Genomic DNA, 72,089 nt, shown 5'->3' with positions numbered 1-72,089 from the left:
CTCTGAGTCATTCAGATGTTCATTGACAGACTTCAGACGGGCCTGTATATGTATTCTTGAGCAGGGAGACCTTGCGGGCGCTGCAGGATTTCAGTCCTTCACGGCGTAGTGTGTTACCAACTGTTTTCTTGGTGACTATGGTCCCAGCTGCCTTGAGATCATTGACAAGATCCTCCCGTGTAGTTCCGGGCTGATTCCTCACCGTTCTCATGATCATTGCAACTCCACGAGGTGAGATCTTGCATGGAGCCCCACGCCGAGGGATATTGACAGTTCTTTTGTGTTTCTTCCATTTGCGAATAATCGCACCAAATGTTGTCACCTTCTCACCAAGCTGCTTGGTGATGGTCTTGTAGTCCATTCCAGCCTTGTGTAGGTCTACAATCTTGTCCCTGACATCCTTGGAGAGCTCTTTGGTCTTGGCCATGGTGGAGAGTTTGGAATCTGATTGATTGCTTCTGTGGACAGGTGTCTTTTTTACAGGTAACAAGCTGCGGTTAGGAGCACTCCCTTTAAGAGTGCGCTCCTAATCTCAGCTCGTTACCTGTATAAAAGACACCTGGGATCCAGAAATCTTTCTGATTGAGAGGGGGTCAAATACTTATTTCACTTATTAAAATGCAAATCAATTTATAACATTTCTGACATGCGTTTTTCTGGATATTTTTGATGTTATTCTGTCTCTCACTGTTCAAATAAACCTACCATTAAAATTATAGACTGATCCTTTCTTTGTCAGTGGGCAAACGTACAAAATCAGCAGGGGATCAAATACTTTTTCCCCCACTGTATGTCCGTCCTAGCTCACTCATTAACGTCTTAATCGAAGTTACGGATTGCCTCTTATCCGCTTGTCGTCCCCTTATGCCATAGTTTGTGCATCTCAATTGTCAGTAGAAACCACATTTGTTAAAGCAAGTCAGCCATATCAGCTATGTTTTTTTTTAAAGGCAGTAAATGACGCTGAATTAACTGTTTCGCTGCCAGACAAGGTTCCGCTGATAGCCAGGTGTAGCAGTGGTAAGGATTCCCTCCATGGTACTGAAAAGAAAGCTCTGCTGTTGGGACAGCTTTATGTAGGCCCTAACAGTTTGTGGGCACCATTTGTCACTGTTATATTGCAATTCATGTATTGTTTAGTGTGTTTGTTGTGTAGTGGCTTTGCTGGCATGCATCCAAACTTTTTTGTTGATGTTTGCCCCACCAAGATTTACATTCAATAATCGCCACTGAACATGAGTAAGGTCTTTAATCAGGTCAACACTAGCAAGGCCGCGGGGCTGGACGGTATTCCAGAATACGTTCTCAGAGCATGCGCAGACTAGCTGGCAGGCATCTTGACGGTCATTTTAAACCTCTGCTTGTCCCAGTCTGCAATCCCCACATGTCTTAAGCTGACCACCATCATTCCTGTTCCCAAGAACTCTATGGCTTCTTGCCATAATGACTACCGCCCTGTAGCACTCACATCTGTAATCATGAAGTGCTTTGAAAGGCTGGTTATGGTACACATAAACCCCATCAACCCACACACCCGAGACCCACTCCAATTTGCTTACCGCCCCCTCCACGTTGATGGGGCTCCAGTTCCTTGCTGTCCAAATCACTAAGGACTTAAAATGGTCCACACACGCGCACAGTCCTCAGGAGGTTGAAAAGGTTTGGCATGGGCCCTCAGATCCTAAAAAGGTTATACAGCTGCACCATTGAGAGCATCTTGACTGGCTGCACCACTGCTTGGTATGGCAACAGCAATGCCCTCGATTGCATGGCTCTACAGGGGGTGGTGTGGACAGCCCAGTACATAACTGGGGCCGAGCTCCCTGCCATCCTAACTAACTCTCAGAGTCTCACGTTAGAAATAGAAGTTCATCTCAAACGTCAAATTTCAAAGTGTTTCAGGTTAAGTTCATTCCGAATGTTTAAGGTTAGGGTTAAGTGTAGGCATTAACTTTGAAATCTTAAGGTTAGGCATTAACTCCAAATGGTTAAGGTAAGGGTTAACGCCTCGATCACATTGACCAACTGGAATGTGTCTTCACTGATATTTTCAACCTCTCCCTGTCTGAGTCTGTAATACCAACATGTTTTAAGCAGACCACCATAGTCTCTGTGCCCAAGAACACTATGGTAACATGCCTAAATGACGACCAACCCGTAGCACTCACGTCTGTAGCCATGAAGTGCTTTGAAAGGCTGGTCATGGCTCACATCAACACCATTATCCCAGAAACCCTAGACCCACTCCAATTTGCATACTGCCCTAACAGATCCACAGATGATGCAATCTCTATTGCACACCACACTGCCCTTTCTCACCTGGACAAAATAAACACCTATGTGAGAATGCTATTCATTGACTCCAGCTCAGCGTTCAACACCATAGTGTCCTCAAAGCTCATCAATAAGCTAAGGACCCTGGGATTAAACATCGCCCTCTGCAACTGGATCCTGAACTTCCTGACGGGCCGCACCCAGGTGGTAAGGGTAGGTAATATCACATCCGCCACGCTGATCCTCAACACAGGGGCCCCTCCTGTACTCCCTGTTCACTCATGACTGCATGGCCAGGCACGACTCCAACACCATCATTAAGTTTGCCGATGACACAAGTGGTAGGCCTGATCACCGACAACGACGAGACAGCCTATAGGGAGGAGGTCAGAGACATGGCCGTGTGGGGCTAGGACAACAACCTCAACAAAGGAGATGATTGTGGACTACAGGAAAAAGAGGACCGAGCACGCCCCCATTCTCCTCAGCAGGGCTGTAGTGGAGCAGGTTGAGAGCTTCAAGTTCTTTGGTGTCCACATCACTAACAAACTAACATGGTCCAAGCACACCAAGACAGTCGTGAAGAGGGCACAACAAAACCTATTCCCCCTCAGGAGACTGAAAAGATTTGGCTTGGGTCCTCAGATCCTCAAAAGGTTCTACAGATGCACCATTGAGAGCATCCTGACTGGTTGCATCACTGCCTGGTATGGCAACTGCTCGGCCTCCGACCGCAAGGCACTCTGCCCGTTACGGCCCAGTACATCACTGGGGCCAAGCTGCCTGCCATTCAGGACCTCTATACCAGGCGGTGTCAGAGGAAGGCCCTATAAATTGTCAAAGACTCTAGCCACCCTAGTCACAGACTGTTCTCTTTGCTGCCGCATGGCAAGCAGTACCAGAGCGCCAAGTCTAGGTCCAAGAGGCTTCAAAACAGCATCTACCCTCAAGCCATAAGACTCCTGAACATCTAATCAAATGGCTACCCAGACTATTTGCATTGCCCCCCCCCCCTCTTTTACACGCCGCTGCTACTCTCTGTTGTTATCATCTATGCAGTCACTTTATTAACTCTACCTACATGTACATGTTACCTCAACTAAATGGTGCCCCTGCACATTGACTCTGTACCGGTACTCCGCTGTGTATAGTCTCGCTATTGTTATTTTACTGCTGCTCTTTAATTACATGTTACTTTTATTTCTTATTCTTACTCATATTTTTTTAAACTGCATTGTTGTTTAGGGGCTCGTAAGTAAGCATTTCACTGTGAGGTCTACACCTGTTGTATTCGGAGCATGTGACTAATACAATTTGATTTGATTTGATCTTGCATTTTGGTACACCAGAAGTACATTAATTTCCAATGAAATGCGTTGTTTGCCTTGCAGCATTGCAGAGGCAGTTGCAGTGCGTTCTGTGTGGTGCATACGTTGGATTTATCGAATGTATTCATCACATTGTATACATAAACGACTTGATAGAAATGATAGCAGAAGGTGAATGTTGAACTTTTGTTGCACACATATCCAGATATTGCTGCGTTACATTTTGTGCAATGACGCTGTAGGTGTGATTAAGGCATAAGGTTTTGGATAGGCTTAAAACTAAAATCTAAAAAACAACTTTCTATCGTTGGATTTGAACTTGCAACCTTTGGAAGTTTAGGCATTAACTCCTAAATATTAAGATTAGGCGTTAACTCCAAATGGTTAAGGTTTGGGATCGTCTTAAAGCAGAAATAAAAAAACTATATATCGCTGGATTTGAACTTGCAACCTTTGGAATCAGAGGCAAATGCTTATCACAAGTGACCTGGTTGGCCATCCAGGATCTCTATATCAGGCGATGTGAAATTAAGGCCACAAACATCGTTAAAGACTACATCCACCGAAGCCATAGACTGTTCTCTCTGCTTCCACACGGCAAGCGGTATCAGTGCATCAAGTCTGACACCAACAGGCTCCTGAACAGCATCTATCCCCAAGCCATAAGACAGCTAAATGGCTACATGGACTAGCTGAGTTGACCCTTGTATTATTTATATTTATTTTTGCACTGTCTCTATGCACACTCACAGGGCTCTACACACTCACGCACACTGACACTTCAACACACACACAAGTACACTTCACTTGCTCCCACACACATAACATGCACAAAGATTTATACTGACTCGACAATGACATTTTTCGTTGAACCAAGACTCTTGAAATTGTAGTAACAGCCTGACGCATTCTGAAATTGTCGCCATAGCTTTAAATCTCAGCAATGTTTTTTGTTGTTGTTGCTTGACTGCACTGAGCCACCGGAGGTCCAGGCAAGAAGCAACTCCCCAGGGAATTACACCAAAGTTATCCAACCCACTTCTTAAATGACTCGATTTTGTCCTAAATTTGCTGACAACCATCACACAATAACCTCATAAAATATACCAGACATAGCCTATTACTGTACTCTTATTACGTTTATTTCAGTGTGGGTAAATGTCAAGGGCTGTCTTTGACAGAAGTTTTAGTTGGGCACTTAGAATTTGTCTTTGCTGCTGATTGGGCTGTTTCATAGAATTGATGCTACTGCCCCCATGTGTTTTATGTCCATATTATATTTAACTTGGCTTCTATTGTCGTTTTGGCAATAAATAAATAACGGCAATGGAGGACACAGTGGCGATTTTAGCATATAAATCTTGGTGGGGCAAACTCCCCAATTTGTTTTTTAGACGCATGCTAGCAAAGCCACTACACAACACAACACTAAATAATACATTAATTTCACTCTAACAGTGACAAATATGCCCACAAACTGTTAGGGCCTACATAAAGCTGTCCCAACAGCAGAGCTTTCTTTTCAGCAAAATGGAGTGAATCCTTACCACTGCTACACCTGGCTATCAGCGGATCCTTGTCTGGAAGCGAAACAGTTCATTCAGCCTCATTTACTGCCTTCAAAAAGCATAGCTGATATGGCTGACTTGCTTAAACAAATGTGGTTTCTACTGACAATTGAGATATACAAACTATGGCATGAGGGGACGACGAGTGGATAAGAGTGAATCCGTCATTTCGATTAAGACATTAACGAGCGAGCTAGGATGGACGTAGTCAATATAACTATTTGTTCAGCACTTTTGTAGTGTATAGCGCCAGAATTCAGAACATGTGCCGTTCTTACAGTATTCTCCCTGTGCACCAAGTCAGAACCGTAGGATAAATAAAGGGGGCATATACGCAGACAATGAAAGCTCTTACAATTCGATGATGATGTTTATCTAAAACAGGCTATAGGCTACATACATTTACATTTACATTTACGTCATTTAGCAGACGCTCTTATCCAGAGCGACTTACAAATTGGTGCAAGGTTTACTATTGTCATTGTGCTGTTAAACTATGTCGATGTATACTGAACAAAAATATAAATGCAACATGCAACAATTTCAAAGATTTTACTGAGTAACAGTTCATATAAGGAAATCGAAATAAATAAATTAGACCCTAATCTATGGATTTCACATGACTGGGTAGGGGTGCAGCCATGGGTGGGCCTTGGAGGGCATAGGCCCACCTACCCACCTACTTGGCAGCCAGGACCACAGACTGGGGAACAAGGCCCAGGCAATCAGAACTAGTTATTCTCCACAAAAGGGCTTTACTACAGACAGAAATAATCCTCAGCACTCCCCAAACCTCCCCCTCTTGAGACAATCCCGCAGGTGAAGAAGCCAGATGTGGAGGTCCTGGGCTGGCGTGGTTACGCGTGGTCTGCGGTTGTGAGGCCGGTTGGACGTACTGCCAAATTCTCTAAAACTATGTTGGAGGTGGCTTATGGTAGAGAAAATAACATTAAATTCTCTGGCAATAGCTCTGGTGGACATTCCTGCAGTCAGCATGTCAATTACACACTCCCGCATCTGTGGGATTGTGTTGTGGGACAAAACTACACATCAAAAGTGGCCTTTTATTGTCCCCAGCACAAGATGCACATGTGTAATGATAATGTTGTTTAATCAGCTTCTTGATATGCCACACCTGTCAGGTGAATGGAGGATCTTGGCAAAGGAGAAATGCTCACTAACAGGGATGTAATCAAATTTGTGCACAACATTTTAAAGAAATAAGAGTTTTGTTCATATGGAAAATGTCTGGGATTTTTTATTTCAACTCATGAAACATGGGAACACTTTACATGTTGCATTTATATTTTTGTTCAGTTTAGTATATTTGAGTTAGTTAGGCCAACAACCTTATATTGACATTGTACCTGATAATGATGCTGTCAAATTTTACTTTTCGGCTTCTGCCGTGTTTTCAAAGCCTTAGCAACAAAAAGATTGTGAGGGCTAGGTAGTTAATCTCCTTAAGAAGCAACCTGACAGCTTGTTGTCTACAGGAAATGGTGAGCAGTAGTGTCAAGTTTAAGATATTCTGAAAAGCACGATATTGAAATTAAAACACATGATAAAATGAAGCTAGTACATGTGCACCACCAACAGCTAACAGCTTAGTACACAACATACACTTAGTATTACTTTGTTAGATACATTATACATATCTCACTGGCATATTACATAATTTATGCAGCAGCATACAATACATTTTTGGACTCACCTTGTTGTGCTCACTTGAACAGGAAGCTGGTGCAGTGGTCCTTCATGAGCAAATTTTGTCATCAAACTTTGTCATCAAAGTCTGGCATTCTCTGGATTCTTGGTGCTTTCAAAACAACTGGGAACTCTGAAAAAACAAGGTTGAATCATAACGTCAGTGATCTTCAGGTCGGAGCTCTAGAAAGAGGCCAGAGTACCCGACTTGGAATTCCGAGTGCAAATCAGGCAATAATTTATTTGATTTTATTATTATTATTATTATTTTAGCTGAACAGGTGGGGCTCTGCCACCTGAATGACGTGTCGCCACCGGGAGGACATAAAAAAACTTTAGCGATAGCCTAATAATTGATATCCCGTTAGAGCAGCAGATTTAGTTACCTCAAAACAGTTGTTTGTTGATTGATGGCAGATGTTGCTCACTGGAAAATATCAAGCTCCCTTCTGACCCGTAGATTCTGATAATCATACTAGATCACGTGCATTCGACTGACTGGCCATATATAGTGAACAAAAATATAAATGCAACATGCAACAATTTCAAGGATTTTACTGAGGTACAGGTCATATAAAGAAATTAGTCAATTCAAATAAATGGATTAGGCCCTAATCTATGGTTTTCACATGACTGGGCAGGGGTGCAGCTATGTTGGGCTGGGAGGGCATAGGCCCACCCACTTGGCAGCCAGGACCATCCACTGGGGAGCCAGGCCCAACCAATCAGAATGAGTTTTTCCTCAAAACTTGAGACATCTGTAGAATTGTGTTGTGTGACAAAACTGCACATTTTAAAATGGCCTTTTATTGTCCACACCACAAGTGCACCCGTGTAATGATCATGCTGTTTAATAAGATTCTTGATTTGCCACACCTGTCAGGTGGATGGATTATCTTGGCAAAGGAGAAATGCTCACTAACAGGGATGTAAACACATTTGTGCACAAAATTTAAGATAAATAATTTCAGGGATTTTTTTTATCAGCTCATGAAACATAGAACCCACATTTTACATTTTGTGTTCATATTTTAGTTTAGTGTAGCTTCCAGTGTTGAACACCTAGTTCCTCTTATTTATCACAGATTGTGGCAGGTGCTTGAGTCCCATATGAGTTTTTTCCCCCTTTGAAATGTAGAATTACATTTATTGTGTTAGTGTGTTGAGAAGTGAAGTGCAGCCAAACGCTTGAAAATGAAGATTTAGAATGAATTTAATACGGAACTACGTCTTTCTTGAGCCTTTCGGCCAAATACATTGCTGTGGCCTAGTAGTCATCACCTAAATGTAGGCCTCCAACGTCATCTACTTTGTCACATATGCATTATTTGACTTGAGAGTTCTTTCCTCAAATAAAAACCTTGCCCCGAGGGGGCTTCTGACTAACTGTCGTCTCTGGGCCGTGTCTGGGCTTTACCGCCTTAGTGAATCACGCCACCAATTAGTGATTGCAGTAAGGGGTAAATTACAGCTATTTGACATGACCACGAGTGTCTTTAACTTATAAACGTACATGTGTAATCCTCCTGCATTTGTATTGCTGTGAAAGCTTATCAATGTGTGTGAAACTGACAGGCAAAAGCTTATATGCGAAAACTTGCCTTTTTAATTTTGTCTGTAACGTAGCCTAATCAAGGATGCATCATACAATAGCCTATTGGGACACTACATTTTACAGACCTAGTGGAACAAAAGTAAACCTTGAATTTGGAGGTTTTAAATATTTCTCTGGTGGCCAAGATGACCTAAGAAATGCCACAGGTTGGTGGATATAAAGTCTAAGATCTTTGATAGGCTGATGCAGAATTTGTTGCAAGAAATAATCACTGTCAGCTGGTGAGGTTAGCATAGGGCTAACATGTGCCAGGTTACTGACAGGACCAGCTAAAATGTAGCGTTCTATTATGTGCAACTATGTCGACGATTGTAATTGGCTGATGCACATTTTGAGACTGAGGTCCAGGTTAAACTTCAGCTTTTTCTAATGTTGGCATGTATTGCCCCACCAGGTTTAGTTGTATCAATATAAACACATTTTTGATCAACTTCCACGTTGCGGTTGCTGTTTCACTTGAGGAATCTTACCTCAGTATTGAGCCACACGCAGCCACAACCCCTAATGCAATCAATCAAATTCAATCAAATTTATTTATAAAGCCCTTTTTACATCAGCCGATGTCACAAAATGCTGAACAGAAACCCAGCCTAAAACCCCAAACAGCAAGCAATGCAGATGTAGAAGCACAGTCACTAGGAAAAATTCCCAAGAAAGGCAGGAACCTAGGCAGGAACCTAGGAAGAAACCTAGAGAGGAACCAGGCTCATGTAGTAATGTATCTACGAAAATAATGCCTTTATCCTGCAGAAAATAGTCTTTAAAATAGAGTCAGGGCATCATTGCCAGGTGATGGCTGACCATCAGAGCAAAGTGGATAATAATTGGAAATACCCAGCCACAGCTGAACCAATAGATGTCCCAGTCAGAGATTTCTTTATTTTCTAAAGCACCCGGCTCCCCAACTACAGGGAACATTTTACACTGAGACTTTTGAAGAAAAATTAATTTCATTTACCTTCCTGAAACGTCAAGCAATCACCCTCAAGAATCCAGTTTTTAAGAGCCCTGTCTTGTCTCAAATGGCAATGGGCAGGCTGAATTCTGAATCTATCCATCATCAATCATACATAACACCGATCTTTTCATCATGTCAGGGCTTCATATGAGGCGATGGTTCACTAATGAGGCATGATTAAGGCAGCTGGACTGCTTTTTGCCTAACAAAAACCCTCAGAAGTTTTGGGTTAATAGACTTATGATGGATTGTGAATCATAAAGATATGTAGTGGTGTTGCTAGTAGTTTCTGGTGCTGGTTGTTATTGTTGTCGAAGGAATATTAGACAGCATTGAAAGTAGTAGTGAAAGCCAGGTTGAGCTACACAGTCTATACATATTACATTATCTGGAAAATATCCCACTTATTTGACCTTTTATTTCTTCAACAGAGAGATACACTGCTTTTCTGTGGCAAGGATGGAGGCCTGTGGCAAAGAGGAGTATGGTGGGGATTCAGACATCTAATGGAACATTCACCTATACCTGGGAGGACTAGGAGGCCATGCCATCAGGTGATGAGTTCCACAGGAGTCCTATGGATAGAGGTAGGCCTGTGTGACTGTAAATGCTTAATGTGTAAGGGACCCACCAATTGGAAGTAGCCTACGGATTGTGAGAGAGATACATACAGTGCCTTGCAAAGTATTCATCCCCCTTGGCATTTTGTTGCATTACAACCTGTAATTTAAATAGGTTTTTATTTGGATTTCATGTAATGGACATACACAAAATGGTCCAAATTGGTGAAGTGAAATGAAAAAAATTACTTGTGTGAAAAAATTCTTCAAAATAAAAAATGGAAAAGTGGTGCGTGCTTATGTATTCACCACCTTTGCTATGAAGCCCCTAAATAAGATCTGGTACAAACAATTACATTCAGAAGTCACATAATTAGTTAAATAAAGTCCACCTGTGTGCAATCTAACATGATCTTAGTATATAGACACCTGTTCTGAAAGGCCCCAGAGTCTGCAACACCACTAAGCAAGGGGCACCACCAAACAAGCAGCACCATGAAGACCAAGGAGTTCTTCAAACAGATCAGGGACAAAGTTCTGGAGAAGAACAGATCAGGGTTGGGTTATAAAAAAATATCTGAAATTCTGAACATCCCACAAGGCACCATTAAATCCATCATTAAAAAATTGAAAGAATATGGCACCACAACAAACCTGCCAAGAAAGGGCCGCCCACCCAAACTCACTTTATGGAAGAGTGGCCAGAAAAAAAGCCATTGCTTAAAGAAAAAATAAGCAAAAATGTTTGGTGTTCGCCAAAAGGCATGTGGGAGACTCCCCAAACATATGGAAGAAGGTACTCTGGTCAGATGAGACTAAAATCAGATGAGACTAAATTTTGGCCATTAAGGAAAACGCTATGTCTGGCACAAACCCAACACCTCTTATCACCCTGAGAATACCATCCCCACAATGAAGCATGGTGGTGGCAGCATCCAGCTGTTGGGATGTTTTTCATCAACAGGGACTGTGAAACTGGTCAGAATTGAAGGAATGATGGATGGCGCTAAATACAGGGAAATTGAGGGAAACCTGTTTCAGTCTTCCAGAGATTTTAGACTGGGACAGAGGTTTACCTTCCAGCAGGACAACGACCCTAAGCATACTGCTAAAGCAACATTCAAGTGGTTTAAGGGTAAACATTTAAATGCCTTGGAATGGTCTAGTCAAAGCCCAGATCTCAATCCAATTGAGAATCTGTGGTATTACTTAAAGATTGCTGTACACCAGCGGAACCCATCCAACTTGAAGGAGCTAGAGCAGTTTTGCCTTGAAGAACGGGCAAAAATCCCAGTGGCTAGATGTGCCAAGCTTATAGAGACATACCCCAAGAGACTTGCAGCTGTAATTTCTGAAAAAGGTGGCTCTACAAAGTATTGACTTTGGGGGGGTAAATAGCTGTGCACACTCAAGTTTTCAGTTTTTTGTGTAATTTCTTGTTTGTTTCGCAATTTAAAAAAAATTGCATCATCAAAGTGGTCGACATGTTTTGTAAGTTAAATTGATTTTTATATTTAACCTTTATTTATCTAGGCCTGTCAGTTAAGAACAAATTCGTTTTTACAATGATGGCCTGGGAACAGTGCCTTGTTCAGGGGCAGAACGACAGATTTTTACCTTGTCAGCTTAAGGATTCGATCTAGCAACCGTTCGGTTACTGGCCCAATGCTCTAACCACTAGACTACCTGCTGCCCCAAAATGATACAAACCCCCCAAAAATATATTTTTATTCCAGGATGAAAGGCAAGAAAATAGGAAAAATGCCAAGACGGTGAATACTTTTGCAAGCCACTGTTCGCCCTGTCTTTGAGTGCAAACAAATCAATCAACCACCAGCTCTCTCAAGTCAGTCGGAAGAAAAACTTCTCTAAACATTTTATAGCTGCAGAAGTGGGTTGCCTTTTTGGACCATCCAGATTATTAATAATTTAACATAACCTGCAGTGCAATGATGATCTATACAATAGGGATAAGATCTCTATAATGTTAAGGGGCAGTTTTGTCAATGCATTTACAAATAGAAAAAAGTTTTCTGCATTAACGTTTCTGAAATGTTAGTATTTTCTGAATGTTATACTCTCACACAATGAATCATGCACATCTGCTGATGCTGTTAGCGGAAAGTAGGATGTTTAGATTTGAAAAATGACTGCAGATGATGAAAGAGCACTTTTACCATTCTTATTTTTTCTTGTGGTTCAATGGGCATTTTTCATGATGATGTTGATGATAATCTAAACTCAGATTAGATTGATAGGACTGTGGGTTTTTTAATAAGTAACTGCCATTAGCTGCATAACTTTGTGTGGTTACACATACTGTACTTTGAAAATTATTTATTTCATTTTCTTCCTTTCACAATGAATAGACCCCCAGCCAGAGTCGACATAGACCCCATATACAGTATATTATGAAATTATGAACCAACCTCTGGTTGTTTTGGTTCAAATTCAATTCGGATCCACTACGGCTAAGCAGAATAATCCAATACCATTTACCTTCATGATATAGTAGATACATTTCCATTCAACTGCAGATTCAACCTGTTTTGTATGAACCACAATTTGAGAATCTTGGAGGTCAGTTGTTGCTGCTGGCTGGCCAGTCATATAGAAAAGCTGTAAGCCTGGTAATGAATGAGGCAGAGGGAAAGCTCAAGACTGAGTCTTGTCTATATGTTCAGGTATGTATCATGCCCATGAAATAGGAAAGGATCACTAGCACCTACCAGTGTCTAGACGTTGTATTGAAGCTGAACCATTTCACATTCCAGACATCAGAGGTATATATTTGATGGTTGTATAGCTGCAGATTACTTTAACTACTACTCTGGGTAATTAAATACCAATATTCCCAATATGATTACATCCTCTCAAATTTCAATTCTGCGCAAACTTATGGAGAAAACGCAAATTGGAACTTCCTCAACTCCTGTGGCTGGATGCCGCTCGTGCCTGATGGATGTTTCCTCATCTTGTCATCTGTCCCCATCCGAATGGCCTGTGCTACCTGGAACTTGCCTGCCAAGGAAGTCGTCTCCATCTGCTTCTCCTCCTCTGTCTTGTAGTGGAGTAGACGGAGAACAGCAAGAGGATTGTTACATTCAGTGCTGGTCCCATGTCACAATTTGTGGAAACCGAAGGCAGAGGCATGATGCTAAGAATGACATAAGGAATAGCTGCACTGGTGCCTGTTCTACCTGCGCCTTCATCGCTGGAATTGGTTGTGTCTGCAACGGCTGTGCTGACTCCAGCAGCGGCTTTGTCATCGAGTTAGGCTCCTTTCCCTCTCTCTGGATCTGACGGGGGATCTCCTGCTGTGAGAGGTCTGAACCTATTGTTGGAAGCAGTGGGCGTATGCTATCCTGCTTCTCGTGGGCCCGTGAAAGTTTCATTGAATTGTGTGAGGGGTAGGAATGGGCAGATTTCTCCATCCCCTTCTCCGGCCGTTGTATTGGGCAGTTCAACAGTAAGAAACGTCTCAGTCCCTGTAGCAAAAATGTTGCGCTATCCAGGAGCACGAGCACAGGACATCAATAAGCTGCTCCCAAACATTTTAAACCTGCATCATGAAATGTAGTCTATCATGGTTCATGTGAGATTCAATGACATTATGAAGGGCCGCTCAGAACAGCTGAAGATTTCAAAGAACTGATAGGGTCTCTGCTTGACACCAACAAATTCCCCATAATATCTGGCCCTGTGACCTCCCTAAATTGTGGGAATGAACATTTCAGCAGACTTTTAGCCCTCCTTAACTGGCTATGAGTCTATTACCGCTCTTTGGGTGTATCATTAATTGACCTTTTTGATACCTTCTGGAAACAAAGCTTGTTTTATAAGGAGGATTGGATACACCCAATCATTTGGGTTCCTGGATCTTTTCACAGCGTTATAAGGGTGCTTTGAGACAATTACTTATCAATGACCCAAGCCCAATTCAGTTAATCCCTACTATTGTGTCGCTGTCACAGGTGTCGGTGAAGGGGGACCAAAACGCAGCGGGTAAAGTGCTCATCTTCTTTTATTATTTAAATAAAGTGAACACTTAAACAAAAAATAACAAACCGACAATAAACAGTTCCATAAGGCACACAGGCTATACAGAAAATAACCACCCACAAAGACACAGGAAAAACAGGCTGCCTAAGTATGGCTTCCAATCAGAGACAATGAAAGACACCTGCCTCTGATTGGAAGCCATACCTGGCCACACATAGAAAAAGAAACATAGAAATAGAAAACTAGAACCAAAATCCCCTAGAACCAAAAAACCCCAAAACACACAAAACAAACACCCCCTACCACGCCCTGACCATACTACAATACAAATGACCCCTTTACTGGTCAGGACGTGACAGTACCCCCCCCCCCCCCAAAAGGTGCAGACCCCGACTGCACCTCCAAAACACAAAAAAACACAAAACCAACCCCAAACCTAAAGGGAGGGAAGGGAGGGTGGCCACCATCAACGACGGTTCTTGTGCTACACCCCCCCTTCACCAATCTTCCCACTACGGAGGTGGCTCTGGCTCTGGGCGTAGCTCCTGTTCCGAAGACTCTGGGCTGAGAGGCGTCGCTGGAGGCCCCGGGCTGAGAGGGCGTCGCTGGAGGCCCCGGGCTGAGAGGCGTCGCTGGAGGCCCCGGGCTGAGAGGCGTCGCTGGAGGCTCCGGGCTGAGGAGCGTTGCTGGAGGCTCCGGGTTGAGGAGCGTCGCTGGAGGCTCCGGGCTGAGGAGCATTGCTGGAGGCTCCAGGATGAGGAGCGTCGCTGGAGGCTCCGGGCTGAGGAGCGTCGCTGGAGGCTCCGGGCTGGGGAGCGTCGCTGGAGGCTCCGGGCTGGGGAGCGTCGCTGGAGGCTCCGGGCTGGGGAGCGTCGCTGGAGGCTCCGGGCTGAGGAGCGTCACATCTTTACTAATGCTGCAGAAATTTGCTTTAAAGTAGTATCCAAATCCATCGGATGAAGTGATCACAATATAGTAGCCATATCTAGGAAAACCAAAGTTCCGAAGGCTGGGCCTAATATAGTGTATAAGAGGTCATACAATATGTTTTGTTGTGATTCCTATGTTGTTGATGTAAAAAATATTTGTTGGTCCGTGGTGTGTAATGAGGAGCAAACAGACACTGCACTTGACACATTTATGAAATTGCTTATTCCAGTTAGTAATAAGCATGCACCCGTTAAGAAAATTACTCTAAAAACTGTATGGTTAAGAGGGATGAGGCAAAAGGAATGGCAAATGAGTCTGGCTGTACAACCGCTTGGCAAACGTACTGCAAATTGAGAAATCATGTGACTAAACTGAATAAAAAGAAGAAACCACTCTGAAATAAATATAAATGACATAAAGAATGGTAGTTAAAAGATTTGGAGCACCTTACATTACATTTTGGGCAAAAAGTCAAACTCAGCTCCATCATTCATTGAATCAGATGGCTCATTCAACACAAAACCAACTGATATTGCCAATTACTTTAAGGATTTTTTCATTGGCAAGATTAGCAAATTTAGGCATGAAATGCCAGTATCAAATGCTGAAATTACAAATCCATGTATAGCTAATCAAATTAAGAATGACAAGCATTGTCATTTTGAATTCTATAAAGTGAGTGTGGAAGAAGTGAAAAAAATATTGTTGTCTATCAGCAATGACAAGCAACTGGGGTCTGACAACTTGGATGGAACATTACTGAGGGTAATAGCGAATTATATTCCCACGCCTATTTGCCATATCTTCAATCTAAGCTTGCTAGAAAGTGTGTGCCCTCGGGCCTGGAGGGAAGCAAAAGTAACTCAAGAACTACGCTACTCAAGAATAGTGAAGCCCCATTTACTGACTCAAATAGCCAACCAATCAGCCTGTTTTTTTTTTTTGTTTTTTTTTTAGGGGGTAAATCAGCTTTAATATTGCAGATAGATTGTAGTTTCAATCAATGTAATTGTCTGCATCATGTCCAACCCGCATATATGCCCCTATTATGAACCCTTAGTAAGCCTTTGGGAAAATGGTGTTTGACCAGATACAATGCTATTTTAACAGACTTTCAACATGCTTATAGGGAAGGACATTCAACAAGCATGGCACACATACAAATGACTGATTATTGGCTGAGAGAAATTGATGATAAAAAGATTGTGGGAGGTGTTTTGTTAGACTTCAGTGCGGCTTTTGACAATATTGATCATAGTCTGCTGATGGGAAAACATATGTATTATGGCTTTACACCCTCTGCTATATTGTGGATAAAGAGTTACCTGTCTAACAGAGCACAGGGGGTGTTCTTTAATGGAAGCCTCTCCAACATAATCCAGATAGAATCAGGAATTCCCCAGGGCAGCTGTTTAGGCCCCTTACTTTTTAAAATCTTTACTAATGACATGCCACTGGCCTTGAGTATAGTGTCTATGTATGCAGATGACTCAACACTTTACACGTCAGCTACTACAGTAAGTGAAATCACTGCAACACTTAACAAAGAGCTGCAGTTAGTTTCAGAATGGGTGGAAAAGAATAAGCTAGTCCTAAGTATTTCTAAAACGAAAATAATTGTATTTGGGACAAGTCATTCACCTAACCCTAAACCTCAACTAAGTCTTATAATAAATAATGTGGAAATTGAGCAAGTTGAGTTGACTTAGAGTAACCCTGGATGGACTAACCCTGGATTGTAAACTGTCATGGTCAAAACATATTGATACAACAGTAGATAAGATCGGGAGACGTCTGTCCATAATAAAGCACTACTCTGCCTTTTTAACAACACTATCAACAAGCAGGTCCTACAGACTCTACTTGTGTCACACCCGGACTACTGTTCAGTCATATGGTCAGGTGACACAAAGAGGGACCTCGAAAAATTACAATTGGCTCAGAACAGGTAGCACGGCTGGCTTTTAAATGTACACGGAGAGCTAACATTATTAATATGCATGTAAATATCTCATGGCTCAAAGTGGAGAAGAGATTGACTTCATCACTACTAATTTTTGTAAGATGTGTTGCTGAATGCACCAAGTTTTCTGTTTAAACTACTAGCACACAGCTCAGACACCATTGCATACCCAACAAGACATGCCACCAAAGGTCTCTTCACAATCCCCAAGTCAAGAACAGACTATGGAAGGTGCACAGTACTACATAGAGCCATGACGACATGGAACTCTATTCCACATCAGGTAACTGATGCAAGCAGTGAAATCAGATTTAAAAAAACAGATAAAAATAAACCTTATGGAACAGCGGGGACTGTGAAGAGACACACACACAGGCACAGACACACATACACATGATAAGACACGCACTCTACACACACGTACACATGGATGTTGTATTGTAAATATGTGACTGTGGAGTGGTGGCCTGAGGGAACACATTAAATGTATTGGGTAAAGTGTTATGAAATGTAATGTCATGTAATATTTAAACTGTATATAACTGCCTTAATGTTGCTTGACCACAGCTTCTAATAGGGATCCTTAATAAATACAAATACAAAGTTAAAATAATATCCCTCTACACATTTCTCTGTCCATGAGAGGTGTACAGGTAAACCAGTACCACTAGGTGGTGACATCGTTACATCATTGCAATAGAGGGACTTGTGACCAAATTGTATGCATAACTAATAGCCTCAAATCCAAACTTGAGTAACCTTCTGTTTCACTATTGTTTCAGTTATGCAGATTTCAGGCAAAACAAGTGATGCCTTTTAGCTATTATTCATTTCACAAAGGCCAACAAAGGAAGCTTCTCCAACTTTTTTTTATATTTTTCTTTCTCTCTTCTCTCTACACAACTATGCCTCAATTTCATCCAAACGTGTAGGCTACACGTTTATTATTGTTTAAAATAAGTCAAACCAAGTGATATCTAGAAAATATCTGCCCACACACAACAGAGCCATTCATCCAAATCAGATTTATAAATCAGGATTTAGAGAAGAAACAATATTGTTTGAATAGTAGGCCTAAGTATGTTTAAATGTTTGTAATGGATGCTGCATTTTCAAAGTCCACATTTCACAGATTTCTCTCATTTTTTATTTAAAATGTACGCTAATGTCCTCATGATTATTTGTCAAATGTATCCTGTAACAATTCTGTAACAATATGTTCATATTAGTATGAACATGTTAGATAGTCGATCACACGGGCTATTAATTCACTAAATCATTTCAATTAACACTGTAGAGTACAAGTCATATGTTTGTTGAGAAGACCGGCAAGAAAGCGCACAACATTCAGATGAGCTATTTTATCTTAATATCTCTAGCATGAGGAGATGATCGTTTTCAAACGTAATGGTTCTAAATTTGTCGATGTTAACCCTCCTGCTGTGTTCCGGTCAAATTGGGCCGATTTATGAGGTTTCTCTCTGAAAAATGTACTTCATTTAATCTGATTGTCATAAGGTTCCGTGGCTTTGTCCACACAGAGCATCTGAAAATACAAAATACATTTAGATGATTTTTATTACATTTTGGGTGTTTTATGTAACTTTGTAAACCTGTGGTGTTCCCGGTCAAAAATTACCGGTCATTAGAAATGAATGGGTGAGACTACAATTATTGTATAAAATTGAGTTCAGGCACATGCCCATTCATCAGATGTACACACGTCCCTTTCCCAGACCCCCACATGCATGTGTGTTTGAGCACACACACACACACACACACACACACACACACACACACACACACACACACACACAAACACGCCACTCCCCTTCTTGGCTTCCATGGCAACCCCCACGGGAACCTTTCCCCAATAGAATATTTTCCCCACGGGAACCACACATGTTGGCATTCTCACAAACAATCGCAACATTGTTTCAGTAATATATAGAACTTTTCTCGCAGCTCTGGTATATAAAGCTTTTTTGAGGCCTTGCTCACAATTCATTCTGTGGCAGCACAATGACCAAACGATATACTGTATGTGAGGCTCTTGATCATATCTTTCATCATGACACTGGTGAGGAGAGAGTCATTGTTACATTTCGACCCAAAGTAGTCTGTGATAAATAGCACAATATGTTTCATCTGTGTATTTGTTATAGTCAAAATAATCCATATATTATGCTTTCTTTACTCAAAAACGAGTTGTATGAGCTCAGGTCAATGAGGCCTACAGGCCTTAAATAGCAAATAGAAGTTCAAAACGTGTACTTTTCACAAGAACTTAAGTTGACAAAAAGATCTAACACAACATTAGGTGATAATATATGTATTATTATGGATTTATAATCAGCTATAATGGGGCGGTCATTTTGGACCGGGAACACAGAATTAATGAACATGAAACGAACACAACAGGAGGGTTAAACTAGTAATAGGTTTCAGTTGTATGTAGTATGGAGAAAGTGTGCTGCCTGTAATCGTAATTTTAGCTATACTTTTATTTGAAAGATATCAGATTTTAGCGATGTGGATTTGCTTGGCTCTCGTGTTTTACCCGATGCACCATTTACCAGGGTTCCCATTCTCAATGTTGCAATGTAACTTTACCTTTGATTACACTTCTGATTGAAATGTCCATCTAATATTCATGTTTCGGAAAGGCTACTGATTGATAACTAAATCAAACATTGCATTTGTATATGCTGAATAATACATTATAGGTATTAATATATTTGTAATTATTTGTCAATAGTGCATTCATTGAATTCAAATAGTATGATATAACAATAACAACAGTTATATTAAGGTTTGCAATATTTCCCTTGCTGTATACATTTACCTTTGAATAGGAACTAACCCAAACAGTTTTAAAATATATATATTTATTGGCTTGCTGTAGCCTACAGCGAAATCTTTAGAAAACTCTGGGGTCTAGATTTAAGTGCAAATAGCTAAAGATAACCCGGGGTGAATGTGCATGTATTTTTCAATAAACACATTTAATGTGGTTGGATATTGCATTTTATCCGTGTGATAACTGGTACTCACACACTAACCTACAATATTGAATGATACAATAACTCCTGAATACATCATGGCATGGAAGAGCTGTCTGAGCCGTGATTGACAACGTGTTGGACAATGGCAATACATGCATTTTTCCAATTTTTACTTAATGCAATCATTCGTTTTTAATTTCTCCGGAATGGGGTTGTGACACAGACCTTCTCCCAGACAAATAGAGTGCCTGGCTAATCATCTTAGATATTTGATACCGGACATTTGTACCGGACTTGGCAAGGGACAAATGGTATAAGCGTATAGCTTCTATATAGTGTAGTTAATGTGATGTTCATCCAAGATGGCAATGGTCTTATTGCGTTTATTTCACATGATGCATGGCTTGACATCCTGACAGACGCTCTGGTGATGGTGATGTAGCTGGTGGTAGTAAGATCCACTGGCAGTCGCCGGGTGAAACGAAGAGATTCCGTTAAAGTTTAAAAAAAAATCTTTCCTGTCACACACTGGCGATGAAGGGCTTGAGTATCGCGATAATCCCACTGCAAACAGATGGAAGAGACGTGACAGTCAAACACAAACCTTGTAAATACTACACCAATTTATTCTAATACACATAATGACTGCAATCCATGGCGTGTGTTATCTAAATGGGATATACTCCAATTATTTTTCTAAAATGGGAGGCTTCAGTTTTTCCTTAAACATGCTTTATAGCATACATGATCACGAAAAACAAACGAATTTATGAAACATTACTTTTACAATGTGAAAATAGTAGACCTATTTGTAAATATAAGGCTAGCATTTCAAAATGTTGTGAATGTCCTCCTGGAAAAGTGTCGTTCTATTTTCATTATATTTTAAATATATGAAAAAATACTTTTCTTTCTATTTAGTCCTGAATTTGCCTTCTGTTTATTACGTGCACGACAATATTGGGATAATGCTGCTTTAGCCCAATATCTGTAAAATCTATAACTATTTCAGAAACAGCAGTGGTATTTCTGTTGGACCTATTTATTTAATTCAGTAATATTATCGTTATACCATTTATGTGTTGTTCAATAAGTGTATACCTTTTGGAGACCATTGCGTAAAGGTTCACAATGGTCACAATAAACCATTTTTATAGATTGGTAAAACTGTATTCAGTGTTGACATTATTGATATAATATTGTATATTCATTTACACATAATTGGGTGTTGTCATATTATTGTCATGTCACATATTGTTGTTTGGAGCATTTTCAATAAGGACTTGAAAATAAAATCTAGGCTACATGTTCAACTTTATTGGGAATGATTCTGTTAATCTTGGCAATAGCATTTGCTTTAATATTGTTATAAATATGACTTTATTGTTTCTATTTTTCGTCATATTTGCATAGTTCTGTAATAGTATTTTGGTCATAAGTGGACACGCAGAGTAATGTCCGTGTTGCCTAACTAGGCCAGATGTCTACTTCCCTCTGATTCGCAATTTGCAATTGCCCATCTCGACTACTTACAAATGAAATAGCTCATATAAATACGAACTATTTAATGCAAACTATCCATCGGAGTGGACAATTGGTTGTATACGAGTTGTATATTTTAAAATTGGCCATATATTGCACCAATTAAAGATTGTGTTTTAAATTGACAGGAAAGTAAAGCCTACCTGAAATGTCAGATGAGTCCCTTCCGTTGTGATGGAGATAGCTTTGCTCCAGAGAGTATGGGGACATGCTGGAGTGCAAGGCGGAGGATGTGGGACTGTTTGAGGCCAGGGATTGCTGCTTGATATATGGAGACATACCAGGTGATGCCCAGTGTGAGGGGGCACTGGCATAGGGAGAAGCATTGGCGTAGGGTGAATGACAGTCCAAAGTGCCCGCTGCCATCGCAGCCGGGGAGGTGTGCAAAGGGCTACTACTGCTGTCCGGGCAGTAGTCTCCATTAGACGCCACCTGACAAGCCGACATGTAGTTGGACCCGGGGCTTGGTGACATATGAGGGACATGATGCCCTCCACCCAGCCCGTCGTAGCTCCCTGACACCGTGTTCCCCATCACGTCCAGGTTGTAACCGTTGGCATGACATGCCAAGGACGTGGAGGGGTTCTGGAAATCAAAGTTTTGGGGCAGTATCGACGCTCCAAAACCGATGCCATTCATCATTCGATACATTGGTTTCAGAGCTTGGCATTTCCTACGGAATCCGCGAGGTCTGCGACGGAAGGATCCCTCCTCGAACATAAACTCGCTGCCCGGGTCTATAGTCCAGTAGTGGCCCTTCCCTGGTCTGCCGAGGCCCTTAGGCAGTTTGATGAAGCACTCGTTTAAAGACAGGTTGTGCCTCACTGAGTTTTTCCAGCCCTGGTAAGACCCCATAAAGAACGGGAAACGGGCCTGAAGGAACTGATATATTTCAGCCAGAGTAAGCGTCTTTGTCGGGGAGCTTTGGATAGCCATCACAATAAGGGCGATGTATGAATAGGGCGGCTTCTCAGGTCGCCTCAAGCCAGAGTTGCCCTTTTTCCCTTTGGTTGATGCATTTGGTGAGCTCTCCGCCACTGGCTGTGCGCTCATCAGTGTGGCGTGCATCACTCCGGCTGCTGGGCTGCATCTCAGAGGATGAGACGGCACCAGATGTTGCTGTGAGCTCTCAGTCGTCATGTTTGCGTCCACTTTAGAGACACAGAAGGACAAGTGTAGGCTATGACCAATGCCTTGCTCGACTCTTGTTCCACTGACCTGAAATGTCTAATACTGACCTGAAATGTCTAAGAAGTAGGCTACACCAAATTCTCTTCAGTCAATTACTTCAGACGTTCTAAAAATAGGTTTCCAAATGGATAATCGAAGAAGTTAGTGTCCAGTGGCGATTCACTGCACGTGTATTGCTGTTCTAATCAGGAACAGCAGCTGTGTATCGGTGTGGCCGCTGCTCCAACTCCGTCTCACTGTGGCCATCTCTGGAAAGAACCCTTTAAGAGGGGAAACATAAAGCTCTTCGACTTTCCTGCGCATTTCCACTCGGCCAAACAAAACTCGACCAGCTATCAATTATTCAATCTCTCTCTGCCCTATAGATCCCGGCTAAATCCCTCTAAGAAATCGCTAGGATCTCGAGATCCAACCCCTGCCAGATCTGGCCTCCGTCCAGACATAATTCTAGCAAGAGCCACACATAACACAGCGCAGAGCAGAGGACTAACAGAGACCTCCCCCCACCCACTCCTCACAACTCTAATACACGCAATCACACCATTTATCAAACTTATTTAGACACTGCAGTCAACACTGCAACAGCCAAAGGATGAAGGCAATGGTTCCAAATTAACCATGACACCGCTTGCTTACATACCAGTGAGACAGAAACACAATATAGCCCTATTCTATTCAGTAGAATTCTAGTTAAGTTATACAATATATATATATATATACTGTGATAGTATTCAAATGATTTCATTATTGTGTTCATTCATGATGCTCTCTGTTGTCCTTATTGAAAATAGGTTGCGCTTGAATGATAGCACATTGGACCTATGATGTACTTGAAGATGGAGAAAAAAGCCAAGAAGAGCAGATAACTACAGATAATGGTATTTTGCTGAACAGTCAGAGCTTCTTAGAGCTTGCGGTTTTGTCTAGCAAAGGTAATAATAGTCCTTAGTTGTCGTGTTAATTTGTTGGGTGATGTTCAGGATAGGACTTTGCCATGAGTGGAAGCATGCTTTTTCCATCAGGCGCTGCCAGTATACCACACACATCGCGCGAGTGTCAGTTTACGGGCTCGAGCCTGGATCATATCCCCCGAGAGGTGAATTAATTGCACAGATCCAAATGAGGTCTTGGAGATAGATGTAAATGTTTCCATATTTATAGTACCCTAATGATGATGATTATGATGTTATTTTGTTGTTATTGTTCTGTCGTTTTGAGTTTATAATTATTTAGAAGCTAAACAAATGAGTCTAGGCCTACTTCTTATAATGTAAAAGAAGAAACCATGCATGCATGCCGATTGTGCCCATATGCTGGGGAACATTGTACCATGCGTAATGCATACACAATGCTTGTAAGGAGATTATGTTTGGGAAAGAAAAAGAAGGTCAAACGAAAACTGGTAGGAAGTGTCGCCTCTCCCAATTAATGTGATCAGGATAAGTTCAATTTCAATTCATATAATTTAACCCAAATATGCATTTATATTCCTATAAGGCAATACAGGAAAATAACAAAAATGATCAAGTCAAAGATTTAATGACGACATTGAAGCTATTGGGAGACGCGGTGTTAGCAATTTGTCCTACCCAATGTGTAATAACAGTAAGGTATTTTAAGCCAATAGCTTTGATGCAACAGTTAGAAATGACAAGTTCAAACTCTTAACCAAACAAGGATGTGGAGATAAGATCATTTTTCATTATAAAAACAAAGGTAGAGAACATCATCTCCTCAGAATTTCCGGCAATAATAACCCCGCTGCCTTCAGGATGCACAGCTGGTTCAAGGAACTTTTTGTCTCAGTCACAGAAGAATACTTGGAAGGCTTTGAAAATTTTACGCACAGAATGAGAGATACTGCCATATCGTCTTGGTAAAAATCTAACAAAAATCGATGTGGACTGAAATCCACTTAAAGTCTACTTCGTGATTCTCTCTCACCCTGCTCTTGTGTCTCTATTTGAGGCGTCGGCTATTTGTAACTTCAGACAGAATATATGTATACTGAATATCTGTATCCGCTCACAGCAAGCTTCTCGGACACAGAAAAATACTTTTATAATGACATTTGTGCCACATTAATAATGATAAACATAATTTATATAAAGAACATAATAGCTGAATGTATTATTGTTGTTGTTATTATTAGTAGTAGTAGTAATATTATACCAACTTATTTTTGCAAATAACGATAGTTATTAATGATCATTGTAACGCAGTAGGCCTAAATATGAAGGGGCCTACTGTGATATTGGTAACAATGTTACGTTAAATCTAGAATAATATATATGAAACATTTGAATGCATAGTACTAATGTTATTGGATCACTGGTCCCGCTTTAAATGACCTGCAGCTTATACAGGCTTCATAAAGCCTTCAGAAAGACTTCATAAACTCTACATAAATGTGTTGCAAATCACATATAACCTTATTTCATGCTCTATAAAGGGTTCATAAATGTGGCATAACTGTGTGACATAACCAGAAATGTCAAATGTGACATAACCCACTATGTCAAATATGACATAAACCTGTGCTTTATAAAGGGTGGCATAAGCAACGCTTAATAAAGGCTCTAGAAATCATAGTAACCTAGTCACGCATCTTGGTAGAGCATTGCAACGCCAAGATAGTGGGTTCAATTCCCGGGACCACCAATATGTAAAAATGTATGCACGCATTACTGTAAGTTGTTTTGGATAATGTGTCTGCTAAATGGCATATATATTACTCTAAAACATTTCTAGGATGGCCCAACCTCTTTCCGTCTTGGGTGCATAGCCAATATTGGACCTGACCTTAACTTTCCATATAATTCTGTGCTGCACGATGACACGCTCTAAAGTGCAATCTTGCATAGCAAAAAAAAAAACTTAGTAGTGCATTTTAAATCCGTTTTTATATTTTGCCTAATTCTTTAAAAAAATGTCCGCAAATTCCATTTTCTTGGATTTATTTTTCAAGGTTTCGGATTTCCCCAATTTTTTTCTGGTTTTCTCACACTTTTTTCACACTTTTTTAATGGAGAAACCCCAAAATTAGATTTTCTGTGTTCACAACAATGCTTAAAATGCATCAGTGGACCCCTTAAGAGGTCTGGGAAAAATCTTAGAAACGTACATTTTTTTGTGTAGTTTCCCTTTAATTCCCTTTTAAAGCATGCACTGTTGTTTGGTTAACTGGTGTTTCTGCAGTAAGCCCCCATGTGATGGAATTCGCAAATCAAATTCCCACTTGTGGTGCCACTGGACAGCAAAAAAATGGTAAGTTAAGCGTTATCTATTGTAATTTAAATTAGTTTGTAGTAGTTAAGAGATGAGTTATATTACATAGCTACCTCAATTGTTATTTAAAATAATTTTGGGGACTTCACAGCAATTGCTAGCCAGCTAAGTTACACAGCTAGCTAACTATACCAACACAAAATGTAGCTAACTAACAGGCTCAACTAAATACAAATCCCCCAATAAACATCAATGTCTCATAGTCATGTCATGAGATTTGTAAATGTAAGAGGAATCTAATAAAACAAATCAAAATGAGTTTCTCATCTCCCCCATTTAGAGCATTTCTGGTTCAGCACAGAAATGTCCTTATCCAGATGGTGTGGCAAAGGTATTTCCTAACAGACCTGCTAACTTTCTTTGTTGTTACTTTTAAGGTTGGAACCAACATGCAGTAGCCTACCTCCAGCAGGTAGAGACAAGAACCATCTGTCCACCAGCTCAGGGACAAGCTATGCTATTCGTAGCCCTGTGTAATGTTCAATTTTTTAAACTTAATGTATTTGTATTGTTTTAAAAATGTAAAAATAAAAGGAAAATGTATGGTTTAAAGATGTCTTTAATATTTATTTGTTTTAGTTGTTAGTGAAAATACCCTAAGTGTTAATACATTAATACATTGTATGTGTTATGAATGACCAAAGGTGTCTGACTTTAAAGTAAGTTCAGTGTCATGATATAGAGGCTTTATGGATGTGTTATGATTGACCAAAGGAGTCTCACTTTAAAGTATTACAGGACACTACATACATTGCCAATAAATAGATTATACATCTATGGTTCTCATGATCTACAGGTTACTGTACGGTGTGAGAGGTATTTAGATGGGTTGATGGACCAGCAAAGCCTGAGTTTAAGTGTGTGTGCGTGTGTATGTCAGAGTCAAGATTATTTGGAGTAGTCCTACCTGAGACTACCGCAACAGATATTCCTCTTCTGTTCCCATAATGGAGACTAGGGCTTGATTACAACCTGTTACAAAGGTGCCATCATTTTGTGGCTGATCTTTCAGCGGGGGAGTGGGTGAAGTCAGCGGCTGAGTGGGTGAATATGTCAAAGACCTGACTGGGCCCAGCACCTGCACAGTATGGTTTGTTATATTGTTGTGTGCTTGTTTGTGTACTGAGGAACATGTAGCTTGGTTCCAGAATAAAGACACTTTCAAGTTCCTTATGTTGAATTTCCTTTTGTAGACTACAGTACATGTAACGCTATTGCTCACACATCATATATAAGCCTGGGATATCAACCATTCAAACCTGGACCTTAGTGGGAGTGACCATATAATTAGACGGAAGTGACCTTACTGAGTAAAGTATTTGTCATCAGGCTATGTTCTTTGCTAGCAAAAACATTACCCCTGGTCGTCACTAGTTAACCCAGCCACAAAGTCATAATTGTGGCTAAACTCTGCCCATTTCCACAATTTAACCACACTGCTAAACTTATGCCTAACCTAACCTTAAATGAAGACCAACAAGCTCATTTTTGTTTTTATGAATTTTTAAAATTAAGCCAATTTTGACTTTGTGGCTGTGCTATCTAGTGGAAACCATTCCCCCTGGCCTCAAGGGAGAGAAAAAACAACAGGCCCTACCTGCCAGCTAGCTAATTAGCAAAGGACATAGCTAGCTATTTAATGGCTTTACCGAGAAGAAGAAAGACTACACCCTTACAACCTATGGTCAATGTGTGTCGCGCGTGTGAGGAAATCTATCCAAATACGTGTTACAAAACATATCTTTATTGCCAAGACGTCGGACCGATAGGACAGAAGTGCAAACGACACGTGGCGGAAGGTGTTGTAGGAGATGATTGGTTGGTAGATTAAACAAACGAGTCATGTTTTTCCTGGCACAAGGCCAAGTTTGGTGGTTTGGTCTACTAGCCCTTCCGCGCTTTTGAGAAGAAGGGTCTGGGAATGAAATTAGGTGTAATGTGACTATGACCTCAAGGTAGAGAGTGTCTGCCATCTTTTAGCACAATATGTCACAATTTATAAAGCAGGTGTTTATATCATATTCGACATAGTGGGTTATGTCACATTTGACATTGGTGATTATGTCACACAGTAATGGCATATTTAGGAACCCTTTATAAAGCATGACAGAAGGTTATAGATTGTTTGTAACACATTTATGTTGTGCTTATGAAGGCATTATGAAGGTTTTATGAAGCCTTTATAAGCTGAACGTCATTTAAAGCGGGACCGGATCATGTTTAGTGATTTTGATTAAAGTGAGATGTGATATATAGCCTACCATTAGTCTACCATTAGTCTACCATTAGCCTACCATTAGCAACCCTTTTCGATATCTTCAGGTCCTCCTTCCTTGTACTTCCGTCCGTCCTTATTTCCCTTCTCTGGCCTTCCTCCCTTGCTTTCTCTTTTAATGTGTTTAAGCTATTTCACACAGCGAAAGTCTAGGCGAGACGACAATAGCCTGTACTGTAAGAATATTTACAACATTATCAACGTGTTTCACACAGCACATTCATTGTTTGAGTGCTGACAATGATAGGGATACGTTTTGAATGACAGCTTTCAGTCAACGAAGCTTTACGCATTAGGCATCATGTCACGCGCATGTCCCAATCAATTTCAATTTGACAGCGAGCGAATACAATTTGCCTAATAATATGTCGCCTTGATAGAAATGGTAAAGCAGTGTTTTGAAAAGGGTTGGATATTAGACCAAGTCGATTAGGCAATTGTATTTATTTATTTTTAAATGCACCTGCAGGCCTACACTATACACCTGTCAGTGGTTTTGACGGTGTGTTGGGATTTAAATTAATAGGCCTATCTCTCAAAGGTTCCCTGCATTTTGCGGTTTTGAATATCATTTTTCTTGAAAACAACTTGTAGCGCAGATATCTTGTATATCTGATTCAATAAGATAATAAAGATAGAAACACATCACATTTCAACGTTAAAGTTACTCTTTATTACAAATATTAATCGTGTTTTTTAAAATAAAAACACACAAACAGCTCGACTTGCACAAATGACATGCCAAATGTTATAAACAGCATGTTCTGAAGGTCAACTGATTGTCGACAGTAACAACTTTTCAACAAACCAACGACATAAATAGCCTATAATCTATACATCATAAACTGTACACTGTATAGCACAAAGAAATGCCATTGATTTAAAGGGAAATTACCACAGAACCTCAAAGGAATGACATAAAGTCTACTCCTTCCCACACTAAAATGTCCATACTAAAATGTCCTGATGAAATAATACGACGCCCTGTCTAGGTGACTGGTTGTCCAAATTTAAGGTAATGCAATAAAATGCATTTAGTTGATACGCAATAATAACTCGCAAAGTACACAAGTGCAAACCCAGTGTTATCATGCCATTTGCTACACCCCTCGGGTCCATTACGACAACAAACTGTCTATTTGTAATAGGTGGTAAGCGTCAGCTCTTTTAAGTAGTTGGCGTTGGTACTGTAGAGATGATCTGTTAAACTGATTATGCCTTTGAATAATATTCTGCGGGGTAACTGTCTTTTCGATTGTCCATCTCTGAATAAAATCCATCACCGTATGCCCTCAGCACATGCGCAGCGAATGAGTCCACATGGAACATCGACTGGGCGTGATGTGGCAAGGCGACAGGTGATCCTCTCATAATGTGTGGCATCATCTGAGTGTAACCGGGCCACGTTAATGCAGCAACGGTGGGAGAATCCTCTGCCCACTCCTGTCTCTTGAACGGTTTGCTGAGGATACTGTCTATAGCGAAGGAACTGGAGAACTTGACACTGCTGGGTCCGGTTGTAGTGGCTGGTGGTGTGGATGTTATGGTGACTTGCGCGTTCTCGTCGGCAGCATGGTCAGAGACGTCTTGCTCTTTGCCTGTCTTTTTATTGATGCGCTTTCTCCTGCGTCGGAACACTCCGTCAGCGAAGGTGTACTCGCTGTGAGGATTCAGCATCCAGTAGTTGTCTTTTCCCCATGGTCTGGACTGGTCCCGGAGGACCTTTAGAAAACAGTCGTTAAGTGACAAGTTGTGGCGCACCGAATTTCTCCAACCAGTGTAGCTGCCCCGGAAAAATGGAAACTTTGTCATCAGATAGTCATTGATCTCTGCCAGAGTCAGACGACCAGATGTTGAGTCACGGATAGCCATGGCAATCAGTGCGATGTAAGAGTACGGAGGTTTTGGTCTCCGTATGTACGGTTTGCCCATGCCTATGCCGTCTGCGCCGGGTGTGACAGGTGGCGGGCTGTGCGCCACGCAGTCCCCATCCGAACCCAACTCCTCCTCACCGGAGAGAGGCGAGCGGACGCTGCCCTCGGCATCGCTGCACAGCTCCTGCAAAGATTTCACCTCGTTGTGGTGGTTTCCACAGAATACTTCAAGTTTCATGTTGTCTATTATTATTTATCCTATAGCCTACTGCTAGTTTTAAATCCAAATTGTATCGGAATCTCAAGTAAAATCAGACACGTCCTCAGATGAAGTCTTGTCTTGTGCGTAAAAGTGTCAAAACGCAGACCGCTTTCAGTCAAAATATCCTAGAAGTACCTGATGAAGTCACCGTCTTCATACCTTTGGGTTCACTAGCTCGTCTCACCCCCTGTCTGTCTGGTGACCTGTTTATAGCACAGGCTCACCTCAGTACCAACCCAACTAGGCGGGGCTAGATAATGATATGGATATTTTGGAACAACTGAAATATCATGCACTCTCAATGTTTACGACATATCGTAAATCATCATATCTATTTTAATGTAAATGTTTGTTTAGCAATACGATTGCGATGAATAGCCCTTTCACCCTCCTGTTTTCAGCATAACAAGACAAGTATAGGCTACCTTTCATGTGTAACTCGATCAGGATGTGGAAGTTGACACCTCTGGAGTATTTCACCTGAGACAACAGGTGGCGTTATTTCCTTTCCATCCCTTCTGTCTAGAATGATACCATCATTATGGAGAGTTATACCTGATTTATTATCGTTTTGTTTGAATTCTTCAAATGTTTCAGTTTGGCCATCATATGTCTGCAGATACACTTAATAATGCCCTATTTGATGCAAGCAGCCTCCACTGAAAAAAACATAATGTTACTGTAAAAGGCTGAAAACTTAAAATGGCATTATAAATAGTTAACATTCAGTTGTCCTATGCTGGTGTGTGGGAATTCCATACTTATTAAACTATGGTTAGTGTAGAGAGGACATCACAAGCAGTGTTGGGGATATTACTCTGAAAAGATATTGGTAGCTTGGTAAACTTACTTCACACCAAATGAAGTTAAGCTACATGAAAGTTACCCCTACGAAAACTATAGTTTACTCAACTAAAGTTACTTTGAAAAAATAGTTCACTACATCCAAACTACTGTGTTTAAAATGATCATACAGTATGTAAATCAGAAATGTCACAGACTACAAATTGCATTGACAGATAACTTTGGGGTCATATGTTAACAGAATGTGTAACTTAGCCTATTAAACACAAAAGCAAGTGAAAATATGGCAGGACTGATGCTGAAAATAAAGGAAATTATCATCTACTTCAACCATACTTAATCAAATTTCTGCAAAAAAAGTAGTGTTGTTCCAGTAGTTAGCTACACTGCTGCATGGGAAAAAAGTAATGAACTACTGAAAACACTACCTAGATTTGAATTTAGTTGAACTACCACCAAGCTACTGCAAAATGTAGTTTTATTAGTCGTTGAACTACATGTAGTTCACTACTCCCCAACACTGATCACAAGGCAGGTGGTGAACTCTTAGTAGTGAGTCTTAAGTTGTTTTGTCTTGAAGAACATTCACACTTGTGAATTTCAGGGTGAAGAAGACAAAATAAAAACAAATAGTTTTAAAGTGCAAAGTGACACTTTCAAGTGTTCTCATGATCACACATCAAAGCATTTTTTTTTGGTGCAGCTGAAAGCATGTTCATGCCAACTCCAGCACCCACGTAGAGACCGATGTTGTTGTGTGAGTCTTTCTTTCCTAAACAGCAGCAACTAGACTATTTACCTGTGTATACTTGTTCCCCCTTGTTGCTGTGGTACTGAATGTTGGCCTCTTTTGATGAATTACTTATTTTGATTAATTCATTTATCTTGAACCTTTTACTGCGGTGGGCTAAATCAGGGTCACACAGAGTGTTTCTTGGTAGTCTTAAACAAATCTACTTTAAATCAAAGGTATACACCTCACACACATGATTATGGTCTTAACAAAAAGAAGACACCTCTGTACCATATCAGACATATAGCTGAAATGTATTCAATTTTAAGTTTGCCTCCCAATATTACACTTTATATACAGTATCAGTCAAAAGTTTGGACACACCTACTCATTAAACGGGTTTTCTTTATTTTTTACTATTTTCTACATTGTAGAATAATAGTGAAGACATCAAAACTATGAAATAACACATATGGAATCATGTCCTAACCAAAGAAGTGTTAAACAAAGCAAAATATATTTTACATGTTAGATTCTTCAAAGTAGCCACACTTTGCCTTGATGACAGCGTTGCACACTCTTGGCATTCTCTCAACCAGCTTCACCTGGAATGCTTTTCCAACAGTCTTGAAGGAGTTCCCACATATGCTGAGCACTTGTTGGCTGCTTTTCCTTCACTCTGCGGTCTAACTCATCCCAAAATCATCTCAATTGGGTTGAGGTTAGGTGATTGTGGAGGCCAGGTCATCTGATGCAGCACTCCATCACTCTCCTTCTTGGTCAAATAGCTCTTACACAGCCTGGAGGTGTGTTGGGTTATTGTCCTGTTGAAAAACAAATGATAGTCCCACTAAGCACAAACCAGATGGGATGGCGTATTGCTGCAGAATGCTGTGGTAGCCATGCTGGTTAAGTGTGCCTTGAATTCTAAATAAACCACTGACAGTGTCACCAGCAAAGCACCACAACACCATCACACCTCCTCCATGCTTCACGGTGGGAACCACACATGCGGAGATCATCCATTCACCTACTCTGCGTCTCACAAAGACATGGTGGTTGGAACCAAAAATCTCAAATTTGGACTCATCAGATTAACGGACAGATTTCCACCGGTCTAATGTCAATTGCTCGGGTTTCTTGGCCCAAGTACGCCTCTTATTCTTAATGTTGTCCTTTAGTAGTCGTTTCTTTGCAGCAATTAGATCACGAAGGCCTGATTCACGCAGTCTCCTCTGAGCACTTGATGTTGAGATGTGTCTGTTACTTGAACTTTGTGAAGCATTTATTTGGGCTGCAATTTCTGTGGCTGGTATCTCTAATGAACTTATCCTCTGCAGCAGAGGTAACTCTGGGTTTTCCTTTCCTGTGGCAGTCCTCATGAGAGCCAGTTTCATCATAGTGCTTGATGGTTCTTGCGACTGCATTGAAACTTTCAAAGTTCTTGAAATTGTCCGCATTGAATGAACTTCATTTCTTCAAGTAATGATGGGCTGTTGTTTATCTTTGCTTATTTGATCTGTTCTTGCCATAATATGGACTTGGTCTTTTACCAAATAGGGCTATCGTCTGTATAGCACCCCTACCTTGGTGTAAAATAGTCATATGTTTGAAAAATTGAAGTTTTTGCATTTTTGAGGTATTTGTAATTCGCGCAACTCTATACCATTGGATATTGGTGAGGCGTTCCACTAGCGGAACGTCTGTCCCTAGCAGGTTTTAAGGCTACTGATGACTTAAAGGAACAGGGAAGTTATGCAGATATTATACGAAGGTGACACCATAATTGTGAAAACAGAGCATCTGGCTGGAAGCCATGATGGAACAGGTTTTCTGGAAGATATGCAAAGAGCGAGCAAGGCAAGCCCAATGCTTTCTGGGTAAGCGTTCATCTCAAGGTCATGCACAGTTTTGCAAAAGAGAAGGAAGATCACCCATACTGTTTGGTCACTGTGAAAAAGCATTTGTCTGTTTCTCTATCTCTGGTGTTGGCTTCAGGGTTTGGTTAGGCCATCTAATCCAGGGGATGCCCACCAAAAGGTTAGCAAAACACTGGTTGTGAAAGTGACTCACATCATGGAGATTTTGCATTGTTTGTCGTGGTACTGAACCATAGCCAGCTGGCCTGTACTGTAAACCCTTTCCTTCTCTGTAATGCATCATATTTCAGTGCCAGTGAATGTAACTGTATTTGGCCAAACTGTCATGGATGTCTTGAGGATTCCTGAATTCTATTGGTAAAATTTCAAGACAGACAGTTATTGGTTTTGAAGTTAGAGGTATGCTAAGAGCATATGTGGCACTGTGATGGCAAAGGGCATACAGTAGCAGCTGATCACCTCTCTATGTTCTATCAACCTCCTCCAACCTCTTCCAAAGGGACATAGCAGACAGGGCATGTTGTATCAGAGTCAACCTGTGGAGTGAACATGACTTACGATGTGATTCCCCCTATGGCTAACGCCAATGCTTTCATTCTCCTTTAGCACTACCACACCTCAGAATGATGTTATGTTTACTTTAGATATATGTGAAATCCTTCCCCACACCACATAGTGCATTTAAGTAAGACGAAATTGAATCCATCCATAGTTAATGCAAATGATAACAATTCAGCCATTTCTTGTTGACAACATGAGGACATACACATGACCGCATGTTCTTCCAGACACGAAGCCCTCCATCCTTTATGTTTATGTAAGAACCATTATGAATGTCAAGGTGTGTGTGTGTGTGTCATAGTCTGTGTGAGTGTGTGTTTTCAGAGCAGATTAACTATGATCATCTGTTTGTGCTGTCTGTGATGGCGAAGTCGCTGTTTTTGAAGAGACTCAGTGTTGACTATAGGTCTCTGTAATCCAACCACACAATGACTAAGGCTTAGATGGCATGTATGCGTTCTCCTCACATGTAGCGGCTTGTGTTGGTGTGTGTCTATATGTGTACATGTATATGTCTGTATCCTCTTAATAATAGCTTGGCTGACATGCTACAGCAGGTGGGACTGGAGAGAGGGAGAGAGAAAAAGAGAGGGGTAAGCCCCACATAGATCTGTAATGATGAGATATCACATTGGGACCTACATCATCAGAGTACAGGTGAAAGTCAACGTGGCATAATGGAATAGAATAGAACAGTGCCACCATAGAAAACCAGGATGACTTGGTGTGATAGCCTAGCTGTCAATATGAATATAGCCATGGTTGGAAGACTGTTAGCGTATGTATGGGTGTATGGGTTTGAACTTTAGTATAAGCTGACCATAAAAAGATAGTGTCAACAATTTGTCATCTTGGTAAACTTTCACCCTTCCAGTCACATGGTGTCTGACCATTTGATTGATTAAGTAAACCTGTGATTGACGGACGCTTCTGCTACCTGCTATCTCCTTCTCAATCTCACCTGTGTCAAGATCAGTGCTGTGAGATTTATGAGGACGTTAGATTACATTCAGGAGCCTTGCCACAGGCCCTAGATCAGATAAGACACCTCCAGTTAACTTCTCTAGGGTAGGGGGCAGTATTTTGACATCCGGATGAAAAGTGTGCCCGTAGTAAACTGCCTGCTACCCAGACCCAGAATGTAGGATATGCATATTATTAGTAGATTTGGATAGAAAACTCTCTGAAGTTTCTAAAACTGTTTGAATGATGTCTGTGAGTATAACAGAACTCATATGGCAGGCAAAAACCTGAGAAAAATCCAACCAGGAAGTGGGAAATCTGAGGCTTGTAGTTTTTTCAAGTGATTGCCTATCTAACACACAGTGACGTAGGGTTCATTTTGCACTTCCTAAGGCTTCCACTAGATGTCAACAGTCTTTAGAAACTTGTTTGAGGCTTCTATGCTGAATAGAGAGCGAACAAAGGAAGTTGGAAGTTGTTGACTCAGGAAAGGACATAAGTTCATTGGCGCGCATTCACGTGAGAGGTAGCTGTGTTCCATTACATTTTTAAAGACATTGGAATCGTCCGGTTGGAATATTTTTGAAGTTTTATGTTAAAAAGGTCCTAAAGATTGATTCTATACATCGTTTGACATGTTTCTACGAATGTAAATATAACTTTTTTTGACTTTTCATCGTGACATTTTTGGCGCGCTTCCTACATTTGGGGTAGCTTACTGAACGCGCTAACAACAAGGAGGTATTTGGACATAAATTATGGACTTTATCGAACAAAACAACATTTATTGTGGACCTGGGATACCTGGGAGTGCATTCTGATGAAGATCATCAAAGGTAAGTGAATATTTATAATGCTATTTATGATTTTAGATGACTCCAAAATGGCGGGTATAATTCTTTGCCTGCTGTTGTTTTCTGAGCGCCGTACTCAGATTATTGCAGTGTGCTTTCCCCGTGAAGCTTTTTTGAAATCTGTCACAGCGGTTGCATTAAGGAGATGTTTATCTATAATTCTTTGAATAACAGTTTAATATTTTATCAACGTTTATGATGAGTATTTCTATAAAATGATGTGCTCATTCACCGGAAGTTTTTGAAGGAAAAACATTTCTGAACATTACGGGCCAATGTAAAATGTTTTTTTTTTATATAAATATGAACTTTATCGAGCAAAACATACATGTATTGTGTAACATGAAGTCCTATAAGTGCCATCTGATGAAGATCATCAAAGGTTAGAGATTCATTTTAGCTGTATTTCTGGTTTTTGTGACGCCTCTCCTTGGTTGGAAAATGGCTGTGTGGCTTTTATTTATTGGGAGCTGTCCTAACATAATCTAATGTTTTGCTTTCGCCGTGAAGCCTTTTTGAAATTGGACAATGTGGTTGGATTAACGAGAGTCTTATCGATAAAATGGTGTATAATACTTGTATGTGTGAGAAATTTGAATTATTGGATTTTTGTCATTTTGAATTTGCCGCCCTGCTATTTCATTGGCTTTTGAATAGTGTGTCGCAGGTGGGACGGTCACGTCCCAGCTACCCCAGAGAGGTTAACGAACTCAGTCAGGTTCACACACACACGGACACACACTCACATTCACATGCACGAACACACGCAGACACACACACACAGGTTCACATGTTGGGTTCATGGAATGTGCTTTACGTGCAGTTTAGCCGGACACTCCAACATGAATCACGTTGTTGAATAATGTCAGTATAATGATTAAGCATATAGTACAGTATGTTCAGGTAAAACGTTAGACACGTTTTATTATATCTGGGTCAGAAGGATGGAATTCTGTTAGAAAACGATGATGTGTTTGAAGACATGATTAAATGCTTGTATCCCAGTGTCCCGTACAGTACCAAAATAAAACCCCACACCATTCAGTACCACAGTCAAATAAACAACCCTCAAATGGTTTACAGCAGAACTATACTCTGACTGGCTTCAGCAGTAAATCATCAACTACATATTCCCTCTAATTCCTTTCCTCTGTCTTTGAGTTAGTTTCCAAAGCCAAAGTGGGCCTCAGTCATTTGAAGTATGGACTGTAGTGCCCAACCGCCATGGGGCCAAACAAAAACAACTATACTTTGAACAGATTGAGTGTTTTACACAGGAATGAGGAGGGGATGAATGTATAGAGAACAGGAATGAGGCAGGGATGAACATATAGAGGACAGGAATGAGGGGGTGAAAGTATAGAGGACAGGAATGAGCAGGGGGTGAAAGTACGGAGAACAGGAATGAGGAGTGGGTGAAAGTATAGAGGACAGGAATGAGGTGGGATGAACATATAGAGGACAGGAATGAGGGGGTGAAAGTATAGAGGACAGGAATGAGGTGGGATGAACATATAGAGGACAGGAATGAGGGGGTGAAAGTATAGAGGACAGGAATGAGGTGGGATGAACATATAGAGGACAGGAATGAGGGGGTGAAAGTATAGAGGACAGGAATGAGGTGGGATGAAAGTATGGAGGACAAAAGTTCTGATCGATGAAAAACTGATTTCTCTTCTCCTTTCCTGCTTCCTTCAATAGAAGAGTTGAATTCATTTGAAGAATGAATCATAAGCTTTTCAGTCATTATGGTTGACCAGTTGTACTGTACCAAGTACTGTTTGCCCTATGTGCCAACAACTGTACTGTAATTGTGGATTGTAATTGTCTCGTTAGGCTAATAATACATTAGTGTGATATGGATGTATGCTACATGTATTTCTTACATAATAAATGTTTTCAGTGTAAGAATATATTTTTATGTCAATATATGGTTATTGTACTTGTGTCACGGCTGTCGAAAGGATCGGACCAAAGTGCAGCGTGGTTGTAGTTCCACATTTTATTAAATCCATGAAACTTTGCAAAACATAAATAACTGAATTTACAAAACAAGAAACCGTGACGCAGAGAGAAACAAACACTACTCAAAAGATAATCACCCACAAAACCCAGGAAGAAAAACCCCTACTTAAATATGATCTCCAATCAGAGGTAAGGAGGACCAGCTGCCTCCAATTGGAGATCAACCCAAAAAACAACCACATAGAAATAGAAAAACTAGAACTTAAACATAGAAATAGAAAACATAGAAAAACACAAATCACCCCCTGTCACGCCCTGACCTACTCTACCATAGAAAATCACATCTTACTATGGTCAGGACGTGACAACTTGAGCACAGGTCACACAGGTACATTTGAGCAAAGGCCTAGGGTTTTCCAAAAGATGCAGTTTATTTTGTTTATTACTATCTAGAAACATCTGTTGAGGTTAGAAAAGCCTTTCAAAGTGTTGACTTTATAAGTATTTCAGTAATGTAAACTGTGTCAGCTAATTACCCTGTCCTGTCTAAAAATATCCTCATCTGTGGATCTTATACCTGCCAAGCAGTAAGTCTGCATAGTTTCAGCTCAAGGGGTTGTTTGTCTCAAGTAAAAGTGAAAGTCAGCCAGTAAAATACTACTTAAGTAAAAGTCTAAAAGTATTTGGTTTTAAATATACTTAAGTATCAAAAGTAAAAGTATAAATAATTTCAAATTCCTTATATTAAGCCAACCCGACAGCTTCATTTTCCTAATGTTTTTCTGTGTGCTTTCGGTAATAATAACATGACTTACAGTAGAGGCTGTTTCTTCATGTAGGGTTGGTCCCAGTCCTACCTTTGAAATCCTATTTCGTAACCATTTTAGCAGTATATTTTTTACATTATATTGCATTCCAAAACCAAAAACATAGCTTTTTAAGAAAGCTTTTCAAGGCAAGCACTGATCTTTACCTTTATAATCCTCTTCTGTATGTATTTGAGCCAAGTGTTCAACTTAGTATTTTTTCCCATTATGATATACAGTAAGTTTTAGCAAGGTCAGATTACAAGAGCTTTTAAAATGCTTTGATTAAGTGAAATGATGTGAAGATAACAGTAAACAAAGCTCAAGTTCTTTCATGGCTTCCCATGTGAAACATAGCCATTTTAGAGGGAGCAAGCCCTTGCTTCTTGTTGGTTGGAAGAAGTTTCTATTTTGGTTATGTGGTCTCCTCACCTCTCAACTATGGTACATGATCAATGCTATGCAGGTGGCAACAACAATCTATCAAAATCCACAATTAAAATGACACAGGGAGACGGTTATCTACAGGTGAAAAGGAGCTTGGAGTCTGTACATCCCTCCAAATAGAGCAGTCAAAGCTTAGCCTTGCAGAAATACCGCAACATTAGGGTGGCAGGTAGCCTAGTGGTTAGAGTGTTGCCACATAATGGTTGACCCTGGCGGTGACTGCACTCTCTGAGGGTGTCTCAGAGGGAGTTGGGATATGAAGAAAAAAAAACATTTCCAATTCATACTTGTCCATGTGTGAAATAAGACAAATATAAGCACCCACCAACAAAGTCCATAAAAACTCCACCACACAGGGTCAAGGAGTCAAAAGCTAAATGATTAGCGCTCCTCCCTCGTTTTAATGCTGCCATTAAACAATCAGAGGAATGAGCGCTCGCTGACAATTTACTGCCTTGTCAGTGTGCAATTAGAAAACACTTTGTTGAGGCCTCTTATCCTGCAACTGTGTGTAATAGATGGGAAAGACAGCACGTTGGGAAGATTATATATGGGCACGAACAGCGCCACTGCTTAGGGAGTATGGAGTACATGTACGTAAATGTACTGTAAAGGTTGTTGATTGAAGGGATAGCATAGCACAATGCAAAGTGTTATGACTGTGTTGCTGCATGCGTGTGGTCCTTGATGAATAGGTTAGGTTCTCATTGCTATTTCAAAAAGGGTAGGTTATTGGCTTAGTTCAGATAGATGACTGACATCTTCTCCAGATAATCTAGATGGTTACTGAGTAAGGTGAAGGGCACTTAGCCATTGGTAATGAGTAGGAATTAAAAATGCATTGGGAGATATCGGAAGAAAGAAAAACAATTCATGTTTTATTGTCACATACACAGGATAGGTGCAGTGAAATGTTCTGTTATACAGTGTCAGCCATGGTAGCACGGTGCCCCTGGAGCAAATGAGGGTAGATTTTCCACCTTGTCGGCTTGGGTACTCGAACCAGCAACCTTTCGATTACTGGCCCAACAGTCTAACAGCTAGGCTAACTGCCGCGTGGCTACCTCCCCTCCCCCTAACACTCTGGGCTGTTTACACAATTGAAAAGGTGACAGGTATAATTTTTTGTCTCTCAAAAGCCTGTTAGTCTTTTAGTGAAGAGGGTTCTAGAGCTTTCTGGTTTAATCCAGCCAGCATAGGGAGAAACAGATCCTCTGACCTGGAGGGAGCCAGGGTGGAGTGTAGAGGTAGAGAGGTGGAGGGTAGCAGTGGGTGCTGGAGGGCACTGTGTTACAGCGGTTAAGCGGTGCATCTCGTGCAAGCCCTCTGCGTGAGTATGGTGTTTGGCTCCTCTTTCGTGTTTAGACAGAAAGAAAAAGGGGGGAAAGGGTGGAACCGCTGCCAAGAAGGCAGCGGCACTGTACTGTAGGTGAGCCTGCTGCAGAGTGCAGAGAGAGGGGGAGATCAGAGATATGATTGAGCCTCTCCAGAAAGGAAAAAATCCTCACTGTTGAATGGGGGCAGCGTCATAACATGGTGAGTGATAACAGACAGCTAAAGCGTTTAGAATGGGGATCAATCCTTCCCCTCTCTTTATTCTCCTATAGGCCTTGGGTGGTGGTGGTGTTGTGGCCCTTGTAGAGGGAGGGCTAGAGTGTGAAGGGCCAGACCAGAGAGAGACAGATCTGTGTAAGCTGCTACTGACAGACTCTGGCTACATTAACAGCTGGGCTATAAGAACTAACAAGCCCACACCATGGTCGAGGGAGGGATCAGATAAACATCTCATTGCAGATCCACCCCACACACCAACCAATAACGTCAAACTAGATAGGCTTGGAGCGGAGGCTAGATAAAGCCCAACTTTGCTGGTTGTGTTTCATGAGTTTGAGAGGAATTCTGTCTGTCTTACAAAATGTTATATAGTCAAATACAGTATATCTCTGACATGATAAGCAAGGCCAACATATCATATCCTATGGGAACAACACATTTCTCTTTTTAACTTGTTCTGCTACAGAGAACAGTGCAGTGCAAAGTACAATCGTACTGTAGGTTGTTTATTCTCAGTCATGTCCTTGTCACAGACCCTTACATCTCATTCACAGCTTAGCTGAGAGCCATCAAACTCAGTGACCCAAGGAGAATATTTAAGTTGAATTATTACAGAAATGTACTTTTGTCAGTTGCTATGGCCGCTTTGTTTGAGTCATAGTTTGTACAATGTTAGTTATTATAGCCTTGATTTCAAGGCCCAAAGGCAGCAGGAATAATTAAAATAGTATTTCAATGGCCGCAATTTCACCTTTACCAAGTATCTCTAGATGTACAGTATCTCTTCACAGTTGCCAGATCTGTACCCACTCACATCCTTTGCCAATTACCTCTTCATCCATAAGATACTCATCAATGACAAACATCCACGTCCAGAGAATCCTACATTGTTATCCAATGCAATGATTACATCGACGGCTGAACTTTATCATATGAACTATACTTCCCCATAAACTGTAACTTTCTGTCCCACATTATGACAGAGAAAAGCACAGTTACATTGTGTTCGCTACAGAGTCATAAAGACTCGCTAAGAGCAATAACGTATTATGTTATTCATAAACAGATTCTCAGTGCACACCTGACACAGGTAATGAAGAATAGTAGGCATTATCCTTAAGCATTGTTGATTAAAATCTTGATAGACAGTTATGTCAGATACAGTTGCTACCTCAGTTTCACAAGATACACTAGGTTCACTGTCACCTGTGGATAACCTTCCTTCACTCCCTCCTAACTTTAATTGACAGTCTTGATACATTTTTTGTTGCCATTTGTTTGGCAGGCTGTGTACCCAAGCCCTGAGGAGAGGTAGAGAGGAGACCACAAAACCAAAATAGAAACAAGTTGAACGTAAACAGGCCAGGACCTGCTCTTCGTCTGGCTTTGACTGCTATTTATGGTCTCATGGCATAGTGGCAGATATGTAATTATTTGTGTGTGAATTGGAACAGTTATTTTGACCATGAGAAGTTGACCGAAGCACGCTTAAGGGTATGGTACAACAGTTTCCATTGCACAAAAGCAGCAGACAGTTATCAGAAAGTTGTGAGAATGGGGGCAGTCAGGCTTTGCAATCGATACTTTATGGCTGCTGTTAATTTATCACTTGATAACATATCAACATTTTGATTGTATTTTCCCTTGCCCTCTTGTACAATTTACATTTTAATCTCTAAAGTTTATCCTTTTTTTAATTTCAGTTCAGTGAACCTCTCAAGCTATAGCCTCTGGCAGGACAGAGTCAAGAATCAAACAGGGGGACTTTTTCACAAGCATTGGTTGGTTGTTGCTTGTTTTCATGTTACTGGTCAGATGCCGTTGGTGCCACTTTGTCGACAGTTGCAGAGAACAGTGTTGAGCGTGCAGTTGACCTGTAGATAACCCCTAATTATAGCTGAACAATTGACTCTTATTTCCTTCTCCAATGGTGATAACTTACACAATGCCAATTATATTCAAACTGACGGGCAGCGGAATCAAATGCAAAATGGTACCGGTGTCTATACAGACAGATGCTTGTCAAGAGGACCTATAGGAACATCAGTGGTGCTGTAGATGAGGGGAATGTAGGCCACATTGTCTTCAGTTAGTACTCAGTACAAAGTATTTGACACCATCTCATCTGTATAGATTTAGGTGTTATGAACATTTGCATTTTATTCACTATAAAGAACTGGGAGCCCTGCCACAGACTTTAATGTAGCGACTATGTCAACTGTCAATCACTGAAGTGTTTCACTGAGCAGTGTTGTGAATTCAAGGCAAGAGAAAGCCATCCATTTTCACACCACACATCTTCCTTCCTCCAAGTGCTACACAATCAGATGATCACCTTTGTTTGTGTTACCAGACTAACCTCACATTGTCTCCTTTGTCTGGAAGGCAGCCAAGGAATGTCAGGCTTGTAATCTCTTCTCTGATAGTTACCCCGAACTACATTTACTTTATAGTTCTGTTAGTGTACATCTGGGGTGTGTTTGATGTCATGAACACTGGCAGTTCGCCCACACTGACTGTCTATGGTTATGGAATGATCCATTATCTGAGAAGTTGACGGTAGCGTGAGGCCATGGTCTGATGCTCTGTGCCCAAAACAGAATCACTGTGTGGGATCTGAAAGATGGCTTGGGATAGCCCATTTTTTGTCATCTGATTTGATTTTGCTTACTTACAGTGCATGTAGTTGAGACACTCACAGCAAGACATACATACTGTATCTATCATGTAAAGAGCTGAAAGATGCACAGTGATCTTTATTAATAATTTATTGAGTCCAATAGTGATGTAAGATTCCATCTTAAACATGTAGGTACGGTTTCCTAGACACAGATTAAGCGTAGCCCTTGACTCAAAATCATGCTTAATGGAGATTCTCCAGTGAAAGTGCTATTTAGTCCAGGACAAGTTAATCTGTGTCTGGGAAACCAGCCCCTAAAGTTGGACTGGCTGAAAACAGTGACTTATCCATGCATACAGACATGCCCACACCTTCTTCTCAACTTCAATTGACACACCATCTCTGTCTCCATTAGTGTGGCTGTGATTTATATGACGTCTGTGCAAACAAAGGTCCTGACCCCGGCACATCGCGTGTATTCACCTGAGAAAAGGACTATTTACAGTGAGGCTGTTAAAAAGTATTTGAAAGGTGTTAGCAAGGCTTAGCCTGCCTCAGCGGTGCTCAACTTGTTTGGCCTGTAAAAGCCATTCTGCTCCGGGCCGCTTTCTTCCGTGCAGACGAAGAGAGGGAAAGAGAGAGAGAGAAAAAACAGCACTGTGATGGGATCCCCCTTCAGGTGAAGTGCTTTGCTTAGATAATATCACCGTTCCTACATCTACAGAACCTGTTTGGGTTATTTTCAAATAAGAGAAAAGGAGAGGAGGTGAGGAGCAGGGAGGGGGAGGGAAAACTGAGCGCGTCAACAACAAAGGAGACCTGCGTGCAAACAGAAGGAGGAACTCCCTTTAGGTGAGTGCCTGGAAACATGGGCTTTGCACGAAACCCTTTATACAGGTTGACTGGAGAGCACACCTTTTTTTTGGAGGACAGGCAGTTGTCATTTTATAAGTATGATTTTAATCTCTGAAGTTTCACTAAGAATCATAATGATTATGATAATGATTATAATGACTTTAAGTTTTTGTTTGGTTGCTATACAGTAGTAGTTGGTAAGCACTTTGTCCGTTGAACTTGGTTGACCAGACTGTCACTAAGAATTGTTGTTTATTTTTTTATTTAACCTTTATTTAAGTAGGCAAGTCAGTTAAGAACAAATTCTTATTTACAATGACGGCCTGCACCGGCCAAACCCGGACGACGCTGGTCACCACCCTGTGACTCCCAATCATGGCCGGTTGTGATACAGAAACACCACCAGAAAGATTAGATTACAAACCTTCGATTCTATGACCACTATTTTGCATTGTGTCTTTGTCTTTGTCTCTGTGTTCGTATGTGTTTATGTTTCATTGTATTTATGTAAATGAGTTAGTGGCCATTAACCTCTCTGGGGTATGTGGGACGTGACCGTCCCACCGGCGGGACACACTATTCAACAGCCAGTGAAATAGCAGGGCGGCAAATTCAAAACGACAAAAATCTCATGATTCAAATTTCTCACACATACAAGTATTATACACCATTTTATAGATAAGACTCTCGTTAATCCAACCACATTGTCTGATTTCAAAAAGGCTCTACGGCGAAAGCAAAACATTAGATTATGTTTGGACAGTGCCTAAAAAATAAAAGCCACACAGCCATTTTCCAACCAAGGAGAGGCGTCACAAAAACCAGAAATACAGCTAAAATTAAGCACTAACCTTTGATGATCTTCATCAGATGGCACTCATAGGACTTCATGTTACACAATACATGTATGTTTTGCTCGATAAAGTTCATATTTATATCCAAAAACCCCATTTTACATTGGCCCGTAATGTTCAGAAATGTTTTTCCTTCAAAAACTTCCGGTCAATGAGCACATCAATTTATAGAAATACTCATCATAAACGTTGATTAAATATTAAACTGTTATTCAAAGAATTATAGATAAACATCTCCTTAATGCAACCGCTGTGACAGATTTCAAAAAAGTTTCACGGGGAAAGCACACTTTGCAATAATCTGAGTACGGCGCTCAGAAAACAACAGCAGGCAATACAGATACCCGCCATTTTGGAGTCATCTAAAATCATAAATAGCATTATAAATATTCACTTACCTTTGATGATCTTCACCAGAATGCACTCCCAGGCATCCCAGGTCCACAATAAATGTTGTTTTATTCGATAAAGTCCATAATTTATGTCCAAATACCTTTTTAACATAAAACTTCAATAATATTCCAACCGGACGATTCTTGAAAAATGTAATGGAACACAGTTACCTCTCACTTGAATGTGCGCCAATGAACTCATGTCCTTTCCTGAGTCAACAACTTCCAACTTCCTTTGTTCGCTTTCTATTCACCATAGAAGCCTCAAACAACTTTCTAAAGGCTGTTGACATCTAGTGGAAGCCTTAGGAAGTGCAAAATGTTAGATAGGCAATCACTTGAAAAAACTACAAGCCTCAGATTTCCCACTTCCTGGTTGGATTTTTCTCAGGTTTTTGCCTGCCATATGAGTTCTGTTATACTCACAGACATCATTCAAACAGTTTTAGAAACTTCAGAGAGTTTTCTATCCAATTCTACTAATAATATGCATATCCTACATTCTGGGTCTGGGTAGCAGGCAGTTTACTACGGGCACACTTTTCATCCGGATGTCAAAATACTGCCCCCTACCCTAGAGAAGTGAATCACTTTTTTGATCTTTTGATCTATAACAGAAATAAAAGTTAGGCCTGTTACTGGTGGTGTGGTCCTTGCAGGCACCATAAACAGATCTCCCAGGTGGTCCGGGTGTGTGTGTGTGTGTCTGTGTGTGTGTCTGTGTCTGTATATAATGTGAGAGGGTGTGAGGAGGCAGTCTGTGTGCGGGGGACAGCCAGGCTCTTATTGATGGTGGTGCGCTCAGCGGAGCCAAATCCAAACTGACAGCTGAATTTAATGATATTTATTTCCAGGCCACGTACTCCCAGACCTGTTCTGGATCTGGAGATGTGCTAGGGGCCTGAGCTCAGCACAATGTGCCTGCGGCATCTAGTCTTGTGTATGTTTGCCTTTGTGTCTGTGTTGGGGCTAATGTTTATGCCATGTGTGATTTGTGTGTGTATGTGGTTGTGTATGTTTAAATGTTTGTGCGCGTGTTCTCGTTTGAAGCTTGCATGTGTGTATGTCCGTGTGTGTGTATGTGCATTTGTGTGCTTTTTTGAAGTGTCCGTGTGTGTGTGTATCTGCATGTCTCTCTGTACAGTACGTGCATCCGTGTGTTTCCGTTGGTACTGTATGTTTTCCCTCACCTCTATGTTTCTGTATGCTGTACAAGAGTGTGAATCAATTCACTACATGAATGTACCCAGACTGTCCTCGACGTAAATTATCCTGCTACTAGCTGCCAGCCAGGGCAAATTTACTCTCTGTTCTACACCCTGTCCATCTTCTATCCCTGGGCCAGGCCTTCCAGCGGAGCTCTCTTTGACAGCGCTCTGTTCAACATCTCCACAGTTAACTCAGACATAACACATCCTCCTAATCCACCACCACCACCCTGCCATGCTTCATTTCATTGGAACCACACTGACTGAAGCAGCGTTGGTTGAGTGCAATATTCTTTGTTCCTGGTCCTGGGAACCCACAGAGTGTGCAGGGTTTTGTTCCAGCCCAGTACTAACACACCCAAACAAAATCCTGCGCAGCCTGTGGGTCCCCAGGTGTTTAGAGTATCACTGTCATGTTTGTCACTTTCATTCAAGGAAATTATGTCAGAGCTACAGTCACAGTAAACCATTGGTACACAATAGCCTCACCTATTATCTTGTTTCTTGTCATTTTACCTATACAGTACATTATGCTTTATGGTGAGTTATAGGGTATACGTTTACAAAGCAGTCAATGATGGGAGAGTATCACACATTGGTATCACACAGCAATTAAGTTACATCAGAGGTCATGTAATGTCACTATTATAATTGGCGACTTCATGGATTAATTTGTGTAGGTGTAGTCCAGCATAGGCCCTTTTAGCACTGATGTGATGCAAAACGTCTTTCAGCCTCATTAAAAAGGCTTTTCCTTCCTCACAACCCACACCACTCATTGTTTCCATTGGTGGATTTGAATATCTCATTGACTAGATCATTAGACCTCCATGTTCAGACTGGGATGAGTCTCTATTGTTTGTGTAGTTAAATCCGCTACTGACTATTTCATTTAGCTAGCCTAGTAGCTAATGGAACTAGCATCTAATTGTAGAAACTAAAGCTAGTCTACTCTGGCCACAGTATCATTAAACAATATTGTAACCAGGGGTTGGTGTCACGACTTCCACTGAAGTCGGTTCCTCTTCTTGTTCGGGCGGTGTTCGGCGGTCGGCATCACCGGTCTTCTAGCCATCGTCGAGACACTTTTCATTTTCCATTTGTTTTGTCTTGTCTTCCTACACACCTGGTTCTCATTTCCCTCATTAAGTGTTGTGTATTTAACCCTCTGTTCCCCCCATGTCTTTGTTTGGAATTGTATGTTGTAAGTGCTTGTGCACATGTTTACTGGTGCGCGTTGGGTTTTGTACCCATGTTGGTTATTGCTTTATGCCGTTGGTTTTGAAATTAAACTGCTCCGGCTATTACCTAGTTCTGCTCTCCTGCGTCTGACTTCACTGCCACCAGTTACGCACCCCTTTACAGAATTCCACACCACACCATGGAGTCAGCAGGAGCAGGTACCCCGGCTATAGGAGTTGAGGAGCGCGTCAGAGAACATGTGGCGATGCTACAGCATCTTGTCGTCGCGATGGACAGCGTATGATGGGAGGGAGTATGATGGGACGGCAGCATGGTGCCAGGGGTTCCTGCTACAGCTGGACCTATACCTGGGCACCGTTTACCCGGCTCCCTCGGGAAGGGAGAGGGTGTCTGCCCCCGTCTCTTGCCTCTCAGGGAGAGCTCTGGAGTGGGATAATGCCGTGTGGTGAGAAGGAGATGCGGCGTTGGCCGACTTCACGGAGTTCACCCGCCGTTTCCGGGCAGTCTTCAACCACCCGCCAAAGGGTAGAGCGGCGGATGAACGTCTTTTCCACCTGAGGCAGGGGACGAGGAGTGCCCAGGAGTTCGCCCTGGAATTTCGGACCCTGGCCGAAGGAGCGGGATGGAACGACAGGGCCTTTATCGACCACTACCATTGCAGCCTGCGCAAGGATGTCCATCGGGAGATGGCCTGCAGGGATACCACCCTCACCTTCGACCAGCTGGTGGACCTGTCCATTCTGTTGGATAACCTGCTGGTCACCCGCGGACGTCCAGAGAGGGCTCTGTCGATTCCCTCTCCCAGCATGACCGCTCCTGTGCCTATGGAGCTGGGAGGTGCTGCGCTCAGGGAGGCCGGAGGAGGGGCTTTCACGTGTACCATCTGTGGCCGCAGAGGTCTGGGAATTTTATCGACAGAGCATTCGCCCATAGATTAGGGATCCCTACTGTTCTAGTGGTTAGGCCTTTCCCAGTTCACGCTATGGATAGTCGACCATTAGGGTCCGGGGTAATTAGGGAAGCTACAATCCCCCTGGGCATGGTGACGCAGGGGGGTCACGAGGAAAGAATCAGTCTCTTCCTCATTGACTCTCCTGCGTTTTTCGTGGTACTAGGCCTTCTCTGGTTAGTTCGTCATGACCCCACCATTTCATGGCAACAGAGGGCTCTCACGGGGTGGTCGCGAGAGTGTTTAGGGGTTTCTGTTGGTGCTACTACGGTGGAAAGTCCAGACCAGGTCTCCACCGTGCGCATTCCCCACGAATATGTCGATTTGGCTCTCGCCTGACTCAATTACCACCCCATTGACGGGGGGATTGTGCGATAAATCTTCTGGTAGACGCTGCACTTTCCAGGATTCACGTGTATCCCCTGTCACAGGCGGAGACGGCGGTTATGGAAACATATGTCTCCGAATCCCTGCGTCAGGGGTACAGTCGGTCCTCCACTTCACCCGCCTCCTCAAGTTTCTTTTTTGTGAAGAAGAAGGGGGAGGTCTGCGCCCGTGTATTGACTACCGAGGCCTAAATCAGATCACGGTGAGGTACAGTTACCCACTACCTCTTATCGCCACGGCGATTGAGTCAATGCACGGGGCGCGCTTCTTCACCAAACTAGATCTCAGGAACGCTTACAACCTGGTGCGTATCAGGGAGGGGGACGAGTGGAAGACGGCGTTCAGTACGACCTCAGGGCATTATGAGTACCTCGTCATGCCGTACGGGTTGATGAATGCTCCATCAGTCTTCCAAGCCTTTGTAGACAAGATTTTCAGGGACCTGCATGTAAGGGTGTATATTGATGACATTCTGATGTACTCCGCTACACTCGCTGAGCATGTGTCCCTGGTGCGTCAAGGCTGAGAAATGCCTGTTCTTCCAACAGTCCGTCTCCTTCCTAGGGTACCGCATTTCCACCTCAAAGGTGGAGATGGAGAGTGACCGCATTTCAGCCGTGCGTAATTGTCCAACTCCCACCACGGTAAAGGAGGTGCAGCGGTTTCTAGGGTTTTCCAATTACTACCGGAGGTTTATCCAGGGTTTTGGTCAGGTAGCGGCTCCCATTACCTTACTGCTGAAGGGGGGACCGGTACGTTTGCAGTGGTCGGCTGAGGCGGACAGGGCTTTTGGTCACCTAAGGGCTGTTTACCTCGGCTCCCGTGCTGGCCCATCCGGATCCCTCTTTGGCGTTCATAGTGGAGGTGGACGCGTCCGAGGCTGGGATAGGAGCCGTGCTCTCTCAGCGCTCGGGTACGCCACCGAAGCTCCGCCCCTGTGCCTTCTTCTCGAGGAAGCTCAGCCCGGCGGAGCGAAACTATGACGTGGGGAACCGGGAGCGGTTGGCTGTCGTCAAGGCTCTGAAGGCATGGAGACATTGGCTTGAGGGGGCTAAACACCCTTTTCTCATCTGGACTGATCACCGCAATCTGGAGTACATCTGGGCAGCGAGGATACTGAACCCTCACCAGGCAAGGTGGGCCATGTTTTTCACCCGTTTCGTTTTCACACTTTCTTCCAGACCAGGTTCCCAGAACATGAAGGCAGACGCACTGTCGCGGCTGTATGACACAGAAGAGCGGCCCATGGATCCCACCCCCATTCTCCCGGCCTCCTGCCTGGTGGCACCAGTAGTATGGGAGCTTGACGCGGACATTGAGCAGAGCCCGCTCCCCTCCAGTGTGCCGCTGGGCATCTGTACGTTCCGTTTGCTGTCCGTGATCGGCTGATCTATTGGGCCCACATATCACCTTCCTCTGGTCATCCAGGCATCGGTCGGACGGTGCGCTGTCTGAATGGGAAGTACTGGTGGCCCACTATGGCCAAGGACGTGAGGGTTTATGTTTCCTCTTGCTCGGTGTGCGCTCAGTGTAAGGCTCCTAGGCACCTGCCCAGAGGTAAGCTACACCCCTTACTCGTTCCACAACGGCCATGGTCGCACTTGTCGATCGATTTCCTGACCGATCTCCCCCCATCACAGGGAAACACCACGATCCTGGTTGTTGTGGATCATTTCTGTAAGTCCTGCCATCTCCTTCCTCTGCCCGGTCTCCCTACGGCCCTACAGACTGTGGAGGCCTTGTTAACGCACAACTTCCGACACTACAGGGTTCCAGAGGATATAGTGTCTGATCGGTGTCCCCAGTTCACTTCGAGGGTCTGGAGGGCGTTCATGGAACGTTTGGGGGTCTCGATCAGCCTTACCTTGGGTTTTCACCCTGAGAGTAATGGGCAAGAGGAGAGAGTTAACCAGGATGTGGGTAGGTATCTGAGGTCTTATTGCCAGGACCAGCCAGGGGAGTGGGCGGCATTTGAACCCTGGGCAGAGATGGCCCAGAACTCGCTCTGCCACTCCTCCACTAACCTCTCGCCAGAGAGCTAGCGCAGACCGTCACTGCAGTGAGGCCCCGGTGTTCGTACCGGGGTACCAGGTCTGGCTCTCGACCCGAAACCTGCCCCTCCGCCTGCCCTGCCGGAAGTTGGGTCCGCGATTTGTGGGGCCATTTAAGTCCTAAGGAGACTGAATGAGGTGAGTTACAGGTTACAGCTTCCCCCCGATTACCGTATTAACCCCTCGTTCCATGTGTCTCTCCTCAGGCCGGTGGTGGTTGGCCCGCTCCAGGAGTCTGAGGTGCGGGAGGTTCCTCCGCCCCCTCTGGACATTGAGGGGGCCCCGGCGTACTCCGTTCGATCCATACTGGATTCGAGGCGTCGGGTGAGGTGCCTTCAGTACCTCGTGGACTGGGAGGGGTACGGTCCGGAGGAGAGATGCTGGGTTCCGGTGGAGGACGTGTTGGACTCTTCAATGCTGCGGGAGTTCCACCATCTCCATCCGGATCGCCCTGCACCTCGCCATCCGGGTTGTCCTCGAGGCCAGTGTCAGCGTGCAGCTGAAGCCGCGCGTCAAGGGGGGGTACTGTCACGACTTCCACTAAAGTCGGTTCCTCTCCTTGTTTGGGCGGCGTTCGGCGGTCGGCGTCATCGGTCTTCTAGCCATCGTCGAGACACTTTTCATTTTCCATTTGTTTTGTCTTGTCTTCCTACACACCTGGTTCTCATTTCCCTCATTAAGTGTTGTGTATTTAACCCTCTGTTCCCCCCATGTCTTTGTATGGAATTGTTTGTTGTAAGTGCCCGTGCACATGTTTACTGGTGCGGGTCGGGTTTTGTACCCATGTTGGTTATTGCTTTATGCTGTTGGTTTGAAATTAAACTGCTCCAGCTATTACCTAGTTCTGCTCTCCTGCGTCTGACTTCCCTGCCCCAAGTTACACACACCTTTACAGTTGGAACCAAAATTATTTTCAAATCGTTTCGTTCTGAATAGTATCCTTTTTTTTGTTCCGTTCCACTGTTCTGACCAGCAAAATAAAGTTCTGAAGTGTTTCAACCCCAAAAAAGGTAATGGTTCCTTCCTTTCTGTTCCTTTTTAAATCACTGAAATAATTTTTTGTTGTTGTTGTGCTATGGAGAGGGGAGGCGGGCAAGCTGTAGTTATTTACATGCATTGAACAGACAAGTGTAGTGCGCAAAATGTGAAAAATATGCGGGTGGGGAGAGAGAGAGTGGGTGGGTGGCTTGAAGGGCTTGGCATCTTGTTATGACATGCATAATCTGAATTAGGCCCACAGAATTATATTTACGGAGGAGCGGCTTCTATGAAGGAACTTTGAATGTCTTTGAAATTCAGAGAGTTGGCTTAACGTTGGACCAGAGCTAACTAGCTAGCTAACAAGCTTGTGTGTGCAGAGCGGCATCAGAATAAAAATTAAAACACGTCTTATTTATTTGTAGTAAATAAAACCAACTGACTATAGTATCCTTAACTATCATTGAAAAAGTGAATCCATTATTCTCTAATTAATCATTTCTGAGTCATGCTTGTAATGTCAGTAGGCTACAGTAAGCTATGCTTCACAAGGGAAGGGGCAGGTAGCCTACACATGCAAATACACTGTCAAAGATTTTCAGCTGGCAGGCAAACATTGGAATAGGTGCTTTGTTGCATTTTTTTGTGTGACTGGAACATAAAAATAACATTGTTAACCAGTTCCCATGCTTTTAAATAGATCACTTCAGTTTCTGGTTCTGATTCTGTTCCTCAAAACATTTAATAATTTTCTGGTTTACGGTTCTGTTCCCCGAACCAGTTCCAATCCCCTGATTGTAACACACAGTTTATTCTCAGAGTCAACCATCTCAGTCAGTTCACGTGACATTCCAAGTATAGATACTTGTCAACAATCATCAGCAACTTCAATCTGCAGTCTTACAATATTATGAACAATACATTATTATGGAAGATGTCGATGAGAACTACACACACCCGTACTACTTACCACATCTTTGCTTCCCTGTATTAGACTTCAAAAAGACTCTAGGTTGATCTGTTTGGGAACAGTATACTTGTGTGTGTGCGTGTGCGTGTGTGTGTGGCTAGCTAGCTAACTTCTTGGAGAATTTATCCAGGGTAGGTCACAGTCATAGAAAGGCAGACATTGTTTTTTTTTTAATACCTGTAGATAAGATGACATGTAAGTTGACTAAAGCTACACCTAGTATGAAGAGCATGCAGGAGATTGAAATGCAATATGTTGTTTTGTACACTTACATATCAGTGTATGCATGTGTAGGTTTATAATTGTTTGTGAATAGAACATAATGTTTCAGTCTGGGTGTGTTTGCGTCACTTCACACCTGAGCAGTGTTTCTGTGGTTGTTTTTGGTTGTCTAAAAATAACTCTAAATTGTATTGTTAGTCGCTGAGAGAATCCTCCCTCTCTACTCTCTAAGCCCCCTAATACTGATATATGATTTACTGTATTGTATGTTGGGCGGTTATCATTGTCAGGTTACAAACGTCATCACGGACGTCAGTGAAAGGAATGCCACCATGCAACAATGTGATGCAGACTCTGCCTCATGCCTCAACCTGGGTCTCCTCTTTGGTTGTCTTGGTCATGGACTGTGGTAATATGATATTATGGAAACAATACAAAGCCATAACTCATGTAAAGTATTATATCTAACTACATCTGGTACTCTTCTCTATTGTGAAAAGATACCGGCAAGCTGCTTGTTCTGAATAGAAATGTGGCAATGATCCAATGATAACAGTTTTGAAAATATGCTTTCCAGTCTAGTGTATGATGACAATTGACAAACATATCATATCAATCCATTGATTGAAGCAAACTGAGAAGTTAATTGCAGTGTATGTCAAATTTCTACTTGAAAGATGTAAAATACAAGTGTATGCAAATAAAAGCTTGAAATGTTTCACTACCAGTGATACTCTCTGGCTGTCACGTGTCACATGTATCACAGCTCATGACTAAACCCATCACTGCTTGGATACTGCAGATTATGATGGATTGGTTGACTCACTGATTGACTGATTGACAGATGTTGATTATTTAAAGGTCCAATGCAGACTTTTTATCTCAATATGAAATCATTTCTGGGTAACAATTAAACACCTTACTAAAATCAAAAATAGTCAAAAATTGTCAAAAAAATTGTCAAAAATAGCATCTTAGTAAAGTAAAATAGTCAAAAATAGTCAAAAATAGTCAAAAATAGCATCTTAGTAAAGAGCAATATCTCAAGATTTTTTTTAAGTAGGACTGTCTGGGAGTGGTCTGAGTGGGGAGGGGAAAACTGAAACTTGGAACTCTTTTTTATTGTTCCCGAGTGGAGCAGAGGTCTAAGGCACTGTATCTCAGTACTTGAGGTGTCATTACAGACACCCTTGTTCAAATCCAGGCTGTATCACAACAGGCCATGATTGGGAGTCCCATAGGGCGGCGCACAATTGGCCCAGCGTCATCCCGGTTTGGTCGGTGTAGGCCGTCATTGTAAATAAGAATTTGTTCTTAACTGACTTGCCTAGTTAAATAAAGGTAAAAAAAACTAACTTACCGCCTGGTGATGGCACCAGGCAGGCCAAAACTCCATCCCACCAAAACAGGCTGATATTTCAGGCAGTCTTTTCAAACAGCTCTTACACTAAAAGGGCATCATCATAATTTTCACAGTTTCACAGTATTATTCCAGCCTCATAGTGTGGAAATATATATAAAACACAGGGAAATCACGTTGTTGACTGCAATGGGCCTTTAAAAAGCACTGCACATATGGATACAATGCCTAATTCAAAATATTATAATCAAAATATAATAATGTTACAACTAACTTCTGCCTAGTTTGATGTGGTACCTCTCTGCTCGGGAGAGTGATGAGAGGTAAACTGAGAGGTGTAGTTATCCACAACAGAGTGACAGATACATTGGCATCCCTGTTATTTGACTACACCAAAAGACACCTACAAAGATAAACATGAAGGAAACCTCTGAAACATCACAAACATGCTGCTTTCACAAACAGCTTTAAAAAGTAAAATGTACACACATGCTTATCTGTGACAACGCGAATCGGTGATCTACGCTCGCATCGACTATCTCAGTGGTCTTGTGTCGTGTGTAAAACACAGGTTCGATACTTGATCCCTCAGCAAAGATACTGAACTGTGAACATCTAAATGTCCCTCTTATGCGCCTGGTTTTATTTTCTCTTTTCCCCCTCTCTTCCACTAAATTAAAGGGAATATTGTAGCTCCCTCCAGTAACCACGAGCACAACCGTTCCTTGATTTTAACTGCCGGCTTTATTCTGTAGTTTTAGTCAGAATTATCACCTTCCGTGAGAACTATAAAGTAAATGAAAATACAGTTAAGCACACTCTTACAACCTTCTTATCTTACGAGTGACTTATTAGCTTGGTATAACTCTGAAGTGCTTACATACATAAACAGTTTAGCCGAAGCTATAACAGTATCAGATTAAACACATGAATAAAGGAACAATACCTCATTGGCTGCTTATTACAGAAGGGAGGAAATCAAACTTCACACTTATTATTCCTGGCATGAATTCACACTTCATCCTTAATTATTATAACGTTACCATCCTAACATACATACTTCAACCTTTACGAACTACACCCGGTGACATGAAAACTTAGCTAACACAGCGCGGGATTGATTGCCTTCCCTCCAAAGGTGTGTTGCTACAATAATGATCCCCGCTATAACAGTTATTAGCTACGTAGTTCCGCTTGTCTTATCATTTCCCCCGCATAGCGAACACGTAAACAATTCAAGCAAAAAATAACAACATAGACTTACAGGTTAATTGTCAGTTACAAATATTATCGGAAAGCATTTAAGTAGATGAGGAATTGTTTAAGATATGGACCTCTCTACATTTTACCACATACCAAGAAATGTGCTTTATAAATTAAACACTGTCATTCTTATTTATTGCCCCTCTCCTACTAAAAATGATTTTTTCGGTGTGTGGAAATCCCAGCGTGAAAAGAATGCTAACAATGTCAGCGATGTGATTTTCTCCACTGTTTACCATGGCTTTAGATATCAGTGATCATCCGGATCAGAGAACACGCATTCTGTGTTTGATCTGTCTAGACAGTATGTCACCTGCTGTGTTTATGGAGATAGGCATAATTTAGATGGCTAGATATTTCCCTTATATGGCATTGCCACTTCTACTATCTTAAATGCTAACTGCTGTTTTGTATTCTGAGAATGGTAACTAATCTCCAAGGGGACCTGTCAGTAGCTGGCCTGGCCGTCTGGTTGGCGTGGCTTCCTGAATGTGGGACTGTTGCGTAATCAGCCTTCCTATTCCTCCATGGTCGGCCATAAAGGTGCGTGAGAGAGCCTGTTCTACCCCATTTAATGAATCATTCTCTAGCCATCAGATACTGCGTCATCAGATAAAACGGCATAAATCAGTTGTCTATATAAACATTGGTGATAAAGGATCGGAAAACATGAGAGCTACTTAAAGAACACAGCAGAGCTCTGATAAGTCACTCTAGATCAGACTCAAATCAGGCCACGCTACAGTAGTGTGCCTAGTAGAAGATGGTTCTGTGGAATGTCTTTACCCCACACCCTCATTTCCCTCACCAATGATTGTGTCAAATGGAGAATCCCTTAAATTGTAGAATATTCTGCAGACCAATATACTGTGGTATCAGGAGGTCCTCGAGTGAGGATTATCATTATTGCTTTTGTAGTGCAAGACTGAGATATTGTTGTGTTTGAAACACCTGCCAAATGCCTGCCTGCCTCCCTATCAGCACTCATATTTAGGAGAGGGAGAACGTGAAGGAGGGAGTGCTGCCGCTACGCTGACAGAAACAAGCTGAGACACAAACGGTGATCTCACCCAGGGCCAACCCAGCCTCTCTCCATGCTAAAATACAGGCAAGGAACAGCCTTGTCAGCCTTTTTGGTGTTGTTTTTTACCCCCTTTTTCTTCGATCTTGTCTTTCTCATCCCCAACGGGCTCGGGAGAGGCGAAGGTGGAGTCATGCGTCCTCTGAAACATGACCCGCCTAATCGCGCTCCTTAAAACCCGCCAGCTTAACCCGGAAGCCAGCCACACCAATGTGTCGGAGGAAACACCGTTCAACTGGCGACCGGGGTCAGCCTGCAGGCAACTGGCTCGCCACAAGGAGTCGCTAGAGCGCGATATGCCAAGTAAAGCCCCACCAGCCAAACCCTCCCCTAACCTGGACGACGCTGGGTCAATTGTGCACGGTCCTATGGGACTCCGGTTGTGGCACAGCACGGGAATGCCTTAGACCGCTGCGCCACTCGGGAGGCCCAGGCAACTTGTTTTCAAAAGAGGAATCCCAGGAAGCACAAGCCTATAAACAATTATTATGATCATGTCATTATTCATGATTAATCATTGTGTCATTGGGAATCACAGCACTGACCATAAAACACAAATAGCATCAACAACCTGGGATGCTTTTCCTGAAAACTTCGTAGCACTAAGATTGTGCAATGGATTTCAGATGATCTTAGTGTTATGAAGCTTTTGGGAAACTCATCCCTGTACATCATTCCCTATTACTTCATTAGAACAAAATCAGCTGATCCTCTTCATGCTTCCCTTCGGTCTCAGTCTGTTATTTCCAGTCCAGTTGTGGTAAAAGACACAGTGAAAGTTGGTCACATCCAGTCACCTGTCCCTGGCTTTGGCCCTGGCCTGCTGTTTCTAACCAGGAAAGTTAATGTCCAGCCACTGTGCTAGGGACCATGGAGCTCTACCTTTTCCAGGAAGCTGGCCTGGCAATGGGACAGCCTGCCTGCGACTGAGAGAGGATGTTTTCTTTTCTACACCCTCTGTTTGTCAGGTCTGGACTGGAAGGGGGGTTATGTGGGGGTTGGAGTGGGCCTGGGTAAATTGGGGTTTCTATTTCAGTCTCTGCGATGGAGGGAGGGTGGGAGGAAGGGAGGGTCCCTTTCTAGGAGGGCTTTGGTCCGTTTCTTACCTTTGATCGAGCCTGTGACATCAGAGGTGAAGGAAGGGCACCAGAGCAAGCCAGGAGAATGGAAAGGAAGTCTTGCCCTTGTGATGTCACAGCGTCATCACTGACCCTTCCCCGTCTCAACCTCCCTAACACCCTCCTTTGCTCCCTGTTTCTTCAAATTGTACACGTTTTTCCACAGCATCAAACCCCGTACTCGTAGGCAGGGGCGGAAATCCCGGGGGGGACGGGGGGGACACAACCCCCCCATCCTGGGAAAAATATGATTTGTCCCCCCCAATATATCACTGAAACATAACTATGTAATTTAAATAATATTAATAATACGCAATGAAATTGTGCTGATTATAGACACTTAATAGCGCGTTTTTAAGTTTCAAAAGATTGCGACCCCCCCCACCCTTTGCCTCACAATGGTTTGATCCACTGCCAGTTCCTTAGTTGGCAAGGTAACAGAGGGGTCGTGTCTACTGTCTGAAAGGCACTCAATGAACGTAACTGACGTGAGGTTAATCCAGTCAATCGCGTACACACACTAGCTGAATATGCAGAGCTAGCGCGCAAATATTAACTATTAAGCTAGCTAGTACTTATTCCATTTATGTGGCCTCGTCAAAGATGGAATCTTTGCTATCGTCAATTTATTCCAAGATCAGCATGCAGATGATGTAAATTAGTGCTTCAATGTCCCTGTGATAAGGTTAGCGATAAACTGAAGTCCAAACTGAACAGAACTACACTCTCTTCTACCATTGTCTTAAATATATTTAATGGTCTCGGTACAAAAGCTAAATTGTCGCAAGGGAACTTTTATTTATTTATTTTATTTCACCTTTATTTAACCCGGGTAGCAAAGATTATAGCAAACACCACTGAAACGAAATTGGTGCTCGCTAGCTTTGCAAATTCAGCTATTGTTGGAAGCCAGCCAATATGAAACAAACTATTAAAATTACAAAAGCTTGCAGCATATGTTGTGTAAATGGTGAACTCATACAGCTGTCAACTCTTGTCATTTTAATCCGTTTCACATTTGCTAGCTACCTTTTAGATCGAAGCCCAAATAGAATGATAAAAGATAAGATGATAGAAGCCCATCTCCTACTGTAAATAACCTATACACTGTGTGTGTGTGTAGCCAGCCAGGTAGAAAAATGGCAGAAAAATAAAAGACGGACATCAGAGTATTTTTCAGTACACCAAAACGCAAAGTTAGAACCCTAGTAGCCTAATATCTCAAAGACTAGTTGATAAAATGTTCATAAGAAAGAAATGAAATTCTAATGGAAATGTTTCACAATGATGTCATTAGGCAGAGCAGGCAACAGATGGCATACAGACAGCAGAGTTGGGTACAGATATGCAGGGACAGACTGGCAGAGACAGGGAGTCTCAGGTAAGTTTGTTGAGTCTTTGTTTGGCAACATTATGAAAGGTTCTCCATTTTTTTTACTTGTAAAATAGGAACATAATTGGAAAATGCCATGGATACCCCCACTCTCAACTTAAACTGGTGACTGAACTAAGATTTGTTAAAGGCAATGGTATTGCTGTTGTGATTAGTTGTGTAGTTTTGGGTACCGGTAGTTAGGAGTACGGCAAACACCTTATTTCTTTGGTTCCTCAATATACATTTACCATATTACAATGTAGGCTATGTGTTACAGCACTACTTTTGGTGTCCCCCTCAGGAATTGCTCTTGAGAAAATTTCATGTAATTGTCCCCTCCAAAGTTGATATCAGATTTTCGCCCCTGCTCGTAGGGGATGTTTGTTGTCGTAGTTTCGGTTGTTTGATTGACAGAAGCTGTCAGAGGGGGACTGCTCTACAACCTCACCTTCATTGTAAATTGGTGGTGTCTTTGTCCTTGTTCATTCAAGGTAATTAGCACCTACACGTTCTCTAACATACCTAACCTTACAACGTCAACAGAAGTGTTCCTCAGAAAGACAGCTTCTAATATATAATACTTTAGATGATTTGGAACCCAATCAAGGAGCGTGAAGTGCTCTCTGTGTACACAATGGAGGGTCAGAGTCAAAGAGGCAGGCATGATGACAGCACTTCCCGTCGACTGACCTCATGTCATTCCAGGCCCGTCACGTTACAGCAGTGGGATCAAAACAAATGCTTTGTAAACTGATCTCCATTCAGTGCCGAGCAGAAATCCTTTGACAACAACAGCCAACAAAACAACAAACGGCGTGACAGAAGGGCAGAGAAACACAAGAGGAAAGACCATTGACAAATAGCTTTGTAAGTGAAAAGAGGCATTGTAACACTGGTCGTTAGAAAGAGAAGTGGACCAAAGCGCAGCGTGGTAAGTGTTCATGATAATTTATTTCAAGAAACACTCAAACAAGAATAACCAAAAATACCAAAACGAAAGCAAACAGTTCCGTCAGGCACAGACACTAAACAGAAAATAACATCCCACAAACACAGGTGAAAAACAGGCTGCCTAAGTATGATTCCCAATCAGAGACAACGATAGACAGCTGCCTCTGATTGGGAACCACACTGGCCCAAAAACAAAGAAATAGAAAACATAGACTTTCCCACCTGAGTCACACCCTGACCTAACCAAACATAGAGAATAATAAGGATCTCCATGGTCAGGGCGTGACAGGCATAAAACTGAAATATCACATTTATATAAGTATTCGAAAACAATTTAATCAATTTTAGAATGCACTTTGGGTATGGGCTATTCTATAATCTGTGGTATGTCCATGGATGGTGAACATCATGTTGTTTTCAACTCAAAATGTTTATAATCACTGGAAATAGGTTGGTGTATTTTAAAGGCCCAGTGCAGTCAAAAACTTTGTATATATATTTCCACACTATGAGGTTGGACTAATTCTGTGAAATTGTGACAATTATGATAATGCCCTTTTAGTGTAAGAACTGTTTGAAAAGACTGCCTGACATTTCACTCTGTTTTGGAGGGATGGAGTATGGGCCTTTTATGGTGACATCACCAGGATTTTTATTTTTATTTTTTCCCTCGCTCTACTTTTTTCATTCTACTTTTTCAGCCCGGACGCTTTATCTGGACGTGGTTCATCAGGACCTCCACCAGCCGAAGCTAAGTAGTAACATTAACATTATGCATTCTAATTGCAGTCGCTGTACTCATAATATACAGGAGAACGATCGCCTTATGGTGAGGATAGCTGTGCTGCAAGCCCAGCTTCAGACGCAATCGTTAGGAAAGGGTAAATTAAGTGAAGGGAAGGATGAAACAGCATCTGTGCCACCAATAAGTACAGATAGTAGTATAAATCCCCTCGCACAGTCCCCGCAGCCAGACAATTTTCTCATAGCTTCTGGAAGGAAATGCTGTAGGAATGCTCAACCGGTGTCACTCATTCAGCCAACAGAAACTTTCAACCGGTTCTCCCCATTGAGCAACGGGTCGGAGTCAGAGGCCGAGCCTTCTCTGGTCTCTCCTCCTCCCGTTACGGGGTCTGAGACGCCGAAGCCTCTCACCATTAGCTCTAACAAATTGAAAACCCTAGTCATTGCGACTCCATTACCCACAGTATCAGACTTAAAACAAATCATCCAGCGATCATACACTGTTTACCAGTGGGCAGGGCTACGGATGTTAAGGCTAATCTGAAGATGGTACTGGCTAAGACTAAAACTGGCGAGTGTAGAGAGTATAGGGATATTGTTATCCACATCGGCACCAACGATGTTAGGATGAAACAGTCAGAGGTCAACAAGCGCAACATAGCTTCAGCGTGTAAATCAGCTAGAAAGATGTGTCGGCATTGAGTAGTTGTCTCTGGCCCCCTCCCAGTTACGGGGAGTGATGAGCTCTACAGCAGAGTCTCACAACTCAATCGCTGGTTGAAAACAGTTTTCTGCCCCTCCCAAAAGATAGAATTTGTAGATAATTGGCCCTCTTTCTGGGACTCACCCCCAAACAGGATCAAGCCTGGCCTGCTGAGGAGTGATGGACTCCATCCTAGCTGGAGGGGTGCTCTCATCTTATCTACGAACATAAACCGAGCTCTAACTCCCCTAGCTCCACAATGAGATAGGGTGCAGGCCAGGCAGCAGGCTGTTAGCCAGCCTGCCAGCTTAGTGGAGTCTGCCACTAGCACAGTCAGTGTAGTCAGCTCAGCTATCCCCATTGAGACCGTGTCTGTGCCTCGATCTAGGTTGGGAAAAACTAAACATGGCGGTGTTCGCCTTAGCAATCTCACTGGAATAAAGGCCTCTTCCATTCCTGTCATTATTGAAAGAGGTTGTGATATCTCACATCTCAAATTAGGGCTACATAATGTTAGATCCCTCACTTCCAAGGCAGTTATAGTCAATTAACTATTCACTGATCATTCTCTTGATGTGATTGGCCTGACTGAAACATGGCTTAAGCCTGATGAATCTACTGTGTTAAATGAGGCCTCACCTCCTGGTTACACTAGTGACCATATCCCCTGCGCATCCCGCAAAGGCGGAGGTGTTGCTAACATTTACGAGAGCAAATTTCAATTTACAAAAAAAAAGAATTACTGCATTTTCATCTTTTGAGCTTCTAGTCATGAAATCTATGCAGCCTACTCAATCACTTTTTATAGCTACTGTTTACAGGCCTCCTGGGCCATATACAGCGTTCCTCACAGAGTTCCCTGAATTCCTATTGGACCTTGTAGTCATGGCAGATAATATTCTAATTTTTGGTGACTTTAATATTCACATGGAAAAGTCCATAGACGCACTCTAAAAGGCTTTCAAGGCCATCATTGACTCAGTGGATTTTGTTCAGCATGTTTCCGGACTTACTCACTGCCACAGTCATAGTCTGGACCTAGTTTTGTCCCGTGGAATAAATGTTGTGAATCTTAATGTTTTTCCTCATAATCCTGGACTATCGGACCTTTTATTACGTTTGCAATCGCAACAAATAATCTGCTCAGACCCTAACCAAGGATCATCAAAAGCCGGGCTATAAATTCTCTGACAACCCAAAGATATCTAGATGCCCTTCTAGACTCCCTCCGCCTACCCAAGGACGTCAGAGTACAAAAATCAGTTAACCACCTAACTGAGGAATTCAATTTAACCTTGCGTAATACCCTAGATGCAGTCGCACCCCTAAAAACAAAAAATAAATTGTCATAAGAAACTAGCTCACTGGTATACAGAAAATAGCCGAGCTCGGAAGCAAGCTTCCAGAAAATTGGAACAGAAATGGCGCTACACCAAACTGGAAGTCTTCCGACTAGCTTGGAAAGACAGTACTGTGCAGCATCCAAGAGCCCTCACTGCTGCTCGATCGTCCTATTTTTCCAACTTAATTGAGGAAAATAAGAACAATCCCCCCAAAAAATGTATACTGTCGCAAAGCAAACTAAAAAGCAACATTCCCCAAGAAAGGATGGCTTTCACTTCAGCAGTGATAAATTCATGAACTTCTTTAATGAAAAGATCATGATCATTAGAAAGCAAATTACAGACTCCTCTTTAAATCAGCTGTTTCCTGTGCTTGGCCCTTCTATGTTGAACATATTTAACGGCACTCTATCCACCGGATGTATACCAAACTCACTAAAAGTGGCAGTAATAAAGCCTCTCTTGAAAAAGCTAAACCTTGACCCAGAAAATATAAAAAATTATCGGCCTATATCGAATCTCCCATTCCTCTCAAAAATGTTACAAAAAGCTGTTGCCTTCCTGAAGACAAACAATGTATACGAAATGCTTCAGTCTGTTTTTAGACCCCATCATAGCACTGAGACTGCACTTGTGAGGTGGTAAATTACCTTTTATTGGAGTCAGACTGAGGCGCTGCATCTGTCCTCGTGCTCCTGGACCTTAGCGCTGCTTTTGATACTATCGATCACCACATTCTTTTGGAGAGATTGGATACCTAAATTGGTCTACACGGACAAGTTCTGGCCTGGTTTAGATCTTATCTGTTGGAAAGATATTAGTTTGTCCCTGTATATGGTTTGTCCTCTGACAAATCAACTGTAAATTTTGGTGCTCCTCAAGGCTCCGTTTTAGGACCACTATTGTTTTCACTATATATTTTACCTCTTGGTGATGTCATTCGGAAACATAATGTTAACTTTCACTGCTATGCGGACGACACACAGCTGTACATTTCAATGAAACATGGTGAAACCACAAAATTGCCCTCCCTGGAAGCCTGTGTTTCAGATATAAGGAAGTGGATGGTGGCATATTTTCTACTTTTAAACTCAGACAAAACAGAGATGCTAGTTCTAGCTCCCAAGAAACAAATAGATCTTCTGTTGAATCTGACGATTAATCTTGATGATTGTACAGTCGTCTCAAATAAAACTGTGAAGCACCTTGGTGTTACTCTGGACCCTGATCTCTCTTTTGACGAACATATCAACTGTTTCAAGGACAGCTTTTATCCATCTACGTAACATTGCAAAAAACAGAAACTTTCTGTCCAAAAATGATGCAGAAAAATGTATCCATGCTTTTGTCACTTCTAGGTTAGACTACTGCAATGCTCTACTTTCCGGCTACCCGGATAAAGCACTAAATTAAACTTCAGTTCGTGCTAAACACGGCTGCTAGAATCTTGACTAGAAACCAAAACATTTATCATATTACTCCAGTGCTAGCCTCTCTATACTGGCTTCCTGTTAAGGCTAGGGCTGATTTCAAGGTTTTACTGCTAACCTACCATGCATTACATGGGCTTGCTCCTTCCTATCTTTCTGATTTGGTCCTGCCGTACATACCTACACATACGCTACAGTCACAAGACGCAGTTCTCCTTACTGTCCCTAGAGTTTCCAAGCAAACAGCTGGAGGCAGGGCTTTCTCTCTCCATGTGAGAGACGCAGACTCGGTCTCGACCTTTAAGTCTTTATTGAAGACTCATCTCTTCAGTAGGTCCTATGATTGAGTATAGTCTGGCCTAGGAGTGTGAAGGTGAACGGAAAGGCACTGGAGCAACGAACAGCCCTTGCGGGATCTGCCTGGCCGGTTCCCCTCTCTCCACTGGGATTCTCTGCCTCAAACCTTATTACAGGGGCTGAGTTACTTCCATGCTTTCCCTAGGAGGGGTGCGTCACTTGAGTGGGTTGAGTCACTGACGTGATCTTCCTGTCCGGGTTGGTGCCCCCCCCCCTTGAGTTCGTGCCGTGGGGGAGGTCTTTGTGGGCTATACTTGGCCTTGTCTCAGGAGAGTTAGTTGGTGGTTGAAGATATCCCTCTAGTGGTGTGGGGGCTGTGCTTTGGCAAAGTGGGTGGGGTTATTTCCTGCCTGTTTGGCCCTGTCCGGGGGTATCGTCGGACGGGGCCACAGTGTCTCCCGACCACTCCTGTCTCAGCCTACAGTATTTATGTTACAATAGTTTAGGTGTCGGAGGGCTAGGGTCAGTCTGTTATATCTGGAGTATTTCTCCTGTCTTTTCCGGTGTCCTGTGTGAATTTAAGTATGCTCTCTCTAATTCTCTCTCTCTCTAATTCCCTCTCTCTCTCTCTCTCAATTCAATTAAATTCAATTGACTTTATTGGCATGGCAAGTTCATTATTACTTACATTGTCAAAGTATACATATAGAAAAATTGAAAATATATATTTATATATATAATATATATATATTTATATATAAATAAATGGTGGGACCAACAGCAATAATAATAGTAGTAGTGGACATGGGATTACCATTAACAACAACTACAACAACAATATTAATCAGAACAACAATACATTAACTTCTATGGGCTAGGTGGGACGTTAGCGTCCCACTCTATTCAACAGCCAATGGAATCGCGTACATAGCTCAGCCATCACGGCTAGCTAATTTGACACCTGCCAAGTTTGGGGCAACCTAAACTCAGAATTACTATTCGAAAAATTGGATTACCTTTGCTGTTCTTCGTCAGAATGCACTCCCAGGACTGCTACTTCCACAACAAATGTTGTTTTTGTTCCAAATAATCCATTGTTATGTGCAAATATCCCCGTTTTGTTTGTGCGTTCAGGTCACTATCCAAAGGGTAACGCGCGAGCGCATTTCGAGACAAAAAAATTCGAAATATTCCTTTACCGTACTTAGAAGCATGTCAAACGCTGTTTAAAATCAATTTTTATGGTATTTTTCTCGTAAAATAGCGATAATATTCCAACCGGACAATGCTGTATTCATTCAAAAAGGAAGAGAAAAAATGGCGAGGTCTCGTGAATGCGCATTTCCCATCTCTTAGCCACCAGGCAGTCCACTGACAAACTGTGCTCCTGTTATCTGCTCGGAGACAGGAGACGCGTCAATCCGCTTTCTGAACGCTTTAGAGAGCCAATGGAAGTCTTAGAAAGTGCTACATAACCCCACGGGCACTGTAGTTTCGATAGAGAAGGAAAGGGAGAACTACAAAATCGCAGACAGGCCACTTCCTGCTTGTAATTTTCTCAGGTTTTTGCCTGCCATATGAGTTCTGTTATACTCACAGACACCATTCCAACAGTTTTAGAAACTTCAGAGTGTTTTCTATCAAAATCCACTAATAATATGCATATTCTCATTTCTGGGAAAGAGTAGTAACCAGTTTAAATCGAGTATGTTTTTTATCCGGCCGTGAAAATACTGCCCCCTAGCCCAGACAGGTTAATACGCACCAGGTTATACGCGCTCCTGAGGTCCAGTTTCGTGACAAATCTTGCTCCGTGAAATGATTCCACCGCCGTAGCGATGAAAGGTAGCGGGTAACTAAACCCCACCGTGATAACATTTAGACCTCTGTAATCAATGCACGGACGCAGACCTCCCTCCCTTTCTTCACAAAAAAGAAACTCGAGGAGACGGGTGCAATGGAGGGCCGAATGTACCCCTGTCCCAGAGATTCTGTGACATATGTCTCCATAGCCACCGTCTCCTCCTGTGACAACGGGTACACGTGACTCTTGGGAAGCGCAGCGTTAACCTGGAGATCTATCGCACAATCCCCCTGTCGATGAGGTGGTAATTTAGTCGCCCTCTTTTTACAAAAAGCGATCACCAAATCGGCGTATTCAGGGGGAATGCGCACGGTGGAAACCTGGTCTGGACTCTCCACCAACGTGGCACCTATGGAAACTCCTATACACCTCCCTGAACACTCCTCTGACCACCCCTGGAGAACCCCCTGTTTCCACAAAATCCGGGGATTGTGATCACCAGCCAGGGAACCCCCAGCACCACCGGAAACACAGGCGAATCGATAAGGAAGAGACTAAGCCGTCCCTTATGATTCCCCTGCGTCACCATGTCCAGTGGAACCGTGGCCTCCCTGACCAGCCCTGACCCTAATGGCCGGCTATCTAGGGAGTGCACGGGGAAGGGGGGATCTATCGGCACTAGCGGAATTCCCAGCCTGATGGCGAGTCCACAATCCATAAAGTTCCCAGCTGCGCCTGAATCGACTAGCGCCTTATGCTGGGAAGAGGGAGAAAAATCAGAAAACAAAATTAATAAGAACATGTGACCAACAGGGGGTTCTGGGTGAGTTTGGTGCTGACTCACCTGGGGTGACCGAGAAGTGTTCTGCCTGCCCTCTCGATTCCCAGACTGACTCCTCCAGCACCGGTCGGCCGTGTGTCCTCTCCGACCACAGCTGGTGCAGGAGGAGCCACCTCCTCCGGTACCCCTCGGCACGGACCCCTCTAACTCTATTGGAGTAGGGGCGGGAGTGCGCAGAGGTGGAACGGACAGGACCCTTTCCGAACGCCCGCGGGCAGCCAGCAGATTGTCCAGTCGGATGGACATGTCGATCAACTCGTCGAGGGAGAGAGCGGTGTCCCGACAAGCTAGCTCCCTGCGGACGTCCGTCCGGAGACTACACCTGTAATGGTCTATCAGGGCCCTGTCGTTCCACCCCGCCCCATCAGCCAAGGTCCTAAACTCCAGCGCGCTCCTCGTTTCCTGCCTGAGGTGGAACAGCCGCTCACCCGCCGCTCGTCCCTCCGGGGGTTGGTCGAACACGGCCCGAAAGCGGCGGGTGAACGCCGGATAGTGATCCCTCGCTGAGTCCAGACCATTCCAGACAGCGTTCGCCGACTCCAGAGCTCGGTCCGTCAGGCAGGAAACAAGGACATTCACACTCCCCCCCCCCCCCCCCCCCCAAGGGAGCAGGTCTGACGGTGGCCAGGTACAGCTCGAGCTGGAGCAGAAATCCCTGGCATCCAGCCGCCGCTCCATCATACTCCCTCGGGAGTGCAAGACGCAGCGCGCAGGAGGCAGACACAGTGGGAGGAGGATGTGGCTGAGTCGGAGGAGCCGGAGGTGGAGAGAGGAGACCACTCCCCTCCCATCGGTCCATCCTCTCAATCATTTGGTCCATTGCGGATCCAATCCGATGGAGGACTGAGGTGTGGTGGAGCACGCGTTCCTCCATCGAGGGAAGGGGGTTGGCAGCTGCTCTTGCTGACTCCATTTGGGGTGCAGGATTCTGTAAGGCTTGGGTGTCGTGCTGGCGAGGAATCAAATGCAGGAAGCAGCAATACAGGGTAGTGGCTTTAATGAGCACAACAGCTAGAACACACGCCACCCCAAACAGCGATCAAAGCGCACACGAAAACAAAGTGCCCCAAACACAGGGGACTAAACACCGTTGGCGCAAACACACGCACTAAATGCAAAAATACAAAATCAGCGTGTCACCAAGCATAGCATACAGAGAAACACCACGTGCTCTCACCACTGGTGTACCCCAGGGCTCAGTTCTAGGCCCTCTCCTATTCTCGCTATACACCAAGTCACTTGGCTCTGTCATATCCTCACATGGTCTCTCCTATCATTGCTACGCAGACGACACACAATTAATCTTCTCCTTTCCCCCTTCTGATAACCAGGTGGCGAATCGCATCTCTGCATGTCTGACAGACTAATCAGTGTGGATGACGGATCACCACCTCAAGCTGAACCTCGGCAAGACGGAGCTGCTCTTCCTCCCGGGAAAGGACTGCCCGTTCCATGATCTCGCCATCACAGTTGACAACTCCATTGTGTCCTCCTCCCAGAGTGCTAAGAGCCTTGGCGTGACCCTGGACAACACCCTGTCGTTCTCTGCTAACATCAAGGCGGTGACCCGATCCTGTAGGTTCATGCTCTACAACATTCGCAGAGTACGACCCTGCCTCACACAGGAAGCAGCGCAGGTCCTAATCCAGGCACTTGTCATCTCCCGTCTGGATTACTGCAACTCGCTGTTGGCGGGGCTCCCTGCCTGTGCCAATTAACCCCTACAACTCATCCAGAAAGCCGCAGCCCGTCTGGTTTTCAACCTTCCCAAGTTCTCTTACGTCACCCCGCTCCTCCACACACTCCACTGGCTTCCAGTTGAAGCTCGCATCTGCTACAAGACCATGGTGCTTGCCTACGGAGCTGTGAGGGGAACGGCACCTCCGTACCTTCAGGCTCTGATCAGTCCCTACACCCAAGGAAAGGCACTGCGTTCATCCACCTCTGGCCTGCTCGCCTCCCTACCTCTGCGAAAGCACAGTTCCCGCTCAGCTCAGTCAAAACTGTTCGCTGCTCTGGCACCGCAATGGTGGAACAAGCTCCCTCACGACGCCAGGACAGCGGAGTCAATCACCACCTTCTGGAGGCACCTGAAACCCCACCTCTTTAAGGAATACCTGGGATAGGATTAAGTAATCCTTCTAACCCTCCCCCCCAAAAAATATATAGATGTACTATTGTAAAGTGGTTGTTCCACTGGATATCATAAGGTGAATTCACCAATTTGTAAGTCGCTCTGCTAAATGACGTAAATGTAAACAATCCCGCACAAAGAGCAGGCGGGCCTACTAGCTAATATAGCCCCGCTAATCACCCCAACAAGGAACAGGTGCAAACAATAACGGGAAAGGGGGGAAACAAAAAGGGAATCAGTGGCAGCTAGTAGGCCGGTGACGACGACCGCCGAGCGCCACCCGAGCAGGAGGGGGAGCCACCTTCGGTGGGAGTCGTGACACAAGTTCACTTTCTTATCAGTTAATGCATACCAAGTGCAAGTGTGCTGTCACATCAGCAGGATGGTGGGCCTTTTCATTAGGAGGGACTTCTAACGTAGATTGCTAAAAGAATGATTATGATCACATGATGATCACATTATGATGTGGCGGCAGGTAGCCTAGTGGTTAGAGCGTTGGACTAGTAACTGAAAGGCTGCAAGCTCGAAATCCCTGCGCTGACAAGGTAAAAATCTGTCGTTCTGCCGCTGAACAAGGCAGTTAACCCACTGTTCCTAGGCCGTCATTAAAAATAAGAATTTGTTCTTAACTGACTTGCCTAGTTAAATAAATAAAAACATAAACATTTCCTCAACTTAAATATTTGGCCTCCGTCATAGACTCAATGACAAAAAAATATATACAATAATAATAACACTCGGAAAAACGAATCCCTGGCAATCTTCCTCTGGAATAAGGCACATTATAATGACATAACCAACGTCTCTAGTATCTATCTCCCCCCTTCAAACTTTCCTTGTCAATGAATTTGATAGGCAACATAGCCTACTTTCTGATGGATTTAAATGTGTGCCTAGGTTTTGAATATGTTGTTAGGAAAGGAGAAATGTGATTTGTGTTTGTCTGAGGTGCTCTGTTGGCTTTGATTCATGGGTCCTTTTAGGGTGTGTGTGTGAGTTCGTCCATTCAAAAAATGTCCTAAAGTAACCTGTCTGGATTCCATTTCTTAATAAGAGAGGAGGGAGGTACAAAAAATAGAACTGAATTGAGCATAACAAAATTGTAAAGATGTAAACAAGTCATTATCGGCATATATGTGAGGAATGATGACAGGTATCTGTTTTGAGTTTCTTTCCTCTCGTTAATGGGATGCAACTGAAGCAGACATAGCTCTATTGAATCTTGTAGGCTAATATTATCCTTATCATTATTTATTTCCCCCGTTACTGAGTCCTCTCTAGCCACTTTGAACAACATGATCTTGCATTGACACTGCCTTCTCACAAAAGAATGACCAAAAAGGGCAAAACAGTATTGTTTGTTGTTGTTCTTAAAATTATAATTCTATATTGTGGCAAATTTGCACCCACCCCATGTCCCATAACATTGTCATGGAAAATATGAATGTTGTTTCCAACTACCAATCAGCAACTGCGTTGTAAATCTGTCTGCATATTGAACAACAAAGGCCAGTCTCTTTGGCAATGACAAGGAGTGGCAACCAGCTATAGAGACTGCATGGGACTCAGGCTAGACCACTCCCAGACAGTCCTAGTAAATTTCTTGCTTGAGAAATTGCCCTTTGCTACACTGTAAAAAATGACCCATGGGCTTAAGTAAATATTACAATAGAAAATGTATGATTTTTACTTAAAACAATAGGTTTTTGGTTTTACTTACATTTTTTAATATAATGCTTCATTTATAGGTGTTGAAAAAGACTGGCATTTGCAAATTAAAATCCAAGGTAATATGCTGCTAAATTAGAACAAATATTTCTAAGTAACAACCAACAACTTAAAAATATGATATTCAAAGTATCATTATTATGTTGGACTGACATGCTAAGTCTTGTTCTGAGTATCAATTGTGCTTGGAACATTTCAACAGACTTTGTCTTGATCTTTCTCCTCTGGAATGGCCATGCAGCAGGCAGGTAAGGACCAAAATATAACTTGGAATGTAGTTTGGATCTCTCAACACATATTTTCGACGGAATTTAAAAAA

General features: G+C 42.6%; 2 protein-coding genes across 2 annotated transcripts; both read right to left on the bottom strand.

The window, feature by feature from the left end:
* Positions 1–19,776: 19,776 nt before the first annotated feature.
* Positions 19,777–23,199, bottom strand: foxf2a (forkhead box F2a). The gene is made up of 2 exons (XM_029705128.1): positions 21,596–23,199; positions 19,777–20,474 (listed from the first exon to the last, which is right to left on the bottom strand). Exons 1-2 carry the CDS (start codon positions 22,590–22,592, stop codon positions 20,299–20,301), a joined length of 1,173 nt encoding a protein of 390 aa, XP_029560988.1. The 5' UTR covers positions 22,593–23,199; the 3' UTR covers positions 19,777–20,298.
* A 5,657-nt stretch (positions 23,200–28,856) lies between these two features.
* LOC115157142 (forkhead box protein Q1) lies at positions 28,857–30,533 on the bottom strand. The gene has a single exon (XM_029705127.1). It carries the CDS (start codon positions 30,316–30,318, stop codon positions 29,419–29,421), a length of 900 nt encoding a protein of 299 aa, XP_029560987.1. The 5' UTR covers positions 30,319–30,533; the 3' UTR covers positions 28,857–29,418.
* Between the last annotated feature and the right edge of the window lie 41,556 nt (positions 30,534–72,089).

Source organism: Salmo trutta, chromosome 21, assembly GCF_901001165.1.
Source record: "Salmo trutta chromosome 21, fSalTru1.1, whole genome shotgun sequence".
NCBI classification, from domain to species: domain Eukaryota; kingdom Metazoa; phylum Chordata; class Actinopteri; order Salmoniformes; family Salmonidae; genus Salmo; species Salmo trutta.
Note: the sequence above shows the minus strand (reverse complement) of the source record. Positions and strands in the feature narration are given on the sequence as shown.

Bases quoted from the DNA above. Each gene is read 5' to 3' on its own strand.
- foxf2a (XM_029705128.1), bottom strand. From the start codon at position 22,592: ATGACGACTGAGAGCTCACAGCAACATCTGGTGCCGTCTCATCCTCTG. The intron at 20,475-21,595 runs GTAGGCTTTACT...ATCTGTTTGCAG, and splicing joins GGACTCATCTGACATTTCAG to TGGGATTATCGCGATACTCA.
- LOC115157142 (XM_029705127.1), bottom strand. From the start codon at position 30,318: ATGAAACTTGAAGTATTCTGTGGAAACCACCACAACGAGGTGAAATCT.